The sequence below is a fragment of the Vigna unguiculata genome, chromosome 4 (assembly GCF_004118075.2).
Source record: "Vigna unguiculata cultivar IT97K-499-35 chromosome 4, ASM411807v1, whole genome shotgun sequence".
NCBI classification, from domain to species: domain Eukaryota; kingdom Viridiplantae; phylum Streptophyta; class Magnoliopsida; order Fabales; family Fabaceae; genus Vigna; species Vigna unguiculata.
In genome coordinates, this window is record NC_040282.1 from 10,238,264 (window position 1) to 10,310,352 (window position 72,089).

Genomic DNA, 72,089 nt, shown 5'->3' on the forward strand with positions numbered 1-72,089 from the left:
AAGTTATTCCCACGTATGGACTATCAGGTGGTGGCCTGTAGTCGGAGGGGCAAGTAGACACTCGTACAGCAAAGATCGATCATTGATCTCACCTAAAGGGTATAGAAATGATAGACGTCTAATGTAAGTTCTGGAAATGGAGAAGTAAGGAAAAAAGGGAGAAGAATGCTAACCCGGGTTTTAATGTTGAAATGTTATATTTAACATTATATTGGTTTGGTTTTATTGAAATGAGCTCACCCTATCTGTGTGTGCTTAGCGATGATCATGTAACTTGTTACATGGGAGCAGATGTTGATGCAGGTGAGCAGGCTAATACATAGAGACGGAGTGGGGACCTCTTGGGAATTTTCACTGGTTTACTTTGTTGGACTATGGTTTTATTGTAATAATTTTATGGATAATTATATTTGTAATACTGTTTTCCCGCGAAATACATTAATTGTTTTGGCGCGTTGAACTTATGGTTTTAAATATTTCCCGTGTTTTGGGAAATTGGTGAATAATAAATGTGGTTGTTTTATTAAAATTTATTTTGTTTGTAACACCCCATTTATTTAATAAAGCTAAATAAAGGATATGTCACACAGTATAATATAAGAAGCGAGGATAAAAAAGTATAACGTCACTCCTACAAACATCCCAATTGCTTAAAGGACAAATAAAAGAGGCACACCACGATGCCAGGTTATAAGTAAAGTAAGAGAGTGATAATGACTTAAACAAATTCCCGGAGAAAATAATACATGGGCCTTAGCCCTAAATGAAGAGCCCAAAGGCAGAAGTCAATCCAAAGGCTAAGCAACGGAACCATCACCTCCCTGTTGAACATGGGTGTTCCTCGCATCTGCTCACATCAATAAGTTGATGATCATCGCAAAAGAGAGTACCACACAGTAGAACACACAACAAAAACAGAAGGGTAAGCTAGAGCCAAAAGTGGTTTTATCATGCAATCATATATACTTTCACGGTCAATTATATATACATCACCCAAGCATGTTATGATCTTCCAAAATAATACACTAAGACTCAACTCGACTCATCCAGATACATATAACTTGGTCGGATTTAGCGGATGCTTGCACTTGTGGTGGATACCTTTGCTCACCCCCGAGCTATGTGTTACAAGTGTTACAATGAATCAAATTCCTCACACACAAGGTTAGCCCTTAATGAGTTTCAGGCCTCCTGCTACTCTCACCACACGAGTCAGTCCGCTCTAAGTGAGACTAACTGACTCCTTAGAGTGTTAGGATGCGATCCTTACCTTGAATCCTTACCAAGTTATATAGATGGGGCACCGCCATAGACACCCACTAATAGGGGCCATGGAATTACGTCCCGACCACTAAAGCACGACCCTAAAACCCCACCTAGAGATTTCAAGGAATTACGCACTGACCATGGACCAATCATAATCAAACAAATAATATTTAACATGCACATATAAATATCTCATGCCGAACTTTACCATCCATCCTCATTTGTATCCCATGTTGAATCCACACCATCTCATTCTTCCCAATCCATGAATATAGAATTTCACCTCATACCAATACCATGCCATTTTGATACCAACCATTTCATTGAAATCACATGCCAAGATCATACCCAAAATTCATCATTTGCTCACCCATGAACCATTCCATATCTCATATCAAATTCATACCCAACTCATCATATTCAATTCATGTTAAACTCATAAGCCACAAACCATAATTCATCATATTCACCCAAGGTCACTCAATTCATACTTTAAACGGCATAATCAGTCCAAACATATGATTAATATCCAAAAACAAAGAAAACAAGAAGCAAACCCACCCCGCACAGCCCCTCGCTCAAGCATAAGGGTCTCACTCAAGCGAGCTCCCTTCGCCTAGGCGAGAGCTCGACAATCTGGAACTGTGGCCATTCGCACTAACTCGCTTAGGCAAGATCTCCTCGCCTGAACGAGGCATTCTCTCACTCAAAACAAGGATGGCCTGCCTGAGCGACAACTCGCGCAGAAGGCTTGGGTGAGCCTCTACCAGTCTCGCTTAGGCGAGACCATCAGTTCTCGCCCCTGTTCTCACCTGCAGTAGTCACATTTTCACACCAAACAACAAACACAAGCACTTCACATGTTCATAGTAACATATAGCCCATACAACACCAAACAGAACCAAGAATAGGCCAAAAATCGTTTAAAACACAAAGCCCTAACTTCGCTTACCTGGAAAGAGCTATCCAAATGACTCGTATACATAAACAGTGAGCATCATAGCTCCAGGAACTACTTAGTGAGCTGGAAACATAGCATAATGGAACAGAACAAGGGCATTGAGATAAGCCTCAGAGTAAACACGAAAATAAGACTAGGAGAGATCTAGTATGAGCTAAGGAGCAACTTACGTGGAGTCGAAAGAGCTTGAGCAACGTTGACGAAGGCTAAGGATCAAACCCTAGCAGAGCTTCTGTTGAGAACGATGGGGTTTGAGGTCTGATGTTTTCTGAAAGTGAGATGAGAGTGAGAGTGTTAGGCTGGTTTAGGGTCTTTGGCTCCTCATAGGCCAGCCCTCAGGTCCAATTAGATCTGAGGCAGCTCTTAAACATAAGGGCAGAAAATATTGGGTCTTACATTGTTTATTTTAATAAGTAATTTCCAACTAGGACGTTACAGCTTGAGCAAAAAATGTGGAAGTTTCTATGTTATCTGATTTGTAGCGGTTTTTAATTGTAAAAAATGTGATATATATTTTGTGGCGGTTTTTAACCGTCAAAATCTGATATATTTTGTGGCAGTTTTTAACCGTCAAAATATGATAAAATATCAAAAAATAAAAGTAAATTTTGTAGTGGTTTTTGACCGCTACTAATTTCTTTTTCATTTTTGACAACAATACCAGCGATTAGATTTTGCTTGTCAAAATCTGTTTTTGACATGCGTAATTTTGATGGTTTTTTAAACCGGTAGAAATTTCATTTGTGACGGTTTTTAACCGCTAAAATTTGTAATTTTAACTGTCACAAATGTCCATTTTTTTGTAGTGAATAGTTAAAAAAAAATTCGTTACTCATATAATTTAAAAATAAGTGAAAATTTTAAAATCAAAATGTATAAATATTTTGTTTTAAGTTTATATTTTCTTATTTTTTTTAGATAATAGGCAAATTAATAATAACAACAAACCATGAATAATACAAATTTATATATTTATATATGTGATTTGTCTTTAAAGGAATGCAAAGGAAAGTTAATTGCAGTTACATTCAGTTATTATATTCTAGTTATTTTGGAGGTATTTGACGGATTGCATTTTATAACTTCTTTGATCGACTTTCTAATGTATTTTTTTTCTAAAGTATTATTTCTTCTTTTAAAGATTTTTTTTTCCACTATTGTTTGGTTTGTGTTGATTTTATTTACTTCTAAAGCAAATGTAATATTTCATTTATGGTTAGGCGAGTGGAAAAAATGTCAACTTCATTACCAAATTCTTCTAGTTCTAACTCGAAAATTTCAAGTATTTTATTTCAAAAGATGTTCAACAAGTTGATTATGCACCTTTATGGGCATATGTCACTTTATTGGACAAAGGAGCCTAGGCGGGAAAAAGAGATGGACTTGCAATTTTTGTCAAAAAACTTTTAAAAGTTCTTATTTTAGAGTAAAAGCTCATTTATTGAAAATTGATGGGTTTGGAATTACTGTGTGCTCAAAGGTTAATGAAGAATATTTGGTTGAATTGAAATCGGTTGTTGAATTGGCAGAAAATAGAGTAAAACCTAAGCATGTTCCCTTGCCCACTAAAGATAGACATGAAAATAGTTCATTAAAAAGAAGAAATAATGGTCCCTTAGAGAGGGCATTCAACATGGAGGATAGAGAAAATCTCAATGCTCGCATAGCTAGAATGTTTTATTCTTCTGAATTGCCTTTTAACCTTGCAAGAAACCCATATTATGTCAATTCATATTTATTTGTTGCAAATCATAATATTAGTGGTTTTGTTCCTCCTAGATACAATGCATTAGGGACAACCTTATTACAATAAAAGAGAGCACAGTTGAGAGGTTACTCAACCCAATTAAATCAGCTCGGAACAAAAAGGGGTTAGTATAGTCTCCGATGGATGGACTGATTCCCAAAGGAGACCTTTAATTAATTTTATGGTCACGAGTGAGGGGGCTCCTATTTTTTTTTTTAAAGTGATTGATGCTTCTGATGAAATAAAGAATAAGTAGTACATAGCTAACAAGATGGTTGATGTTATTAAAGAAGTATAGGAAGAAAATGTTGTGCAAATTATAAAAAATAATGCTTCTGTATGCAAAACTACTAGAATGATCATTGAAGGTTTCTTTCCTAATTTTTTTTGGACACCTTGTGTTGTGCATACATTAAATCTTGCCTTGAAGAACATATGTGCATTAAATAATGTTGAAGGGAATGATGTTGTTTATGGTGAGTGTAGTTGGATTATAAAACATATCGATGATGTTTCTTTTATTAAGAATTTGATCATGAATCACTTCATGAGATTGGCAATTTTCAATCCTTTCTCACATTTGCAGTTACTTTCTATTGTGGATACACGCTTTGCATATGCTATAGTGATGATGAAAAGGTTTAAATTTTTGAAACCTTTATTGCAATCAATGGTCATTAGCGAAGAATGGAGCTCTTATAAAGCGAATGATATGGGCAAAGCCCAAGCTGTGAAAAAATTTGTTTTGAATGATGTATAGTGGGACAAAATTACGTATATTTTGGCTTTCACTCAACCTATATATAACATGCTTAGAGCTTGTGATAAAGATAGTCCCACTCTTCATTTGGTTTATGAGAGGTGGGATACCATGATAGAAAAGGTGAAGACAGTTATATATAGGCAAGAAGAAAAAGAAGTAAATGATACATCAAGATTTTATGAAGTTGTTTACAATATACTAATAGCAAGGTGGACTAAAAGTTGCACTCCTCTCCATTGCATGGCTCATTCTCTGAATCTTAGGTAAATGTATCTTATCGATATATTTTTTAATAATTTATACATAAATAGTTGGAAAGTTACTAATTTTTATAATATATTTCTTTCTCAATTTGTATTTATAGGTATTATAGTGAAGAATGGCTTCAAGAAATTTCAAATAGGATCCTTCCACATGAGAATGAAGAGATTTCTATGGAGAGGAAAAAATGTCTAAAAATTTTTCACAACTAGTTGGATATACAAAAGGTTGCACTTGAATATGTTGATTTCTCATCAAAATCAAAAAGCTTTTCTTCTTTTGACACAATTGAAGATATGTGGATATTAGATCCTAAATCTTAGTGGGTGATGCATGGTTCTTTTGCCCGTCTCCTTCAAAAGTTAGCATTGAAACTTCTTGTGCAACCTTACTCATCATCTTTTGTGAAAGAAATTTGAGTACATATTCATTTATTCACTCATTAAAAAGAAATAAGTTGGATCCTAAAAGAGTAGAAGACTTGGTTTATGTGCATACTAATTTGCGACTTTTGACTAGGAAGAATGAAGAGTACAACCAAGGGAACAATAAGATGTGGGACATTAGTGGAGATACATAAGATGGCTTTGATGATGTTGAAAATCTTAGAGTGACAACATTATCTTTTGATGAACCAAATATAGAAGTTGCCTTATTTACACATGATACTCAAAGAGGAGATGAAATTGACACTATTTCTATTTCTAGACAATAAACAATAAATAATGATTTACAATTTTTATTTGTTAAATTATTTAAAACTATAGTTTGTCTTCTTAATTCATATATTGAATTTAATAAATTTAACATATTCAATTTAGATAATATTTATTAATAAATTTTTTATTTATGGTATGATTCAAAATAAATTATAATAATATAATATATATTTTTTAAATATAAAATACTTGCCGTATAAAAACATATGCTATATTTTTTAAAATAAGACGAATCGCGATGATATACTTGTCGTATTCATTCATCATAATAACTAATCTTTAAAAAAATAAACTTTTGAGACACCAATCAATATAATAACCATAAAATAAATTTCCTATATCTTTTCCTAATAATAAAAGTGGGTAACAATAAAATAAATTTTCTATATCTTCATCTCATAATATAGAGAAGTGGATAACAGTGTATGATTATTATATCAATATAATAATATAATAATAGTTTTAAGATTAAAAGTATAACAATTTAAAATATAATTACGAACTAACTAATAGCAGGAAAAATATTAGAGTTATTCTTTTATTCCTAAGTTTTATGTAACTTCTTAAATTAATTTGATTGTTTGAATGACCTAGCTGTTAATTAAACCTCAAAAAACAAATAAGGCAAAATTCTCCTCGATCCCCATCTAAATATTTCCAATTAGTCCTTGTATTCTCCAAAAAGCAAAATACCCGCTTCCTTCTTCTTCCCCTTTTCTACTCTTTTCAAACTGGGCAACATGAAAGCGTGACTGTCCCTGGCTTCTTTTCTTTCTAACCCCCGACATGGTACACCTTCATTCTTTCCTTCTACGTTGTTGATGAGCATAAAAATTTGACCTTTTTTTAATTTTATTTTTTTAGGATAAAAGCAGTGGCGGAGACAAGTACAACATTGAAACCGCGGAAATCTTGGCAAACGAGGCTCAGGTTCGGATCCAATTCCCGAGTTCATATTTTTCGCATACCCTTTAGCTAATTCATATTGTTTCTGTGCTGTTCAGCATTTGCCTGTTGCGGAGGCCACGCCCATATACGAGCAGCTTCTGCTATTGTTTCCAACTGCTGTAAGTGTTCTTGTTAATAGCTTCGGTGGTTATTATTGGAAGCAATTTATGGTTTTGGTTGTGTTTTGTGATTTAAATTATGTCGCTTCTTCTGCTATGGGCTGATTTTTGTTGATGGTTGTTTGTGCTCAGGCCAAGTTTTGGAGGCAATATGTGGAGGCATATATGGCTACAAATAATGATGATGCTACAAAACAGATTTTTAGTCGGTGTTTGTTGCATTGTCTTCAGATTCCTCTATGGTAGATTGTTTGCTTAATCTTGTTTATGGCATTGGGTGATGTACTTTTTTTTACTGTCTCTTTTGGATAATTTTCAGCTGCGGGTTGGGGATAGAGAGGTTTTGGGAAGAGTACAGGATACAAAATTACTGCATATGTATAGCTGCATTTCTGTTCGATCAACTAATATTTGTAAACTTATTTTCAGTTGGCTATCTTGTAAGGTTTATTGGTTTGCTTACTTGAGGGGACCTGTCTTGTTGTTATTCATAGATATTCTTGCAAGGGCATCCTCTTTAAAATATTGGACATTTTACATGTAACTGTTAGAAATTGTTCAAAGTAAGAGTGAGTTTTCAGGAAGAAAAGTAATCTGATTTTATTTCTTAAAGATCAGACGTTACACTGAAGTATTTATTGGATCAGTACATTGTCATAGTGACAGCAGTAGTTAGTTGAGTAACTGACTTAACAACATGTGTTACTGACTTAACCACTTTGCAAAAAACTAACTGCCTTAGAGACAGTGACTAGCTGCTCTTCTGAATGTGTCCCATCTTCTCTATCCTATATTATGTTTGGTGTTAAATTTGTATAAGATTGTTCTTTTTTTTTTTTTTTTTTTTTGTGAACATGGATGAAACAGCCTGCTTATTTTGCTGGTCTTGTGGTACATGCAAATGATGTTTTTGTTTCAATCTATCCTCTGGTATACAGGAGGTGCTACATTCGTTTCATTAGAAAGGTCAATGACAAGAAGGGCATGGAGGGTCAGGAAGAGACCAGAAAAGCTTTTGATTTTATGCTTAACTGTGTTGGTAAGTTGTTTTCCTTTGTCCTGTTCGAATTATCTTTGTTGTTTTGTTGGATTGAAACATCAGCTATTTAGGAGATGGGGAAACTCATGCATGATGATTTGGTCATGTGAGGAGCATCCAGTAGAGACTTTGGTGAAAATAACATTGATTAGAGGGCCCTAGTTGGTAGAGAAGTGGACATTAAAATTGGTCCATTGGATGGGTAGAGAAAAGACAAGATATTAGGAGACACAAATACAAAAATGTATCTCTTTTAGTTGTATTACTGGAAACATGCTTTTTGGTGGAACTTGTTTTATATAAAACCATTTTTCTGTCTTCGTCCAATATTTTAAGCTGTTAGGTAATTGGTTTCTAACTTGATATTAGAGTTTTATTACCAAATATCAAGAGTCAATCCTTGCTGCTCCTATTCTTCTAAATAAAACTTGGATATCGGCAAACAATAGGGTTAGTTCATGCAGTACCCATGCTTCAAGGTCAAAGAGTTGTTGTTTGAAATTGTATCAGGCTTCAATGGTCGTGTGGTCTAGAATTTGATACTTGTTACCTCCATTCATTTTGTATGTGGATTTCAACGTAGGGTTGGGCTGTTTATTGTCTGCAATTCAAGCCCTAGGGGCTTTGTGTGATGAGGAGTTTTACATATGAAGCCATTTATGTACCTTGGATCGATGACATATTCTTTTGTGATAACTGGAAACTATCAGTAGATTGCATACATATTTAATACAAGAAACTCTGGGAATATAAATTTTGAAAATATTTGGTGAAATTTTGTTTTACTGGGGAAATATTATTTTTTTCTTTTTTTTTGCAAATAATTCATTTTAATGTTGACTTAAAGAAGTTTGAGTATTAAGAAAACTACAAATCTTTCTTGATTGAATAGATAATTAAAGGGTAAAAAATATTGATTTGATATATTAACTCAAATGACATGTGCCATGAACTCTCAAAATGAAGACACATGACTACATGTGAAGAATAGTACATAAAAGGTTATCTTGTTTTTTAGAATGGGGACTTGAATATAGGAGTTGATTGGTTCAAGTCAGAGCCTATTGCAACGAGAAAACCAAGTTATATATTTCATCTTATTGGATAAGGCTTTGTTGCTGTTTTTGAATGTATAATTTATTGATAAATATGTTAGTGGTTTTTGTCTTTTTACTGATTGGGTGCATGTTTGAAATCCTATTTATTGCAGAGTTCAAAGTAAAAGAAAATAGGAATCTTAAGAGATTGATTGAAGTTGAACTGGTCTGATTTAGGCATGGGGCTATTGGGGAATTGCATAAATTTTGAATTTTAAAAATTATTGGTAATTGTATAATTTTTCTTAATAAGCATACTATAATTGCAAATTTCTTGTGTAATTAACCATTTAGTAGATCTATTCACTAGTAATTTTAAATTCTTTAGTCTAGTTGAAGCCATCAATTTTCTTTTATAAATAATTGCGTCCTAGTTAATGCTTTAGCTTCTGATTTATATTTCACTTATATTTTATGTTTGAAAGCCTTCTACCACTTTTTTTTTTTTTTTACTGAAACTCACTATTAATGCTGAAATTCATTATTTTCTTTTGATGTTATTTGGAAATTAGGAGGGAAAGGGAAGAATGTTTGTTATATTTATGTATAAATAAATGTATCTATACGTTATATACATACATATATATATATATATAATATATATACATACATATATATATATATATAATATATATATATATATATATATATATATATATATATATATATATATATATGTACCTTGACACTTAATGATGTGATAACAGGAGCAGACATAGCATCTGGTCCTGTGTGGATGGAGTACATAGCCTTTCTAAAATCATTGCCGGTTTGTTTTGTTAACCTTTCGTTTTCTGCAATTCTTGGAGTATAATTAGGTATTATGTTACATAATTTGGGGTCAAATTCCGTGATCTCTTTCAGGCTATAAATGGTCAAGAAGAGTCACACCGGATGACTACTGTGAGGAAAGTCTATCAGAAGGCTATTGTTACTCCAACTCATCACATTGAACAACTTTGGAAGGACTATGAAAACTTTGAAAATTCTGTTAGTCGTCAGTTGGTAAGATATTGATTATGGTAAAATGCTTACTCTATTAATTTGTATTCATTAGTTTGTAGCTTTTCTACATTGGTTGCATGCAATTTGATGATAAAGGTGTTCTGCAGGCTAAAGGACTAATATCTGAATATCAACCCAAATATAATAGTGCTAGGGCAGTTTATCGGGAGAGGAAGAAGTATGTTGATGAAATTGATTGGAATATGCTTGCTGTACCACCAAGTGGATCCTACAAGGTAACTTTTTTTTTTTTTTTTTCTTATCAGCTATAATTGTTACAGGATAATTTCTCCTATTTAAACATGCAACTATGGATCTCTAAAAATTGTAATTTGGGTTGTGAAAGGGTTGGAGATCACACGTTGACTAGGAATAAAGTTTGATAATAATATATAATGCAATCTTCACCTTAGTAGCCGGTTTGATGAGATTGAGATACTCATAAACCCATTTACTAAAATGGTATCAAAACCATTCAGAGCTTATCCTAGTCAAATGTTTTGGTACTATTATGCCACCATTATCGGCTCCTACTAGACGATCTACAAATATCTAGTTCCATGCTTGAGATATCCATTTCTTGGTGTGAGGGGTGTGATCGGGCTCCTGTTAAACCACCCACAAATATCTAAACTCACACTCGAGATGTTCATTCCTCGGTATGAGGGGGTGTGTTGGAGATCTTAGATCAACTAGGAATAAGGTCAAATTTTAATATGTAAGTGGGGTGCAATCACACTTTACAAGTCAGTTTGGTAAGGTTGCAACTTGATGTTTCTTTTATATTTTATTTATGCTGATGTTGGTTTCATGGTCCTCGTTTGCAGTAGTTGGTTGTGTGTGAAAGCACAACTTGATGTAAATTTTGATATTAATTTTTGTGGAAGCTGCTGGTTACACAGATTAAGCTCTATGCTTGGTGTTAATGAGATGAACACTCTTATCTTCTTCCACATCATCCATTTGTGATGACATTATATTTCTATATAGGGGTTTATACTAGGGATGTCAAAAATATCCGTACCCGTGGATATCCGCGGAAAAAACCCGCAATGGATAAGAAATGGATATTAAAAATGGATACCCGCTACCCGTGGGTACGGGTATTTTTGATACCTGCATGTTAACGGGACGGGTACGGGTATCATAGTATCTGTATCCGTGGATACCCGTACCCGCTAAACTTTAATTCACAAAAATACCCTTATATATATATATATATATATATTAGTAAAAAACATTTTGTCCTAATTTTTTATAAGTTGCACATCTTGTCTTCTGTCTTTATTCTTCCAACTTCAAGTATTGGTACGTTGTCTTCTTTCAAGTACATCCCTTAACATTTTTCTCTTCTCCTTCTTTGAAATTGGGCATATACATCAAACCATATATAGATAGTGACGTTTATGGTATGCTTGTTGTCAAATGATGGAATCAAAATAAGAATATTTGGCACGTGACAGTTGAGGTTTATTATTTGATTATTTTTCAGGAATCAATGACTTGTTGATCAAAACACTAATTAAAGAATTTTCATCATGTTGAACGTCATTTTATATTTATTTTTATAATTATTTGGACTTGAGTTAGTTTAAAATTTATTTAAAATTTATGACAGTGATGTATTTTATTTTATTTTATTTGAATTTATGATTAAATATTTATTTTTTAAATAATTTTGTAAATACCCGTGGGTACCCGTGGATATCCACGGGTATGAAAAAAATAGACGGGTACCCGCATAACGGATACCCGACGGATATGGGTACGGGTACGGGGCAAATATTTATCTAGCGGGTAGGGTACAGGTACCCGTACCCTACCTGCCCTGTTGACATCCCTAGTTTATACTTTAATTATATCTCATGTGACATTACCAAATGAATTTTGTAAATTTTTCTTTGTTTTGTTTTTTCATGTAGACATAGTTAATTTTGATAAACTTACCAATTAAAATAAACTTATAATTGAAGAAAGTAAATTGAGCAAAGGAGGTAGCTGCAAATTTATCTTGTGCACCTCAATTTTTTCATAGGTGTTGTCATCTAACATTGGTATACATTGAGGAGCATAAGTTGGTTTTAATTCTAGAGAAGTTGAATTCATTTTCTTTTTCTTCTCCTTCTATTATAAGGGTTGTTGTTATTGATAAGTTGATAAATTTTTTTCAAAATCTTTATGCTATATATAATAAAAACTTTTATCCAAAATGCAAACTATATTAACAGCTTTTTCTGTTATGCAGAGGTTCAGTGGTGGCTTTACATTTTTATATCTCTAACATGCACTCTCACATAAGTGAGCCCTTTGAGTTTCAATCATTGACAATGAATAGGCCTGTCTTGTGCTGAAATTCAATTTTATTTCAAAGAACAGGGTTTTTAAGAATTAGATCTAGACCCACTTGGTTAGAAAGTCTTATGATCTGCCATGAACTGGCTATCCTAAAACAAAGTGTTAAGTGAAGCTACATACATGATTTTGTGCTTGTTACGTGTTTAAAATCATGATTAGTTTTAATTCTTAGTTACTTCTGACAGGAAGAAATGCAGTGGATTGCATGGAAGAGGCTTTTATCTTTTGAAAAGTAAGTAGCATATGTTTTTCTTTTTTTCTTTTCCAGTAATTGGATAGTATTACATGAACATTTTCACTGATAAATTTTTATTAGACCTTTGCTACTTGATATTTGATCAAACTGATGAAGCAATTTAAGCAAAGTATTGGATTTATCTAGGGTTTAGGGTTTCTTTTGCAGCAATCTGCTTTTGTTAAAGAACAAGCAATGACAACTCTCTCCCTAATGATGTACAAAAGCATTTGCATTCAAGACTAGAGTGCGTACAATTTGCATAAGATGTCTATTCTTTCTCTTTGCAATGCCAATATATTGTGGTGGTTGAGGACAAGTGGATTGATGTAAAATACCCAATGTGGATAAGAAGAAAGAAAGCTCAACGGAAAAGAATATTTTTTAGCATTGTCACTTCAAAAGGCTTCAACTATATTGCCAAATATAGTAGTCCATGGGGTCACTTTTTCATCATAGTTAGTTGGTGCGAAACAGAGATGGCAGAAAAAGTAGAGGCACAACTCGCATCCGAAAAGGAAGGTGCGGTGTAGGAGAAGAAAACCCTAGTTTGCAGAGGCAGCAGTGCAGGAAAAGAAAACCTTGCTGTGCAAGGGCAATAGTGTAGGAAAAAGGTCCTAGTTGTAGGGCATGGGAGATTTGTTCTCTCTTTTCTGTCTTCTGTCTTCTGTTGGGTTAAAAGCCTAAATGATAACTTTGTTAAAAATTGGGCCATAACTAGCCCAATAAAAACATTATATTTTAAACTAATACCCTAATACCCTAATACCCACGAGTCTCTCCTTCTTCAGTCCCATTGTCGTTTGCATTGATGTTGCTGCTTGACGCTGCTCACTGTCGCTCGTGCTACTATATTGTTCTCTGTTTCCAATTGTCGCCATTGATGCTTTTCCTGGCACTACTGCTGCCGTTGCCTCATCTTGACATTGGCTCATCCTGCCAGTGCCGTTGCAACCAATTGCAAGTTTGTTTCTTTTTTCCAATTTTATTTGTTAAGCGCCAGTTTCTTCTTTTTTCCAATTATATTTTGAAAAATATACCTATTTTCCAACAACAATAATGACCAATAACCTGGACACTTCACTAACATCGCACATAAATAACCTAGATTGGAAACATTGTTACCTGGTGTTGTGGTTGGCAACACATAACAAGGCGAGTTTTTAATGGCATTAGCTTTTGATTAGGTTTAGGTGTTATTTAAATAGAGTTCATTCACCCAAGAAGGTGAACATGTAGTGCAATGAATAATTTAGAAAAGACATTGATTTCTCATGATTTTACGAATTTGTTTGACAATCCTGGTGATGTTAGTGTATAATATCATGGGATCTTACTATTTTACGAGTTAAATATCTATTTTAACTATAATGCTCATGATGTACTTGTGTTTAGACAAATATTATGCCAAAGACCAGGAAAGGCTCTGATGTCATGCCTAAGATGATAAAGCTTAGCTTGTTAAGTGGGGCTTGTAGCATGGTCTTGTATGTTAAGTGCATGTTTGTGTTCTATTGTCATGTTCAAAAGTTTTAAATGCACTTGTTATAAAATAAAAGATGTAAAACCATTCTCTAGACTCCATATAGGATTTAAATGTTATAAGCTTCTAGGTGGTTGTCATCTTTGGCCATACTCATCATTTTGAAATGATGGTAGCATGGATCTAGTGCTTTCGGTCATTATGTCTTCATATCCTTATCCTATTATATGTTATGATGTTTTGTTTGTATTTTGTATCTAACTTAATCATTATTTTATTTTAGAGGAAATCCACAGAGAATAGATACTGCCTCCTCCAACAAACGAATTATATTTACTTATGAGCAGGTATTAGGAAATATATTTATTGGTTTCTAATTCCTTATCCCTTTAATATTTATATTTTATCATTAATGTGGAGAAACACATAGTTTGTTTTACTTGATAAAAATAACAAGAGAAAATATATTTTAGAGAGCTTGTACAAAGTCTCTCTTATGTTCTTGTATTTATATTGAAATTGTTTATTACTCTGAGATACAATGAAAGTGAGAAAAGAGTAGTAAACAAGTAAAGACACCTCTAGGACCTTAGGTAGATATAAGTACAATTAAAAGCAACTTCTTAATAAGCCTATTTTGAACCTCTTTTAACAATCCCCCTTAATATGAACATAAAGATCGAAGGTGCCAAACCTCGAATGAATAAAATCAATCGAAGGTTGTCTCAAGATCTTGTTAACATCAACAAGTTGATCATTGGATCGGACAAACTTTGGACAAATTTGCTTGAGTCATAACTTTTGTTGAAAATGATGGTCAATTCTGTGTTTAGTCTTCTCATGCAATACATGATTGGAAGCAATGTGGTAAGTTGCTCGATTATCCCAATACATCATTTGTTGGATGTTACAAAATTTAAGTTCTTGGAGGAATTGTTTTACCTACACAAGTTCCTTTACACTAGTTCAGTTGTTCTCATACACCTCAGCAAAATGGTAAAGCAAATAGAAATAATAGATACTTAGTTGATGCCTTTCATTCTACTTGTACATCATGGGGTGATGCCTTTCGTACATGTTATCTTTTCATGTGGGCCTCAATTGGATTAGATGCATAACAACTAGCCAAGCTCACAACAAACCCAATGTTCAGCCTAGTGCGAGTTAGGTAGATTAACTTCCCAAATGGGCTTTAATGTCTATATTTATTAGTTGGTGGACTTTCTTTTCCCATCTAGGCTTTGATATGTATCTTTATTAATATAGTGAAATAGGTTTGAGATTAATCTCCCTCTTTTGTAAAAATACACATAGGGTAATAAAGGAGACATGGGCTAAGCCCAATACACAGAATAAAGAATAAAAACAAAGAAACTGAAGATACAAGATAAAGATGAGATATCTAAGATATCTAACAATATATCTAACAATATGTATCTTTATTAGTGTGAGCTAGGTAGATGTTTTAACTAAGTCTCTTTCTTCGACATGTTTTGTTCTTCTTTATGGAAAACTCAATGTGAAGAATTTTTCTTCTGAAAAATATTCCCATTGAGTTTCAAGGGGGTCTCTTAGTAAAATATAGTTGAATTGTATAAGGCCTATTTTAGTAAATTGATATGTAGTAAGTTCAACCAGGGCTATTTTACTAAACTTTTTCATAGAAAATGTTAAGGAAAAATGAAACTACTTTTTCCATGCTTAAAATTAAGATATGAATGAGTTAAATATAAGATTTTGGAGAAGCTAATGTGGAATATCTTGTTGCGTTTATTTGTTCCATTGTGTATGAAATATCTAACTAAATTGCTATTTTATTATCTAGTGTTTGATGTATATGTACCATTATCCTGACATATGGTATGACTATGCTACATGGCATGCAACAAGTGGTTCCATAGATGCTGCAATCAAAGTATTTCAAAGGGCTTTGAAGGCTCTCCCTGGTTTGTACTGTTTTCTTTCACTAGCTATGCTGAATTTTTTGATGTACATGAATGAATATTATATTTTGTGTTCACGACATTCTTGATTTTTCTTTCGTTGGAAAATAGTAATTGTAAGCCTTGATACAATTATGATAAAGAAATTTGTCATCTATAGTGTTAGATATTAGATATTGTTATATGTAATGCCATTTGGATTAATCATGAAATGGGTCTAGCCTTGCAAAGATTTAGTAGGTTGTCTAAATTATTAGGTTTTTCTTGTGAGTCGTGTCAATTAGAAAAACACAGTTGTAGTTCCTTCCCTGGAAGTGTCTCACAACGTACTTCGTCTCCTTTTGTATTAGTTTATTATGACATTTGGGGACCATGTTGTGTTATCTCAAATTTAGGCTTTCAATATTTTGTCACTTTTATTGATGATTATTTGAGATGTACTTGGTTGATTTTAATGTAAAATCGCGCTCACAGTGGTTGTTGCTAGCCGCCCTCATAGTCGTTGGCACTTGCAACACTTGCAGTCAATGGGTGTTGGTATTGTTTATCAATAATTTTACATTTATAATCCATTAATTTGATAGATGGGTGTTGGAGAAGTCATAAATTACTTAACTCAGTGGTTAGAGTATTGCTTTTATACGGCGGGAGTCATTGGTTGAAATCCAATAGTAGGTAAGGTATAGTTATAACTTATTAGATACAATTGATTGTGGTATCTAATAAGCTTTTCTACTTACTTTTTTCTTTATACTGTTTCTTTTTTCTTTTTATTGTTTTCGGATATTGGGACACATCAATTTCAACTTGTTATGAAATAACATTGATAGCCTCTTCTCGTCTTCTAGCTTGTCTCAGAGCTAGATTTGCCTCAATTGTTTGTCTCTTGCCTTCAGCCTTATCCAAATTAGTTTATGCTATTTCAAGGGTTTGTTGTGCTTGATACATAGCCTCTGTTTCTTTTTGCAATATCACCATGTAAAAATGCATTTTTAATATCTAGCTGTTGAAGCGGCCAATGATGAATAACAACCATAGCCAGAAAGAGACGAACAAAAGTTATTTTGGCCATAGGAGAAAAGGTGTCCCCATAATCTAGACAAAAAATCTGTGTATATCCTTTGGCGACCAAGCGAGCTTTTAGCCGATCAATATGACTATCAGGTCCAATTTTCACTGTATAAACCCAATGACAACCAACAATTTGTTTGTTAGGAGGTAAAGAAACAAGTTCCCAAGTGCCATTAGAATGTAAGGCTGCCATCTCCTCTACCATTGCCTGACGCCAGTCAGGGTCAGCCATGGCTTCACTTGTAGTCTTAGGAATAGGTAGTCTTAGGAATAGACACAAAATCCAAGAAGAAACAAAGGAGAAATAGGATGGAGACAAACTATCATAATTAATGGTAAAAGGATAGAGAGGGTTAGGATTACGATAGGAACGAATATCTTTTCGCATCGTAATAGGGAGTTCAAGTGCAAGAGGCATGGGCGGAGAGACATTTGGAGCAGGTGATGCTTGAGGATTAGTAAAGTGAGTCACAATTGGAGTTTGAACCTGTCTGTTGTATTGAAGCAAAGGACGTTGAGGAGAAGCAATTACCTGAGCCGAAACAAGCGAGACTTCTGAAGGTTCTACTATAAGATTGACATCCAACATAGTGGAAGTGTAGTTAGGGGTAGTCTAAAAAAACGTGACATCAGCAGAAACTATATATCATTGGAGTTCATGAGAAAAACAACGATATCCCTTTTGAAGGCGTGAGTAACCAAGGAAAATACATTTGAGAGATTTGACGGAAAGTTTATCTTTACCTGAAGTAAGGTCATGGACAAAGCATGTGCAACCAAAGACACTAAGAAGAATGAAGTAAAGATCTTGGGTTGGATATAAGAGAGTGTGAGGAACCTGATTATTAAGGATGGAGGAAGGCATGTGGTTGATCAAATAACATGCTGTTAGAATGGCATCTCCCCAGAATCGAAGAGGAATATGGTGGTGAAGGGTACCGAAAGTTTCAACCATGTGTCGATTCTTTCTTTCGGCGACGCCATTTTGTTGTGGTGTGTGAGAGCAAGATTTTTGATGGAGGATACCCTGTGTACTAAGGAAAGACTAAAATTGGGAAGACATATATTCATGAGCATTGTCAATGCGTAAAATTTTATTAGATATACCAAATTGATTTTGAATTTAAGTCCAGAAACCTTGGAATATAGAAAAAACATTAGAACAATTTTTCATCAAGAATAACCAAGTACATCGGGAGAAATCATCAATGAAAGTAACAAAGTAATAAAAACCCAATGTAGAACAGACACGACTAGGACCCCAAATATAGTGAACTAAGGCAAAAGGTGACAAAGCACTTTTATTAACTCGAGTACCATAGGTATGATGAGTGTGTTTTCCAAACTGACAAGACTCGCATTGAAAAGACGAACTGTGAGAAAGACTAGGAAGCGTGAGACACATTTTGGTAGGATTACGATGACCTAAGCATTGATGCTTAAGAGCTTGAAACGCAGTGGAGATACAAGCAACCGATTGTGATAGATAGTATAATCCTCGAGACTCATGTTCTGCTCCAATTGTCTGTCTGGTACGTCGATCTTGAACAAGAACAAAATTATTAGGAAAAAGAATAGAGTAGTTTTGGGTGCGAGTGAGCTTGCTTATGGAGATTAAATTAAAAGGACAACCGAGTATATAAAGCACATAATCTGGGGTAAGATTAGAAGAAGGGCATGTATGACCAATGCCATGAACTCTTATTTGTGAGCCATTTACCATGGTAACAGAGGCTAAAGAATCGAAATAAGTTAGTTGAGAGAAAAAGGACTTGTTACTAGACATATGATCAGAGGCACCTAAGTCAAGAATCCAAGGTCCAAAGGAGGACTTAGAAATACATGCTACAAGATTAGCAAATTGAGCAACAACGACGACATGCTGTATAGGCTGCGGGGGCTGCCTTGTATTGGAGAAACTCATTATCGGCATCAACTGAAATTGAAACTTCATTAGATGGTTTTGGAGAATTGCCTTTGGACGACATTCTGCCTCAGTATGGCCATACCGTTGATAAAAATTGCAACGAGGGCGTTTACCACGATATCCACCAAGAGTTAAGTGTGAGCTTTCGGAAGCCATAGGAAAAGAACCTGAAATTGGCTAAAAAGGGGGTGCCTGGGTGTGAGGAAGAAAACAGAGGGCGTGTCAGCAAGTGGGCCGTGCTGGAATAATGAGCTAAACGCAAGTGGAGATAGGTGCGTGAGACCAACGTGCCGGAAAGAGACCGTGCGTGTAGTGTCTGACGAAACGAATAACGAAGGGTGGTGGTTGCCAGAAGAAGACAGTTCTGATCGCAGTGGGCACCGAAGGAAAAAGATCGGTGAGAGAGCAAAGGGGCACACAATAGCTGTGGGTACTGTTGACCTGAAAAAAAAAATTAAAAAGAAATTCAAGATGGAAACCTTAAACTATTGATACCATATAGAATTGTATATATTATGAATTATGAATGTATTGTGTGTCTAATGCTATTTATACTATTGAATAGAATCAATTACAATAAAGACACCTAATAATTAGAAATCAATCATGCTAATTTATGAGATTATGTAACAGTTGATTTCTCATAAATCTATAACAATTGAGTATATTCTAACATAGTCATTTGTATATTGAAATACATTAACTGGTCTCTTGGAGAATGCTTGCTATCACAATAACAATACTAAAGTTGTCTGTTATTTAATGTTGATTGAGCAAGATTTCCTTTTGATAAAAGATTCTCTTCTTGATATTGTGTGTTCATTGGTGCTAACTTGATCTCTTGGAATAGTAAGAAACAAAATGTTGTTGCAATATCTAGTGCAGAAGAAGAATATAGAACTATGGCCTTACACAATTACTTGAGGAATTACAATTTTGGAGATGTCACTCAAATAAAACTTAAATGTGACAATCATATTGTTTTTTATATTAGGTCTAATCTTGTTTTTCAGGAAAGCATCAAACCCATTGAGATTGATTTCCATTAATTTGAGAAAAGATTATATCAAAGACAACAAGACTGAATTTGTTATTCAAATGATTAATTAGCAGATATTTTTACTTTGTACGAGGATCTAGAATTGATTATATTTGTAGCTAACTTTGTATATACAATATATATGCATTAGCTTGAGGGGAGTGTTAAATATTATTAGATGTTAGATTTAAGGCCATTTGTAATAATCATTAAATGGGCTTAGCCCATATTTTCTATATATTGTTTATTATAAATACATTACCCGTGTATTTAACACATGGGATTCAACCTGTGTCTCTCTTTCATTTCAACATACAGTATGGAATTCCATGATTACCAATGAGATTCGGATTTCTTTTTTCCAGATAGATATTCTTTGATTTTGAACACTTGTGTTAACTTATCTGATCTGTGGGAAAATTAAGGCTTATATGTTTCTTTTTGGTACTGTGACTCTTAATTATGCATGAAAATGCCTTGTCATTTCATTTTTTAACAGATTCAGAAATGCTGCGATATGCTTGTGCAGAGCTTGAGGAGTCTCGTGGAGCAATTCAGGTATTGTAAATGTGTTGCAAAACGTACAGTGATTAATGTCATTGTGTATTACTGGAGGTTAGGTTATGCATTATTGAAAAGATTGAGTCATTGTACATAGTTTATTTTTTTTGTATCATTCTTGTAAATGTAAAATTTATTTTATTATTATTTTTCTTGGTTTTTAATCATTTAACAAAATTAATTTCCTTGTTTTTTTTTTGTCTTATGTCAGGCTGCAAAGAAAATATATGAAAGCCTTTTGGGAGATGGTGTCAATGCAACCTCACTTTCTCATATTCAGGTACGTGAAATAGTTTGCTAATGCTTTTAGGGCTCAATGGTAGTGTTGGATGCTTCGTACATGGATATATATGTTAATATATTTGTCATATGATATTAAGTTTTGAAAATCATTGAACAAGTCGTAAAGTAGGTCTGCTTGAGATTGTCAGGAATTTACACTTGTCTATACAATTTTTTTTCTGTTGCATTTTATGGTGGTGGATTCTACTTCTACACACATTCTGCCTTAGTATGGCCATAACGTAGAAAAAAATTGCAATGGGGTCGTTTATCACGATATACACAACCACTTGAGAGTGAGCTTTTGGAAGCGATGGGACAAGTACTTGAAATGGGCTAAAACGAGGGGCCTAGGTGTGAGGAAGGAGATAGAGGGTGAGCCGGCAAGTGGGTTGTGCCGGAATAGTGAGCAAGATGCAAACGGAGACAGGTGCGTGAGACAGACACATCGGGAAGAAACCATGTGGGAGGGCGTGGCGGATCAAAACGATGAACGAAGTGTGGCTGTGGTCATCGGAGGGAGACAGTTCAGATTGTAGTGGGCACCGGAGGAAAAAAGAAGCTTGATGACAGAGCAAAGGGACGTACAATGGCCGCGGGTACTGTTCACCCGAAAAAAAAAAAGGAAAAAAAAGAAATTTAATATCGAAACCTTAAACTACTAATATTATATAGGATTGTATATGTTCTGAATGTATTGTGTGTATAATGCAGAGCACACAATATGTATTTATACTATTAAATAGAATCAATTACAATAAAGGTACATAATAATATGGAATCAATCACACTAATTTACGAGATTATGTAATGGTTGATTTCCTAGAAATCTGTAACCGTTAATTATATTCTAACATCTTGCAACAAATGTGACCTCTTTTTCATGCTACAGTTCATGCGTTTTCTTAGAAGGACTGAAGGTGTTGAAGCTGCTAGGAAGTACTTTCTAGATGCACGAAAATCCCCAACCTGTACTTATCATGTTTATGTTGCTTATGCTACAATGGCATTTTGTCTTGACAAAGATCCAAAGGTTCGTACTGTTCCCTTTTAACCTGTACTTATCATGTTTATGTTCGACCAATGTATTTTAGACATTTGTTACAATTATTTATTCACCTACAAACTTTTTTGATACTAATGATTCTGCTGCATGTGTGCTTGGAAATGTTCTTGGTGTTTGGAATGGTTGAATATGTTGATATACATAAATGGATGTGCAAGCGGTTGTAAGTATACTTAATTTTAGTTAACAAAATGCCTTTTGTTGTTAGTGTGATTGGTTCTCAAAATGAAGTAGTTATCTTACAATAAGGAAAATGGCCAAGGATTCCCTTTCTTGCCCATTCTTTCCATTGAGATTTAACACAATAACAGAGGTATATTTTAAGTTTTTACTTCTATCTAGCGAATAAATTGGCTCAATACTTTATGGATACGCTCAAGTTTGTCATTAATTTTATATCAATTGTTTCCTAATTATGTCTTGAATTGATTTTGCAATACATCAGTCGAGGATGAGACAATGAAATTTGAATTATGATAAAAGATCATTGGTGATAGGCTATTTGTTGCTTCCTGATTTTTCTCCCTGATTGTGGCAGATTTGGTTTCTTCTTTGATACTAATTTTGTTCATAAATAAGGAACTGTATCATGAAAATAGAATTGGAGAAATTCAATATTTCTTGTTTGTTCTGATAAGTAACAATAAATATTATTGCTTTATCCGTTTATCCACGCAGATGGCTCATAATGTTTTTGAAGCTGGACTAAAGCGCTTTATGCATGAACCTTTTTATATTCTCGAGTGAGTTCTACCTCATAACTCTTATATCTCTAATGCTTCCTTGCTATGTGGTTGCACACCTATATTTGCTTGATTCTTTTTCTCAATTTTTCAGTCTTTAAGTTGGAATAATAGCGAGTCAATCCCACTCTACTAGTTTTGATGTTGTTCTCGCGGTTGTTTTGGAAATTGTACCTATGAGCTGTTTACTTATTAACATTAATTACCTAGTTATTCCTAATTTAATTTTCTTGTATAAATGACAAGAATCAGTTGAGAGATAATCAATCTCTTAAGTTCTTTTTTCTCAAATTTTCATCCTTAAGTTAGAATTAGAGCGAGTCAATCCCACTGTTCTAGTTTTGATGTTGTTCATCGCCGTCCACCGTTATCCTTGGCTGCCTCTGTCGTTCGCTGCTGTCCATCACTGGCCACCCTTTTTGTCATTGGAACAACTGCACGTCTTCTCTGCAACGCTCGCTAGATCTCCTCGTTCTTGTTTTGACCCTTGTTTCTCTAGTTTCAACTTTGGTTGAAAGGCTCCTCTCTCCATTTCTCTTTGTCATACTCTTCCTCCATCATTATTTGTTGTCTCTTATAGTTGGCATTGATTGTGGAGTGTAGAGTGTTGTAATTCTTATTGTTGGTGAAGCAATATATTTAAGAAGTTTTAAATTTTATTCCTATTAGTTTTCACTTTGTATATTGGTTGTATCTTAGTTTTATTACTAGCATATCAATTCCCCAATGTTAGGGATTTGTTTCCTAGACTAGACTTTGCTTGTTTCCGAAAATGTCCAATCACTGTGTATGTGTGTCTATATATATATAAAATAAGGTTGAGCCACGTTTTTCTAATGAAGATTATCAATAATATCTCATATTAAACTCTGACAGCCAAGCATAGCCTTTCACTAGTTTGTCAAAAGCTTGCATATCTCAATTTTTGGAATGTCGAAGTCCATGGATAATAGAGTTAGGTGCTTCGGATCGGTCTCTTCTTTTTTTTTTTTTTTTGTTCAAAAGGATCTGAATCAAGATGCTACTTAGTCTTAAGGAGTGATAATGCCAAATAATATTTTTCTTCGGCTTTTCGCACTCTTTTAAACTCACTTGGCATTTTACCACAGTCCATCTATCCTCATACACCTCAGAAAAATGGTATATCAGAGAGTAAGAATAGACACTTAGTTGAAATCATAAATGAGTTTACGTTCCTTATCAGTCAAACGTTTATGCTCTGATAATGGGAGGTAATATGTCAATCATGACATGTCTAAATTCCTTTCCGAAAATGTTATTGTTCATGAGTTTACTTGTGTGCATACACCCCAACAAAGTGACATTGCTGAAAGAAAAAATAGGCATCTTCTTGAGGTGACACGAACACTTCTTTTCCAAATGAATGTACCTAAATCTTATTGGGGAGAGGCTGTGTTCACTGCGGCCTATCTTATTAATAGACTATCCTCTCGAGTCCTAGATGGTAAGAGTTCTATTGAGTTCATATCTTCCTTCTTTCCATCTGTTTCTTTTCTCTCTAATTTTCATTGTCGAGTGTTTGTCGATATTCATAGTCAATTCCGTGGAAAGTTCGATCATAAAGGTGTTAAATGTACATTCATTGGCTATGGATCTAATAAAAAGGGATATTGTTGGTATCATCCTCCGAGTAAAAAGTTTTTTACCTCCAAGGATGTCACTTTTGATGAAAATAAATCTTTTTATGAACGTCCTCAGCTTTAGAGGGAGAGTTCTTTTGAAGTCGAGTCTTCTGAATCTTTTAAGTCATATTTAAACCCTTTCATAGAAGAACCATCTCATACTATGCTTGGTACTCCTGACACATCTGGTATGGATGTCTCTGAAGTAGCTCCTAACAAGGGCATCTTTTTTCCCGAATTGGGGTCAGCTCTAGAAATTAGCTATGATTCTAAAGCTCTGCTTCTAACAAGGGCAACTTTGTTCCTGAGTCAGAGTCAACTCCTCAAATTAGTCGTCTAGAGAATTTCTTCCATATGAAATACCATATTCGATAAAAGCAACCTAGTGAAATTCCTTGAATATTAATTGTGAATCTGACCTTGATGACTTGCCCATTGCCTTGAGAAAAGGAACTCGGTCTTGTACCAAGTATCCTATTTCTCATTTTGTGACTACTAAAAGCCTATCTGTGCAACACCAAAGTTTCCTCTCTGCCATTGATGCGATTAGAGTCCTTACTTCAGTTGAAGAAGCATTGAAGGATGAGAATTGGGTTCAAAAGTCATGAATGAAGAGATGAGTTCCTTAGAAAAGAACTAAACATGGGAAATTGTTAATAGGCCATGGGATAAAAAGGCAGTAGGATGCAAATGGGTGTATAATGTAAAGTATAAATCCGATGGCACATTAGAATGCTACAAAGCAAGGTTAGTTGCCAAAGGATTTACTCAAATTTATGGTGTTGATTATGAGCATAAATGGAAGTGTATGCTGATGTAGATTAAGCAGGGTTTGTCACAGATAGGAAATCTACCATAGGATATTGCATTTTCTTGGGTTGAAATTTTGTGACTTGGAGAAGTAAGAAACAAAATGTTGTTGCAAGTTCTAGTGCATAGGCTGAGTTCCAAGCTATAACACAAGGGGTGTGTGAATTGTTATGGCCAAGAATTATTCTAAATGATCTTAAAGTAGCATGTGAAGAACCTATGATTCTTTATTGTGATAATAAGTCAACTATTACCATTGCTCACAATCCAGTTCAGCATGAAAGGACCAAACACATAGAGATAGACCGACACTTTATTAAAGAGAAACTGGATAGTGGCCTTATCACTACTTCTTACGTCTCGTCTGGGCTTCAGATAGCATATGTGTTTACAAAAGGTCTTCCCACTGAGCAGTTTCATGATCTCACATCCAAGTTGGGAATGATAGATATCCATTCCCTAGCTTGAGGGGGAGTGTTGTAACTAGGATATTAAATGCATTACTAGAAGTTGGTAGAATATTAAATGTATTATTAGAAGTTAATAGAACTTGTAAGTAGATTCTAGAGATCTCTTGATTTTAGTGTTAGAGTTCTCTATATATAGGGACTAATGTATTGTTTCAAATGAATTAATTTAATAACAATCTTCTTTCTTTTATATTAATTCTTTCTAGTAATCCAAATAAACGATTAATGGAAAATCAAGGTGAACCTATCTCTGTGATGCTGAGTAGGCAAGATCTCATTGATAGAAGTTCCATTACAAGTTACCTCTTGTTAGAGGTTGCTTTGGGTTTTCTTGACCAATGTTTGACTTGTGTTAGTTAGGTTTTTTAATTGATGTCAGTGGTACTTTTTCTCAACCAATGTAAGTCAAGCAAGGTTTTTCATTCTTGGTTGTTAAGGTTTACTTTTTAGTTGACGGATTAATTTTTGTTGATGTAGGCCAGTGCTAATTCTTGATTATTGTTAGTCAGAATCTTCTTGGCTAATGTCTAGTGTTTTATTTGATGGATTTCATTCATGCTTTTGTTTATTTGTTGATATCTATCATCACTATTCTTGTTGTCAATGTTTGTAGGCATTTTCTCAATCAAGGTCATTAGTGTTATTATTTCTCCGAAGTCGCCTAGGATTTTAGTTTTGTATTGGATGGAGAAATTTCCATGTTTGAATAGAATTGTTGGTGACCAATGTAGGAGAACTTTTCAGCTGATATGGGTCAAAAAGGTTGGCCAAAAATGTAATCTTGACCAATGATGTTGGATAAATAACCTGACGAGTTCAGCAAAATATTTCCACACATTCACACCAATAAAAACTCTTCCTACATTCCGTTCTGCTTATCCTCGTGACTAGTTGTTATGGATTCTTTGCTATGTGTCCCGTGCCTCTAACCAATGTTTTGACCTTAATTCCATTCGTGCGTGACAAAATTGCAAAGTTCAAGCACAATACTTATGTAAATGAATGTTTGGGTATTAGATAGTTTGTGACACAGATAACTCCAATGCCTTCCTCCATGTTATCCATCTAAATTGTATATGGGTGTGACATCCTCATTTTTTATTAATGATAATTCCATTCTTACCCAAAATAATATTTTCTATTTTCACTATATATCAGATATGCTGATTTCTTGATACGAATGAATGATGACCAAAATATACGAGCTTTATTTGAGAGGGCGTTAAGTTCACTTCCACCAGAAGAGTCAGTTGAGGTACGCCTTGCTTCCTATTCTCTAGTTCTTTGAAAAAAAGATTTGTTGGAACCTCACTAGAAGTTTAGTTAATAACATGTAGGTTTTATTTCTGCTTAAATCAGGTACATGATACTAGATTTTAGTTCATTAGGGAATAATATATTAAAATAGATATGTATGTGATACCAATATATTCTTCACTTTTGTTTCTCTTAGCAGGTTTCCTTTGGCTTCCCACACTTTTGTATTTCTTTTCCCTTTAATAATATTTCTAAGAATGCAGCGTATGATGGATACAAGTTGTTGAATCACCAAGAAAGACGCATCTAACGGTCCACAGATCAAGTTTGGTTATGGATATATACAAAAGATGAGCACGCAAATATTTTAGGAATGAGGCCATTTGAGATCTTAAATGAGGGAAATAAATTTTACTGTTTCAAGGGAACTTGTGTTCTCTAGTATATGTGTGGGAAGTCTATTTATCAAATATGCAGCAGTGAGGACAGATTCTCCCCAATAACTTTTTGGAACTTTTCCTTGAAAGAGAAGTGCTCGGGTAGTGTTAAACAGGTGCCTATTTTTCCTATCTACCACTCTGTTCTGTTGGGGAGTATGGACACATGCAGTGGCAGGAATTAATCCCTTTGGACTGAATAAGCAAACATAGTTTGGTTGAAATAATCCCTAGTGAGGACAAATGAGTCTATGAATAAGACCATGTTCAGTTAGAAAGGAAGTAAAGGAGCGGTATTCACCACCCCTATCAGACTGAATGCTTTTAATTTTGGCATTTAACTGCAACTCAATCATTTTCTTAAAAGTTTGAAAAACAGACAAAGTCTCAAACTTAGTTTTAAGTGCAAATATCTAAGTGTATCTAGAAAACGCAACAACAAAAGAAACATAGTATTTATGGCCTGCATGAGAAGAAACATGTGCAGGTCCCCACAAATCTGTGAGGATAAATTCTAAAGGAGAGTACACAAAATTAGAATAATAAGCAACTAGTCTGAGACTTTCCAACACAACATGAATGTACACAAACCAGATTTATTTTTTGGACTAGACATGGAAATATGGCACTGTTTGAAAACTATTTGCATTACATGATGACTAGGATGTCCTAATCTGTTATGCCACAACTGGGCATTATTATTTACAAGGCTATACTTATTTAAATTGCTAGACACAATATGAAGTCCAAAAGAAGAAGTAGAATTGTCAGGAGGAGACAACAACTGAACATGTTGGAAATCATACAAACCATCAGCACCAACCACACCATGAAGGAGAACTTTATTTGTCCCCCAAAGTTTGATGTCATTTGTTAGAATGAAACTCGAAAAACATAGAATTATCCTTTGCAAACTGACTTACCCTCAATACATTTTTTGTAATAGATGGAACATACAACGAACGATTTAACCATAATAAAACATGAGAGTTAGAAGGACAAACAAAAGAAGATGAACCAACACTAGTAATGCTTAGACATGCACCATTCCCAATGAAAATTTGATCTGGTCCATCAAATTGTTGATGTTATTTAATATTGAGCGAGTTTCACTAGTTATATGAAAACTAGCAACAGAATCAAGTATCCAGGAGGATTTGCCATTACCTTGAGTAACGGACTACACCATCATAGGACTAGGTTGAGTAGGTGGAGTACTGGTAGTAGAATGAAGATTGGGATTCACCCAAGTGTTGGAAGGCTTAGAAGTACCAGCTGAATAAGGAATTGATTTTTGTGTAGAAGGATCAAGAAAGTACAATGACTCATGAGGTTGATAGGACATATCTGCTCGAAAGTGATAATCATTTGATGTATGACTAAATTTTAGACAAATTTGGCACTGGAAGTTGGCAAACTTGCCAGGTCCTTTGGCAGGACCATTGCCATTTTGAGCAGAACCGCGAGAGCTTCCATTTTGAGCACCTCAAGCATAGGATCCTTGAGTAAAATTTAGTGAGGGTGTAACTAAAGCCTAGTTCTCTTGTTCACATCGATGAAGCCTGAGTGCATGCCCGTACAAAAGTGCTTCAATCGCAACGATAGAAGGTCGTTTCTTACTCTCAATCACAGATACCACAGAGGCATAATCAGATGGAAGACCTTCCAAAATAGAATCCACATGGTCTTCATGTCTGACTGGAACACCAACATCGACCAGTTCATCAACATAATTTTTTATTTTTAGTAAGTACACTTCCATAGATTTAGATTGATGTTTGACAACTCTCATCACAGTACGAAGCTAACGAGAACAAGACTTGGTGTGAAGACTTATATATTCATGGATCCTTTCCCAAACTTCATATGAATGAGAACATCCAAGAACACGAGACGGAATTGACTTGGAGAGAGTAGACTGAACCCACACAAGCAGAGTATGATCATGAACCTCCCAGGCCTCGTAGTCTGAATTGACAATATCACTTGCACGATCAAGTTCAGTGAGATAGCGAGGTCGAGCAATTGGACTAACGACAAACCGTTGCAACTTATATGATTTAATCACTGGTTCAACATACTAGCGCCAATGTTAATAGTTAGAGTCATCTAATTTCTCAGCAATAGACGTAAGAAAATAATTAATGTCCATAGAACAAGTTGAACAACAAGATTCACAAAATAACACCGAACAAACTTCGAAAACAGAACTGGACTTTGATGCAATCACAAATGACGAGCCGAAAACAGAGATGCCTACCGTAGACGGAGTTGCACAACGAGAAACACGAAAGACTACTAAAAACCACTGTGCGAGCGTCGAAACCAAAGGCGTGCACTGAATCGCAAGAGCAAGCACAATCGCTTACCGAGAACGATGGAAAACTACGGATAAAACGTCTGAAATAGAGGCGTGCACCAAGTCGCGAGAGCGAGGACGAGTGTGCAAGGAGAACGAGAAAGCAACAACATATCGACGAAATAGCCGAGAGATGAGAGTGAATAGAATCAAACTTCGACTTCGAGAATAAAGGAAAACACCGATTAAACTCCAAATCAATAAGATCGGAGTTCAATCAGACGAGCAAGACAGTCAATCGCACAAGGCAATGCGGACAAAGAGGAAAGACGAAAGCGGAAGCACAAGAAGGAGTGGATCAGATCTGTGAAAAAAAGCTCATGATACCATCTTAGATTTATGAAAGAGAGAGAAAAGAGAGAATAAAGTGAACAAATGGAACAAATTTTATTAACGTGTCAACACTTTAAGTGTGTGATACAATATTGTATTTATAGAGAACTACACATGTGGACAGCTGTATACAGAAATTGACAGTTGTACACTAACACCATCAACATGGCTAAACTTTCCAAACCAGGTCCTAGGAGATTGTTTTAGGCCATATAGGGATTTGTGAAGACGACATACCATCCCAGAAGACTCCCCCTGAGCAACAAACCCAGGAGGTTGCTCCATATAGATTTCTTCTTGCAAATCACCATTGAGGAAAGCATTTTTAACATCTAGTTGATAAAGAGGCCATTGTTGAAGAGCAACCATGGCGATAAATAAACGAACAGAAGCCATATTTGCCACGAGGGAAAAGGTATCTCCATAATCCAACTCAAAAATTTGAGTATAGCCTTTGGTCACAAGACGAGCATTGAGGCGATCAATAGTACCATGAGGTCCAACTTTGATAGTAATCACCCACCTGTAACCAACAATAGATTTTCCAGACGGTAGCGGGACCAGTTCCCAAGTTTCACTGTTATGAAGGGCACTTAGTTCATCTGTTATGGCTTGACGCCAACCAGGATAGGCTAAAGCTTCCCGAATAGTTTTTGGAATGGTCATAGAAGAAAGAGAGGAAAGACATGTATAAAAAAGGTAATGACAATCGATGATAACTCAAAGCAATATAATGGGGAGAGGGATTATGGGTAGAACGCATACTTTTTCGCAGGGCAATGGGAAGGTCAGACTCAGGTGTCAAAGCCGGAGGAGACAGAGTAGTTGGCACTTGATTGGAGTCACATGGTGGTGGTTGTGATTGGTTTCGGCGACTATAAAGCTGAAGAGGTGGTGGAGGAGAAGCTAACTGTGGAGCAAGAACCGATGGTGAAGAAGACACAGTAAGAGGGTCACAAATAATAGGAACATGAAAGGTACTAGGAGAGGTTTCAGGATTGGATGAAGTTAGAGGTGAAGATTGACTCTTAAAATAAAGGGAGAACTCATCAAAGGTGACATCTGCAGACACAAAATAATGGTTAAGAAAAGGAGAAAAACATTTGTATCCTTTTTGTGATCTTGTAAACCCTAAGAAAACACAGTTATGTGATCTAGGAGAAAGCTTGTCAAGACCAGGACTGAAATTACGAACAAAACATGTAGACCCGAAAATTCTTAGAGGTAAGGGATGAAAAAGTTCATGAGGGAATAAAATGGAATGAGGTATGTTATTCTTTAGAACCGAAGAAGGCATACGATTAATGAGATAACAAGAAGTAAGAATAACATCAACCCAAAAATGTTCAGGAACCTCTCCATGAATTAAAAGAGTGAGTTGTTTCAATAAGATGTCTATTTTTACGTTTAGCTACACCATTTTTTTGAGGGGTATAAGCACAAGAAATTTTATGCAGAATACCGTGAGAACCCATAAATTGTTTAAAAGAATGAGAAAGATATTCAAAGGCCATTATCACTGCGCAAAACTCTAATAGAAACACCGAACTGAGTTTTAATTTTGTTGAGAATAAAGAAGATAGGGATTGAGATTAATCTCCCTTGTGTATAAACCACACATAGGGTAATCTATTTATAATAGAGAGGTACAAGTAAAAAGAGTAACTGAAAATAAAAAGATTAAATAGAAGATATTGTTTGATATTGTGGTTATCAATATCTAACAATATCTTAATAATATCAAACTATATCTAACAAATTTCATTAGAAAAAGATTGAAAGATATGGAATAATTTCGAACTATGTTTCATCAAAAATAACCAAGTACATCTGGAATAATCATTAATGAAAGTAACAAAGTATTGAAAACCTAAAGTAGACTTAACGCGGCTAGGACTCCAAATGTCACAGTGAACCAAGGCAAAAGGGGATAGGATACATGTTAAAGAAGAGAGAAAGAAGAGAGAGATACATATTTTTAAGATTCAAACGAAATCTATGAGCTAAAACCCAAAGGTAGGCTTACTAGAAAACCAATGAATAGTGTAGTACATTTTTAAATTGAAATGCATAATTTTTTTCCGATATTATTCCACATGTTTGATTCTATGTTAATTTTTGCTTATAGTTTCTGAACTCATTTAATAGGAGAATTCAAGAGATTGTTGTTTACTGGTTTTTAATTTATATTTAATTATTCTTATTGTAGGTCTGGAAAAAGTTCACCCAGTTTGAGCAAACCTATGGGGATCTTGCGAGCATGCTGAAGGTTTCTTCAAATATATCATTATATAGTATTCTCCTTGCCATCACAAATTTTTTCTTCAATGTCTGTCTCATGTGCATGATTAGTGTTGAAATAAAAGAAAGAAAAACATAACATAAATCCTTAATATGTATTGAGCACGTACGGTTATGCATTTATAAATAGATGGGAATAAGCATTTTACATGTAATAATTAGTGTTGAATATAATGAAAATAGGATTTGAAATTAATCTCCTATGTGTATAAACCACAAATAGGGTAATCTATTTATAATAGAGAGATGTACAATTAAAAAAAGTAACTAAAAATAAATAGAGTAAATAGAAGATATTGTTTGATGTTGTGATCAACAATATCTAACAATATCTTAACAATATCAAACAATATCTAACAATTAGGATTTTCCAATTGTTGCACTTGAGACTGAGACTTTAAAATATGAGTAGTGGACCACAGTACCACTCTCTTCCTCTTGTATTTATAGTGAAGCAAGCACGTACATATGAAAAGATATGAAAAGACTACTCTAAGATACTAGGCATGATTACATGCAATAGTAGATATGGCAGTAGGTAGTTTCCCACACTCAACACCCTACACATAGGGTTAATGATACAATAGGTATAGGTAATAATTCTAACACTCCCCCTCAAGCTGGAGCATACAAATTGTATGAACCAAGCTTGGAACAAATGAACTCAATCCGAGGTCCCCTTAATGACTTGGTCAACACATCTGCAAGTTGGTCATTTGACCCAACGAACTCAGTACAAATTTCCTTGGTCATCAATTTTTCTCGGACAAAGTGGCAGTCAATTTCTATGTGTTTAGTTCTCTCATGAAACACTGGATTTGATGCAATGTGGAGAGCAGCCTGGTTGTCACAATACATCTTCATGGTCTGAATTTCACAGAAGTTAAGCTCTCGAAGAAATTGCTTTACCCATATGAGTTCACACGTGAGAGACGCCATTGCCCGATATTCAGCTTCAGCGGTGGATCGAGCCACTACATTTTGCTTCTTACTTTTCCAAGAGATAACATTTCCTCCAAGGAGGACACAATATCCCGTAGTAGAGCGTCTGTCAATAGGAGAGCCTGCCCAATCAGCATCACAGTACCCAGAGATTTGAACATTGCCTTTATCTTCATATAGCAAACCTTGTCCTGGAGCCTTCTTGAGGTACCTTAAAATACGGATGATGGCATTCCAATGTCCAAGACATGGAGTCTGCATAAGCTGGCTAACAATTCCAACTGCGAAAGATAGATCAGGCCTCATAATAGTGAGATAAATTAACTTTCCAACGAGCCTCCTATATCTCTCTGGATCGGAGAATAATTCGCCTTCTACTGTTGTTAACTTCTGATTCGGGTCCATAGGACTCTCTACTGGTCTGCAGTCAATCATACCTGTTTCTTGTAATATATCAAGAGCATATTTCCTTTGAGAGATTACAACTCCATCTTTTGACTGAGCTACTTCAATGCCCAAGAAGTATTTGAGGCTTCCGAGATCCTTGGTTTGAAAATGTTTACACAGGTGCTCCTTCAGTTGAGATATTCCAGTAGTATCATTTCCTGTAATAACAATATCATCAACATATACTATTAGGTAGACACATTTCCCAGGAGAGGTATGTTTGTAAAAGACTGAGTGATCTGCCTCACTGCGTCTTAACCCAAATTTCTGAACAATGGAGCTGAATTTTCCAAACCAAGCTCGTGGTGATTGTTTGAGGCCATATAAAGATCGATGCAATTTGCATACCATACCAGACTCCCCCTGAGCAACAAATCCAGGAGGTTGCTCCATGTAAACTTCCTCCTCAAGATCACCATGAAGGAAGGCATTTTTGATATCCAATTGATGAAGAGGCCAGTGACGAATTGCTGCCATTGCAAAGAAGAGGCGAATAGTAGTCATCTTGGCCACGGGAGAGAAGGTGTCACAATAGTCAAGGCCATAAACCTGAGTGTACCCTTTTGCAACCAATCGGGCTTTGAGTCGATCAACCTGACCATCAGGGCCAACTTTAATTGCATACACCCATCGACAACCAACAGCCTTCTTACCCAAAGGGAGGGGCACGAGCTCCCAAGTATGATTGCTTTCAAGAGCCTGCATCTCTGCAATCATGGCTTGTCGCCATCCAGGATGATCAAGTGCTTCATTCACATTTTTGGGAATAACAACAGAAGACACTGAGGATAAAAGTGAACAATAGGAAGGCGATAATCGGTGATAGCTAAGAAAATTATAAATGGGATGTGGATTTCGAGAGGAACGAGTACCTTTTCTGAGAGCAATGGGCCAACCTGAATCACCTTCATCAGGAGTCGTGGGATCAAGAGACGAGGGAGAAGAATCTGAAGTAGGGGATTCACCATGTTCTTGAACAACTGGACTATTCGTCGGCGTCCTGTGTTGGAGAGAGTCAATAGGTGGAGATGATGGCTCAGGAGGACTTTGGTCGAGACTTGGAGGGACAGGGACATTGGAAATATTGTACTCAACCACGGGAATAGGAAGGACCTGCTGGATGACATGGACATCTTGAACAGATGGAGAGAAGTAAGGGGTCTGTTCAAAAAATGTAACATTGGCAGACATGTAATATTTCTTGGTTTCAGGAGAGTAACATCGATACCCTTTTTGAAGTCGTGAATAGCCCAAGAAAACACATTTGAGAGAGCGAGCAGAAAGCTTGTCTAACCCGGGAGACATGTCATGAACAAAACATACACAACCAAAAACTCTAGGAGAAGTGTGAAAGAGAGGATTGTCTGGAAACAGAATGGAGAAAGGGACCTTATGATTGAGAGAGGAAGATGGCATCCGATTAATAAGAAAACCTGCAGTTAAGATGGCATCTCCCCAGTGATGGACAGGAACGTTGGCACTAAGCAAAAGGGTACGAGCAGTTTCAACTAAGTGTCGATTTTTTCTTTCTGCTATACCATTTTGTTGTGGCGTATGAGGACAAGTAGACTGGTGCAGGATACCATGGGAACTCAAAACATTAGAAAGAGCAGACGAAAAATACTCTTTGGCATTGTCACTTCTTAAGATTTTAATTACTTGACCAAATTGATTCTTGATTTCATTCAAAAAGGATGTGAAGAGGGATAATAATTCAGAACGATCTTTCATAAGATAAACCCAAGTACATCTCGAATATTCATCAATGAAAGTAACAAAATACCTAAAGCCAAAAGATGAGACACGACTAGGTCCCCAGATATCGGAATGGATGACAGAAAAACTAGAAGTACACTTTGATTGAGATCTTTTAGGAAAGGTAGATCTAACATGTTTTCCTAGTTGACATGACTCACATTCTAAAGTCTGGAGACGACTAAGTTCAGGAAACATTTTCTTTAACTTGGACAGGTGAGGGTGACCAAGCCGATCATGTAACATTTTAGGATTGGGGGCTGCAACACAGGACACACGTGGACGAGATCCAAAATGGTATAATCCGCCCGCTTCATATCCTTCTCCAATCGGTCTCCCCGAGCCACGCTCCTGTATAACAAAAGATTTGTCATCGAAGGTTACAGAGCAATTCAATGTTTTGGTTAACTGACTTAAGGAAATTAAATTGAAAGGACAATTAGGGACAAAAAGGACAGATTTTAGATTTAAGGACGGAGATAAGATGGCTTGACCGACTCCCTTTGAGGATGTTTTAGAACCATTTGCGAGGGTTATAAAATGAGATTTTTCTTGGAATGAAATGGTTGAGAACAAGGAGGTATTACCAGAAATGTGATCAGAAGCACCAGAGTCAATTACCCATGAATTGTGACCTTCCATGGATTGAGAGATGCAAACAGTTGATGTACTTGGAGCTTGAGATGACTGTGCCAAGCTGTTGGATTTGAGGCGTAGGTACTCTTGATACTCGTCCTCAGTGAACTTGGAGTCAGTAGTCTCTGCCTGGGAGACATTGGCTGTTTTGGCAGGAAATCCATATAAAGTGTAGCAGTTTTCTTGGGTATGACCCATCCTTTTACAATATGTACACTGAGGACGCCCACGACCTCCACGTCCACCCCCTCTAGTTCCACGACCTCCTCTTCCTCGGGTGGCAACCATGACAGATGGTTCCATTACAGCAAGAGTTTCTGGAGTTTGAAGAGTTGGAACACGTATCATGCGGGAGATCAAAGTTTCCATGGAAGGAACCTCATGAGAGGTCAAAAGCTGATCTCGGATATGATTAAAGTCTGGGTGTATAGCGCGGAGGATCATTACCATATAGTACTTGTCAAGCTTTTTCTTCATTTCATCTAGAGAGTCGACTTCCAAGAACATTCGAAGTTCTTCCACAGCAGCTTGAGCGTCATTCATGAATGACATCATATCATGGTTAGTCATTTTCATAGATGCCAACTTGTTCGCCGAATCATAGAGGCGTTGAATATCATTTGCATAGATATTCTGAGTTCGCTTCCAAAACGAGTGGCAAGTTTTGAAGGCCCGTAGGGACATCAAAAGTCGTGGTTCCACCGATTGCCACAATAGAGCACATAGTTGGAAATCCGCTTGTTTCCACTGTTCAGCTTTTTCAGACGGTACGTGGCTGCCATCTTTCTCAAGGTGTTCGTGGTGTCCTTGACCGAGAAACCACATCTCGACGGCAGCGGACCAAGATAAGTAATTTTGGCCATTTAGTTTCTCGGACGTAATGCAGGGGCTTCCAGAGAATGAAATAGCACTCCCAGTTCCTCCAGTGGCCATGATAAAGAGAAAGGATCTCGAAAACAGTAAAACAGTGACGAAAACAGTGAAACAGTGACAATTTTCGACTTCGAAAGGGACGATTTCCACAAGAGGTGCTACTGAACTTCACCGGAACAGAGATTTGATGGTCAAAACGGATAGAGGAGGCTCCGGCGACGGCGACGGAGGTGGCGCGACGACGAACTGGCGACGGGAAGGCGGCGCGTGAGCGGCACGCGCCTGCCTGTAGCGAACAGAGAAGACGCGCGTGGAGGCGCGTGGCGACGGCGCTGCCTGCGACACCGGCGGGGTTGGCTGTCGCGCGGAGAGGCGGTTCAGATCCGGTGGTTTCCGGACGGAACTGCGTCGGTGGACGGCGGCGGACGGCGGCGGACGGTGGCGGACAGCGGCGGAGGACGCAGACAGTGGCGAGAAGTTGTTTGACAGTGTTGGGTAGTTCAGAAACGAGGTTAACCGAACTTAGACAGCCGCGGACAGCGGCGGTGACTAACGGCGATCAACCGCGGACAGCGGTGACGGACCAGCTGAGACAGAAACCAGAGCGGGATCGACCCGCTCTGATACCAACTTGAGACTGAGACTTTAAAATATGAGTAGTGGACCACAGTACCACTCTCTTCCTCTTGTATTTATAGTGAAGCAAGCACGTACATATGAAAAGATATGAAAAGACTACTCTAAGATACTAGGGATGATTACATGCAATAGTAGATATGGCAGTAGGTAGTTTCCCACACTCAACACCCTACACATAGGGTTAATGATACAATAGGTATAGGTAATAATTCTAACAGTTGCTACCTAGTAACCCCTAATCATTTAAAAGTGTTGAGAAGAAAGAAAATAGGGTTTGATATTTATCTCCCTTGTGTATAAACCATACATAGGGTAATCTATTTATAATAGAGAGAACTACAATTAAAAAGAGTAACTAAAAATAAATAGAGTAAATATATTGTTTGATATTGTGATTAACAATATCTTAATAATATCAAATAATATCTAAACAATATCTTACAAAAAGAATAACCTTGAACGAAATGCATACTTTGTTACCTTTGTTAATGGATTGACAATTAGCAGACATTAACCCATCAGGCTTTAGAAAAGGGCTAGAGACCATTTGAAAGAATGAAAGTAGCTGTTTTTTTCTTTTCTATCTTTTCCAAATCAATGCTATGACTGGGACTAACAAAACTTTTTTGCCAATGTGTAACAATGTAGACTTTGGTTCTGATATTTCTAGAAATAAGTTCTTGAGGGTGGGAAGAAAATGCTTTTAAAATCATGTCCATGATATGTACCTTTTCTAAAAAATTCTGATGAGTGTACTTTTGTATTTGTTTATGACTGTAGAATGGACTAAACATGGTAGGGCAGTAATCAGCCTGTAATTTATGATTTATCCTTGTCAAATTATATAGGTTGAGCAAAGAAGGAAAGAAGCACTTTCTGGAGCTGAAGATGGAACAACATTAGAGAGTTCCCTGCAAGACATTGTATCACGGTACAGTTTCATGGATTTGTGGCCGTGCTCTTCTAATGATCTTGATCATTTAACTCGGCAAGAGGTACAATTCACTTATATATTTTTTGGGATAAATAATGTCCTTGCGGTCAGGAACTTACTCTCCAATAAGCTTAAGACGTTTGATGAAGACTCACAAATGGTTTTTATATCTAATATGGCTCATCACTCAAACACCTTTTAAGCTTTAAGGTAGACAATACCTAGGCCCACCATATACTGTGTGGAAATTCAACCTTTACTAATAATGCATCAAGAATCAAGCTCTTGATCTCTGTCTTAGAGGCTTTGATACCATACCTGGAACAAATTATCCCACAAGACTTAAGTTGTTATGTGAAGGCTGACTGATAAATTTTTATTTAGAACTTGTCATTGGCTGTGCCTTTTTACCTTTGGTTGTGCCTATTTAGTAAATGGTCTGGAGGAATTATTAAGTATCTAGATACAAATGCGAATTTTGGACTAAAGCATTTGAATAAGGGATGTTTGTGTTCAAATGCCTAATGAGTTTAATAAAATTAAAGAGAATATTCTCTATAACATACTAGTTTTTAATGTGTTCTGATCTTAGGCTTCTCTCGCCATATTGGAAAATCCTGAAAGCTAGCTCATGAGATGAGGGTTTTTCCCTATCCACATTCTTTTGGTCATATTGGTAGTCAATGTTAGATATACCAATATTATGAAACCAGGACTAGTCTATGATTGTACTCGCATGTTGCACATTGTTAACAAGGGAAATTGATCGACCTTCGCATTTTAATGACAGTGCTTTGATCCTTTCAAATTGAACCAACCTGTTGAACTCTATCCCTATATTAATATTGTGCATATCATCAAAGACGTCAAATCATGAATCACTGAGTCATTTAATAAAAGTGCTTTGATCCCTTCATATTGAACCAACCTGTTGGACTCTATGATCATCTAGGACACAAATCATGAATCACTATGTCAAAATATTAAATCTTGAATTGTTAATTGTAGGGTTAAAATATTGAAAAGTAACTCAGTCATCACATAAATGATGTTGAGTAACAATGTTAAATTAGGTATTTACAAAAGAACTTATTATATGTCTTTCAAAACAAAATCATGCATGAATGACTGTGTGAAGCTTCTATATCAGAGAACTGAAAACAGAGTGAAATTCTGTGGTGTAGTGAACAGAATTAGTGATGAAACTGTGAACCCCTTACTTTAGAGGAATGAATAAAAGTAGAACATCGGGATATTAAGTATTTAATTATACTCCTTCAATTTCTTTTTTGTATTTTAAGCGTCTATAACTTTTCAATTTCTTTTACTGAAATGGTTAATAAAAATTAATGAAAAGCTAAATTTTGTAATTTGTATTGTGATGTGAAATCACAATTGACTTACAATTCATCCCAGGATACAACTTCATTGGCTTGCCCAGTCGTTGCAATTTGTGTAATATGGAGATTGCAAATGATTAAATTTTATTATGATGATTGTATTAGTCGTCATCAAACCTACTTGTTTTCCAAAATTAGCCTGCCTCTCTTGAAATTGTTCTGTGTTAGTGTTCTATACAGTAATTCATTTTCATTTCTATCTCTTCAGTGGCTTACCAAAAATATCAATAAGAAAGTGGAGAAGTATATTTTGGCTAATGGGACGATTGTTACAGGTACTGATTATATTCATTCAAACATTTGGTTTTTACATATATATGGTGAATACTATATGATAGTGCAGATAAAACATCTATGGCAAACATTTCAACTACATCCCCAAAGATCGTTTATCCCGATACTTCAAAGATGGTGATCTATGATCCAAAGCATACACTTGGTACATCCTCCTATTCAAATTTTGATTACTTTTTCGTAATAAACCTTTTATAAAGTTACAGGAATGATGTGGGTTTAATCCCACCCACACATACTCACATATATATATATATATATATATATATATATGTGTGTGTGTGTGTGTGTGTGTGTGTGTGTATGTATGTATGCAAGGTTGTCAAATTCAAGAGTTTACGTAAACTTGTGAGAGTCCGGTGAACTCGGATCGTAAACTCGAATTGTAAAATCGTAAGAGTTTACTTTAAAAAAAAAATATTAAAATATTTATAAATAATATAATAAAATATTCTTATATGATATTATAAATAAACTTTTATATTGAAATATTATTAATATTATTAATTGTTAGTCATATTGTATTTTTAAATAATTTTTATATTATTTTAACTATTTTTTACAATAAATTTAATTAATTATTCATATCATATTCAATATTTAATATAATACAAAAATGTCTCTTAACTTTTTGTATGCAAATGTTTGAGCCCAATGATTTTGAGACCTAAAACCCAGCAGAAACCCTACAAAATTTATCTTCCATGATGACTCCTTACTAACGCAGCCAAGTTATGAGCAAGTGCAGCAGGAAGGTCGCAGACATGATTAACCATGATCGTGAGTACCCACAAAGGCGAGCTCCCACAAGAAAGAGTCCAACATGTACATAATGGAGAGTGCTTTAGAAGAAGGAATGAAGAAGGGGCTGAATCAGAAAACACTCATACCCTAATACCAAAGAGTTTTTTCCACATATGCGTTCCAAAAGACCGTTTTTGTTTGAATGTTTTTTCTTATTGAACTCGCTAAATCGTTCCAAACTCGCAAGTTTGACCGAGTGAACCAAATCTACATTCAATTTTACTGAGTTCACTCGAAAGCAAACTCATTCACTCGAGTGAGAAACGAGTTTGCTTTCGAGTTAACTCGGAAGCCATGAGTAGGAACATAAACTTGTCCGAGTTAATGAGTTAACTCACAAGTTTGATAACCGTGTATGTATAAACGAGTTTGATAACCGTATATGTTAGTATGGTGAATGTATAAGATAATTTCTATTATTTTGTTCAGTTGCCATACTGTTGCTATATTGTTTCGTACAATTGTTAGTTAATGGTATTATAAACAAAAACGTGACTCCTATAAATACTCAGCTTGTACACCTTCACCATTAAGTCAATGGTAAGAAATCCAGTCTCTTGTTTGACGCTTCTACACGTCGCGCTCTTCTTTGTTTGAAGAGCGTTGGTTCTATTTATTCCTTGTTGTTCGACACTTCCACTAGTTCTGATATGTTGATTGTGTCTTGTCTACATCCGATTGTCGCTTTTTCGTGGTCAACCGTTGTGATCTGTTTCAATCGCAGGCGTTCTCTTTTCTCCAGCTCATCTTCTCTTCTCGAGCAGTTCAATCGGTGGTTTTGATCTTCGTTGTTTCATTGGCAACTTCGTCTTCTCTCTTTTGACGGTTCTTCGACTCTTTGTTCTGCATCAGCGCTGCTCTTTGATTGGTGACTGTGTTCTTCCCTCGCACTCCTCTGCTAAGTAGGTTTCATTGGAGACTTTCTTTGTCGCTATGTCATCAGCAAGGCGACTTTGTCTTCTCCTTTCTGATAGTGGTTCGCCTCTTTGTTGTGCTTTGATTTGTCTTGATTCACGTGCTTTGTTCGTTTACGTGCTTTTTTTATTCGTCATGGCTTCCCTGCCGTTTCCTAATTCGATTGCTGGGAAATTAGATGATTCAAATTATTTACAATGGAGACAATATGTTGAACCTATTATTAAGTCACACAAGTTACAGAGGCTTGTTAATCATTTTGTTCCTTCTTGTTTTCTCATTGAAAGTGAACACATCACTTTCGCATATTCAATTAAATAGGTCTGACTATTTCATATCCCTAGTGGAGTCACCATCTATCGCAACCTAAATTGCGACGGGACAACGAACTTAAAAATAAATTAATTTGAAAAAAAAGATTTGAAGTCGCCACCATAGTTTATTCTGGAAAACTATGGAAAACCATAAAAATACTATAAATTATGCGAAAACCAAATTTAGGGTTCGAGAGTCGGTTACGCATAAGGAAGGTATTAGCACCCTACAACGACCACCCAAAGGCGGTACTTTTAATTAAATTTGCAAAAGAGATGTGTTTATTTCATAATATTTATTTTTCCCAAAAATAAGGAAATAAATTGAACAAATATATATTTTTAGTGAAAGGGACCCGACAAGGGTTAAAACCTTGGTCCTACGTAGTTCTTTATAAAACTATTTGAAAATGATTTGGAAAACCTTTTGATTTTTGGGAAGTGCACCTGACAAGGACTTGTTCTGCTCCTACGTATCTCTATTCACAATGGAGAATCAAGGATCACCCTTCCCTACAGTTGTCTCATTCTAAGCCTGCCTTTGTCAAACAAGCCTACACTGACCTAATTTGGAAGGCTGCTATGTAGTAGGAGTATGATGCTTTGTTAAGTCAGAAAACATGGAATCTAGTTTCTCTGCCACATGGGTGACAAGTTGTTGGTTGTAAATGGGTGTTTAGAGTCAAGTAAAATGCAGATGGCTTTATAAACAAGTACAAGGCCTGTTTAGTTGCTAAAGGATTTCATCAAGTTCATGGTTTTTATTTTCATGAAACATTTTAACCCGTAGTTACGCCGGTCACTATTCACATTATTCTTACTATTGCTATTTCTAGTGGGTGGAAATTGTTTCAGCTTGATGTTAATAATGGTTTCCTCAATGGACTTTTGGATGAAACTGTGTACATGCAGCAAACCCTAGGATTTTTTGTTCCTAACAAGTCCTTGGTTTATAAGCTAAATAAAGCTGTTTATGGGCTTAAACAAGCTCCAAGACAGCTACAAACAACTCTACATCATCTTGGGTTTTTTACCAGCACTTGTGACACATCTTTGTTCATTTTTCAGTGTGGGTAGGACATCATTTATCTTCTTGTTTATGTTGACGACATTATTATTTTTCGCAGCACCTTAAATCTAATTTAGATAGTTACTACTCAGCTTCATGCCACCTTTTCTCTTAAACAGCTTGGTCAGTTAGACTATTTTCTTGGTCTTGAGGTCAAACATTTAGTTGATGACTCTCTTCTTATGACTCAAACGGAGTATATTCATGACTTATTCATGACTTATTCATAAAACTCACGTGGCAGAAGCTCATGCCATCTCTTCTCCAATGCTCTCCACCTATAAACTATCCAAACAAGGCGCTGATCTCTTCTCAGATCCTACTGTAAGGCCCACTTATATTCTAACCCTTTATTTTAAGGACTGCCCCCAAAGTCTAATGGGCCTAAGGGCTGACCCATAGGGTGTTCAAGACTCCTAAGGCAGCCAAACCCCTCTCACTTTTGCCTTTTTTGCAAAAACAGTGTCTCACTTCTCTCTTTTGTTCCCTCACAGAACCTCTGCTAGGGTTTAGCCCTTAGCCCTCTTCAAGCTAGCTCAAACCAGATTTTCTACTCCACGTAAGTCGATTCCAACTCATGCTCTTTCTCCATTCAGTTCAATCTTCGTAGTTCCAACTAGGGTTTGTCGTAGTGAACTCGCTTTAAACTAGTTCCACTGTTTTTCAGCTCTCAAAGCTACTCCTTGAGCCTAAGCGAAAGGAGCTCGCCTGAGCGAGAGTCCCTCTCGCCTAAGGGAAACTTTTTTGCCTGAGCAAGAAGCTGGGCGAGAATGTGGCTTGCTCTGTTGTTTCTCTGTTCTCAAATGTTGACCCTATGTTTGTATTGATCTTGCTTTTAAAGTATTAATTGGGTGATTATGTATGAATGAGATAATCTATAGTCTGCGATGGATGAGTTTAACATGATTTAGGCATGCTACATGTATGGTTGGCTTCATGGATTGAGAATAATGAGTTGGTATGGATTTGATATGGAATATGAATGAGAATTGGTAATAAAGGTTGGCATAAGACTTATATGCGTGATAAGTATTACTTGGTTGGTGGAATATGATTCGTATGTGGTTAGGACGTAATTCCATGAGCCTCTAGGTGAGACTTTATGATGGTGCCTTAGTTGGTCGGGACGTAATTCCATGACCCCTGTTAGTAGGAGTTCATGGTGGTGTCCCATCTATATAATTTAGTAAGGATTCAAGGTAAAATTGCATCCTGACACTCTAAGGAGTCAGTTAGTCTCACATAGAGCGGACTGACTCTTGTGGTGAGAATAGCAGGAGGCCTAAAACTTATTAAGGGCTAACCTTGTGTGTGGGGTTGAGACATTGTAAGACTTGGCTCGGGGGTGAGCAGCTCGATAGAGTAGGGAATACCACCACAAGTGCAAGCATCTGCTGAATCCGACTAAATTATATGTATCCGGATGAGTCGTGTTTGAGTCCTAGTGTATTGTGTGCAAGTCATAACATGATTGGCTGATATATATACCTATTGAAATATGAAAGTTGTGTGTGACAGTATGATGAACTATTTTCTACTCTAGCTTACCCTTTTGCTCGTTTGTTGTACGTTCTGTTTGTGTGGTTTTCTCTTTTTGCGATGATCATCAATTTATGTGAGTAGATGCGAGAACTCCCCGTGGTCAATAGGGAAACGGTGACTCCGCTGCTTAGCATCTCTAGGATGGACTCTAGTTTTCTTTTAGGGGTAAGGCCCATGTATTGGCTTACCTTGGGATTTATTTGATTTACTGTCACCCTCTTATTTCACTTTGTATTTGGCATCGTGGTGTGCCTAGTTTTTCTTTTGTCTTCTTTTGAACAACTGTATGGAGTGAGGTTTATAGTCCAAGACCGTGCTATTATATTATTCTGTGTGACGCCTCTTTAATTAGGGTCATTAATTAAATGGGTTGTTACACCTACACTCTATAGATCCATAGTTGGAGCTCTCCAGTATGCTACTTTTACTAGACTAGAAATTAGCTTTGTTGTCAACAAAGTATGTCAATTCATGGCTAATCCTCTAGACTCTCATTGGGTTGTGGCTAATCCTCTAGACTTTGTTCCATGGGCTTCATTTTCAGCCTACTCTATTGTCTTAGCCGGTCTCCCTAACAACATTTTGTGATGCTAACTGGGCCTCTGATGTGGATGATCGTCTCTCTATTTCAAGCGCTACTATATTTCTTGGCCCAAATTTAATTTCTTGGTGATCTCGTAAACAAAAGGTTATAGCTTGTTCCAGCACCGAGGCTGAGTATCGCAGCTTAGTTCAATCTTCTACTGAGCTTACGTGGATTTCTAAACTTCTCATAGAGTTGTGTGTCTCCTTTACCACACCCACTCTATTTTTGTGATAATCAAAGTGTTGTCTCCATTGCCCATAATCCTATTTTTCATCATCGCACTAAGCACATGGTGATAGATGTGTTCTTTGTGCGTGAGAAGATTTTGGCTCAACTGCTCTTCATTCTACATATTCCAGCTCTTGATCAACATGCAAACATTCTCACTAAGTCCCTCTCTTCAAATCGTTTGGTTGTTCTTCATGACAAACTCGTGAAGAATTTTTGTGATGATTCTTCCCATGGAGTTTGAGGGGGGCTGTTAGTATAGTGAATGTATAAGATAGTTTCTATTCTTTTATACAACTGTCATACTCATGATGTATTATTTTGTACAACTATCAGTTTCTGGTATTATAAACAGAAACGTGACTCCTATAAATACTCAGCTTGTACACCTTTACCATTAAGTCAATAATAAGAAATTCTCTCTCTCTCTCTCCCTCCCTCTATATATATATATATATATATATATATATCATAATTTAGGGTAGAATTGTTCAATTTATTATTCTGAGAATACAATTCCTATATACAAGGATAAAAACCTATTTTAGGAAGTATAATAATAGCACGTATACAATCAAATCCCTATGATTCAGGGATACTATCTTACACTGTAATTATCACATGCTAAATAAGGAAATAATAAAACACAAATCCTGACAGAATTAATACAAATAATAAAACATTCTAACACTCCCTCTCAAGCTGGTGAATAAGTATTTTCCATTCCTAGCTTGGAATCAATACTCTCAAAATTGTTGTTGTTAAGCCCCTTCGTTAGAATATCTGCAAAGTTTTCTTGTGAGGAGACATATGGAGTGCAGTTCAGACCACTGTCTAACTTTTCTTTGATAAAATGACTGTCAACCTCAATCTGTTTGGTTCTATCATGTTGCCCTTGGTTCATCCAATTTTATCCTTAAGTCTTCCAAGATGATCTCTAGCAAGAGTAGTTCACATATCCCTTGTGCCATTGCCCTAAACTCTGCTTCAGCACTGATTTGGCTACCTTGTTCTGTTTTTTACTCTTCCAAGTCACAAGATTCCCTCCAAGGAAAGTGAAATATCCCATAGTTGACCTCGTATCCACAATTGACCCTACATAGTCTGCATCTGTATATGCTTCCAGACTCACATTCCCATTTCGTTTAAACAAAATTCCTCTGCCTGGAGTTCCCTTCAAATATTGCACAATTCTTAGTGCAGCTTGTAAGTGAACCTCTTCGGTTGATGCATGAACTGGCTAACTAGACTCACAACGAATGCAACATCAGGTCTTGTGGGAGATAAATATATCAGTCTACCAACTAGCCTTTGATACATTTCCTTGTCCACTACAGTATCTTCTTGGTGCTTCCCAATTTCATGTTTGGGTCAATTGGTGTACTTGCAGGCTTGCATGCTGTCTTACAAATTTCTTTTAACAAATTAGTGATGTATTTTTGTTGAGATATGAATATTCCCTTTTTAAAATGGGTCACTTCAATTCCCAAAAAATACTTCAATTTTCCCAAGGTCTTAATTTCAAAGTTCTTGGCCAGATGTTGGCCTAACCGTTGTTGCTCATCCTCATCATCACCTGTCACTATAATATCATCCACATAAAACCACTACCATTGTTACTCCCCTTGACTTTGAGTGTTTATTGAACAGAGTGTGGTCTCCTTGACTTTGTTTAAAGCCCAGACCTATCATAACTTTAGAAAACCTTCCAAACCACACTCGTGGTGATTGTTTTAGCCCATACAATATCTTTTTTAGCTTGCAAACAGTGCTGGCAGTTGTTTTTCCACCATATCCAGGGGGCAATTCCATGTAAATCTCTTCTTCAATTACTCCATGAAGGAAGGCATTTTTAACATCAAATTGTTGCAAGTTCCAATCATAATTAGCTGCTAGGGATAATATCATCCTAGCAGTATTTATTTTTGCAACTGGAGCAAATGTTTCCATGTAATCCACTCCATATGTTTGAGTGAATCCTTCAACTACTAACCTTACTTTGTACTTCTCAATGGATCCATCAGTCTTGTATTTTATAGTATATACCCACTTGCACCCTACTGGCTTTTTCCCATTTGGGAGAGCAACCAAATCCCAGCTACTATTATTCTCTAATGCTTCCGTTTTGGCCTTTTAGGCCTCCAATCTTTGGATCTCAAAGTTTAGTCACTTTTGTGTTATATTAAATAAATTCACTCACTTTTGTCTTATATTAAATGTGATATGTATAACTAATTAAATTTATTTTAAAAAACTAGTTAGAAAAGTATAAAAAATATTTAAAAATATATAATATTATCAACTAATAATAATAAATAATAATAGTTCAGTAAAAAAATATAAAACTTTATTTATAATATCATATGATAGTAAATTATTATATTATTTATAAATATTTTCTTATCTAAAGTAAACTAGTTTATGATCTGTGTTTACATAAACTCTCGAGTTTAAAAACCTTGGTGTGTATTTCTGATGTTAGAACATTAACATTGCTTGGTGGAGTTGTCATGCTTATATCAATCATAGGGATTCCTATAAATAAGACAACAAGCTTTGGTGGTGGTCGTGGCAACAGTAGAGACCGTTCCGATGACGAGAATGGTGGAAGCTCCGACAACGGCTTCGTGAAAAGTCCAGCAATTGCTTGAGCAAAGGATTGGTAGTGGCTCTACCATGCGGCAGATGGGGCACGACAACGAAGCCCAGCAATTGCTTGAGCAAAGGTTTGGTAGTGGCTCTACCATGCGGCAGATGGGGCACGACAACAGTTAAAGGAAATGGGTGCACTTCAGGCAACCCTAAAAAGAACTATATCTAAGACGACAAAGAAAAAAATGCACTAACTTGAGAGGATTTTATTCAAAATCGATTCATTTGAAATACTACATTAACCTCAATATATAGAGATCTTTGACCTTAAAGTAATAATTACAAAGAGATCTCTAGAACCTTCTAATAGCTTCTAGCAATTTCTAACAACTTCTAGTAGAACACTTTGTTAGATATTGTTTTATATTGTTAAAATATTGTTAGATATTGTTACTCTTTTTAGTTGTATCTCTCTCTATTATAAATAGATTACCCTATTTGTGATTTATACACAAGGGAGATTAATCTCAATCCCTATTTTCTCTATATTCAACACACTTAATATCCTACTAACATCACTTTAGATTTCTCTTTCATCAGGAAAATCCTTGTCACATGAGTGCAATCATGAATAAAGTGACAGACCATTTAGTGCTAGATGTACTAGAATTTGATGGACATCCTCGTACATCAGAATGAAGCAATTAAAGAGAACATTACAAGGAGAATATGTGGCACGATGAAACTAACATACATCACACTTGAATAACTCAACAATCTCTTTCGAAAATAAAGGAAACACAGACTTAAGAATGTAAAATGACATATGTCCTATATGACAATGGAGAAATGAAATGACAAATCCTCAAAGTATTGTTTCATTTTTCTTTTAATTCAATATTATTTCATTTTCCTCACTGAACAATATGGAAAAAGGTAGCTAGTTAATTTTCCTATATGCTACTACACCTGAACTCATGACTTTGTCTTTATCCAATATCCAGGTGCAGGTGCTGGAACTAATGCATTTGATGAAATTCTGAAAGCTACACCACCTGCCTTGGTAGCATTTTTGGCAAATCTACCAGCCGTTGAAGGTACTTTACAAATTTCTTTTAAATGATTTCTTATCCATTTTACTGTACGTATTTTCTGGAATTTTATGTGATCTGTCATCATTTGTTGAAAAGCCAACTAGGATGAGTTTTACTTCACCAGCCAATATGACGAGGTAGTTTATGTTAATGCTCCTTTTTTTTCTTTGGTTCTTTAATTTATTTCTTCTTTCATCCATATTGTCTATTTCCCTAAGAATATTATTATTACAGAGTTTAAGCAATGCATTTCTGGAGTTTCTGTAACCATGGACCATTTCGTTCTTAGATTGTCAATACATTGTGCTATCTACTGAAACTGCCACTGAAGTTTTTCCTGCAGGATATTATTTGATAAGCTTTGATGAATGTTCCATGAATTCTCTTGGTTTGTGGTTCATAAAATATATAGTTTTGATGGATTATAGAATGTGGAAGCTAAGTGCTTGGTTAAGGAAAAAAATTATATACGAACCTATTTTTCTGGGCTTACCACCACAACTACCTTTGTTTCTTGATTATTTGTATCTGAATGCAGTTGAAAAATATGGTTTGAATTTTCCAGGCCCAACACCAAATGTGGATATTGTGCTATCAATTTGCTTGCAGAGTGATCTACCAACAGGACAAAGTGCAAAAACAGGAATTTCAACACAAGTGCAAACTGGGAAAGCGGGGATTCCATCACAGTTGTCAGCAGGTTATGCTCCTGCTACTAGTGAACTTTCTGGTTCAACCAAGTCTCACCCTGTTCCAAGTGGTGTGTCTTTGAAACCAGGAAGTAATAGACAATATGGGAAAAGGAAGGAATCAGACAGTATGTGCATCATCTATCTAGGATCTTATACTTATAAATACATTATTGTTTGTTCATTTTAATTTATATGTGTGCAATTTACTTATGTAGAGTTGTGTGTATTTGACCCATGCGGTGTGACTATTGGAACATCTCTGCAATATGGAATAACCTTACTCTCAATTTTACTCTCAATTCCAATAATTGAAAATGAAGTTATCTCTAGAAAGTGGGAGGTTTGAATAGAGCTATACAACTGTCATTGCAGACTTTTGCAACCAGGTCTATCAAACACTCATAGGTGGTAGTCCAATAATTTTTCAAATAAGTTCATACAACCTCTCTAAATTCTTTTTCTAACGGGTAAGTGTTAGTGTACTGTTATTACTTGTTAATGTACATCTAATAATTAGTGGTCAACTATGCTGTGGTTGACCATATAGTACAGCTGTACTCTGCGTTTATGTTTTGTAATATAAATATATACATGTACAGTTTCAGCATAAAATTTTTATGATGAACAATCAAAATGTCAAGCCTTCCTAAATATATGTATATGTTCATATTGTAAAAGCGGTTGACTTAGTTGGGGTAGACCTTCTTGCCTTTATTCAATATCCCATAGCATGTTGACATAGTTGGGGTAGACCTTCTTGCCTTTATTCAATATCCCATAGCATGTTGGAAAAACTTGATGTTGAGTTGCTGGTTGACAGTACATGTAAACTCTAAACCACCAATAATACCTAAATTGCATTGTCCTAGTTTTCTAATGTGTGTGTGCTTGTACTCTTAAAGCTTTCTTTATGTTTTTAGTCCAAAGTTAAGTTTCCCTCATCCTGACATTTGTGATTGTAAAAATGTTTAGGGCAAGAGGATGATGATAGTACTACTGTTCAAAGTCAACCACTTCCTCGTGATGCTTTCCGGATACGACAGTATCAGAAAGCTCGAGCCAGCAGTGCTTCTCAAACGGGATCAGTTTCATATGGAAGTGCATTTTCTGGCGATTTATCTGGCAGCACTGGTTGATAAAATATTTTTAAGCATTTATTGGAGGCTTTTTATAAATTTTAAAATACCTTCCATCAGCTCATATATCACTATCTTTTTGCTTATAGCGTTATGCTTAAGTTATGAACATTGTCATGTTTACTAAAGTTATCTGACAATGCAAAAGGACTACAATTTTTGCATGAGTATATCCGCTGCTTTTGGGAGGTTTAATACTTCGAAAAAACATGAACTTGCATGGAAGAATGATTACTTGTCTCTAATTGCTAGAGCAGAGATTGGTCTTCTGAAACTATTTTTCCCGTGTAGGAATGATTTTCCAATATGTCGATATTAGAATTTGTGCCAATTATATATTAATGACAATTTATCTATATTTATTTTATGATCATGATTTGCACCATACTGTAATCTTGTGCGTTACTTTTGACGACGTAGTGTTGGTGTTGATGATATTTTAGCTTTTCTTAATATGATGTTTAAGTGAAGAAAATTTTAAAAAAATTCTCATTAGATATTAAGATAACTAAATGATTGTGTAGATATGAAGGTGCATTTCCAAGAATTTAAAAGACAAAATAGAGTGCAATTAAGCAACATGAAATTGTAAATGGATGAGTAGAGGGCAGGGGTGTGAAACACAAAGCATAAAATAAGCAAAAACGTGAAATGAGTAAAAGATGGAAGAAAAGATAGGGGAAGGGAAGAAGACGTGATCACACACCACTTGGAATACCGAGTCACCCAAGATAGGTAATGTCACCACTTGAGTCTAGAAACTCAAGATAAGACTAGAGAAGAAGACGGTCAAAGAAGAGAGTTATGCTCACAACGTAGTCAAATATATGTATATAAACACTCATTCAACCATCTTACAAGAGGTAGAGGTTTCTTTATATAAGTAATGGGAGGGGTATTTTAGCAAATACACAAAGAAGGACTTCTAGAAGGTATGTGGCCCTAAAAGTGAAAGCCCAAAGGTCACCTAGGAGGCACACTCCTTGTTTTCCAAGTTATTCATGCGAAATTGACCTTCTATATGGTCAACCACGCCTCCTCTTAGGTCTTTTGGTCGCTCCATTCTTCTTGGGCCAAACCCACTCCTCTTCTCCTCTCCAAAGGAGCGTACATCCTAACAAGTGTGTAGTAATATATACTTTTTATCATGAAGTTCATTCACATATTATATATATTTTTCATTTTATCATAACTTTTATACAATTATGTTCAAATAATGCAATTAAATATTTTTTATGTCTCACATTTAAATATTTTTATTCTTTTTTAGTATTTTTATTTATTGTATATTTTTGTTTCACATAAAAATGTTTAACGCTATCCATTTAAGTGTTTAATGACATAAACATTTCATTTACCAACTAATCTAAAAAAAATCTTTTTTACTATATTACTATTAATTTTTTATTCCTTTGAAGAATTCTTTTATTTCGTTAAAACAATTTTCGTATTTATCAACCATTGACTATGTTGATATTTGAAACTTTACTTAGATTTCTAAGGTATTTTTTATTTTATCCTACCCTTAATTATACAATTGTTTTCTTTTGTGCAAATTCATTCAATAGTTTCTCAAATTATTTCAAAGATACACATTTGATAATTTTGTACTATTTTTATTTGTTGCTTATTTTTATCTTGAGAAATACTATTTTGATATATTTTATATAATTATTTTTTATTTTTTAACTCATTATTAATCATACTGTTATTTTATCACTATAATTGTATAAATAAATTTTATTTACTATAACACAAAAATTTAATGTAATTACCATGAATTGTTTTTATCATCATCCAATATATATTGAAGTTCAAAAGATATAGTATCTATGTTAAAATTTTATTATTATTAATTTAATACTTGTTCTTTTTGTGATTTTGATATAGTGATGTATTATAACTTTTATTAGTGAATAAAAAAAGATATTGATTAAAATTTAAAAATTGAAGTAAACAGATATTTAAAATATATTTTAATATTTTAATTTGAATATTTGTTTTTCTTTTATATCTTTTAAAAGTATTTTTCAATTTTATCAATTAGGTTCCATTAATGTTTGCAAATTTAATAAATGTTTTGGTTGTGATGCAATTTTATTTGGTATTCTAATTTGAAATGTAAACCATTATAATTTCTTTCTAAATGTTTGATATAGAATAAAAGAACTATTCTCCTAATATTGAATATTTGATAACATTATGTTTCCTTTACGTAATTTTTTATTATTCTATAAAAATTAATTAATTAATATTGAAACAGTGAGAAAATGGGTACGGGTATGAATACGAGAATATACCCATTTACCTTGTGTGGGTGGGAATGGGAGAAAATTTTGATATCCGTTGGATTTAGGTATGGGGATGAGCTAAAATATAAAAAGGTTAAAAGAAACAATAATGTGTGATATCAAATCTATGAGAAAAAATCTCTTTATGCCTTAAAGCTTTGTAAAGAACATTGCTTTGTTCATGGACAACCCAAAATAGTGAAGCTTAGCTTGTATTTTAGTTAGCAAGCTAGTATTTTTTTTTTTACATACTACTTGAGTTTCGACTAGGAGTAATTGTGTTTCAAACAATATTTGACTTTTTAGCTAGGAGTGATTATGTGTTCAAATAATACTTGTTGTTTTAGCCAAGAATGGTGGAGTTCCTAACAATACTCATTTGTACCTAGAGATGGAAACAAAGCAGGGTGGGGATGGGTTCATCTCTAAAGTAAAAATTCATACTCATCTCTATTCCCATTGAGTAACATGTATACATCTGTGCCTATGCCCTACCTCTCCAGGTATCATGTCTCAATCTACCTAGAGATAAGACTCACAATTACAACAATGATAATTTTCTCACGTAATAGAGTCACATTAAAGTTCATAGGGTTCACTTCACACATTACAATGGTTACACTTAACCAAAAATCACTCTCTAAAGATGGATATGACAATATCATCTCTCAGAGTGTTTTTATATTTTTTCTTTTCTCTTTTCTCTTCAAGAATGAAATTGATAATATTTAACAACTTATTCATTTTCTCTTGTCTCTTACTTCCTCTTCATCTAGGTCTTGATATATATATAGTTGTGCTTGTATCACTTGATCATTGATGTAGAGTTAAATCTATATATCTTCTTATCTTCAAATATTCTCATCATTATTCACTTTCGAAGATCATGATATTGCTTTCTGCATGTATTGCTTCCTATGAATTATCTCTTCTTTCCTTTTTAGCCATTTAACAATTTAAATTTCAAATATTATAAACATTGCAACAGTATGTTTTTTAAAAGCAATGAGCTTAACTTTTACTTTTATTTTTTTCCCTTTTTTTAAATAGTTAAATAATAATATAACAAAACCTATTTGCAGTTTTTATAAATAAACTAAGAAAACAGTTGTTGGATATTTATATTGTTGTTGTAAATCTCTTTTATCTTTGAAAATTGCAACTAATTAGATTTTTATTTTGTGAGAACTTCATATTGATTCTTGAAGATTAAAAATATATTTTAGATTAGGCTTTATATTATATACTTAAATTCATTCACGAAATTGTGTTTTGCGCTCTTTCATCTTCACAAAAGGAAGAGTATCCAACGTGTTGTGTTTACAAATCAAAAGAAGTGAAGTGAATCAGATGATCTTCTTTTGTTCCATAAGGTAATGCAGATTTTCTTTCTCCTCTTTTTCTTTGGCTTTATCCTTTTTCAAATATTACAAGAAAATTATGTATTATCGATAACATGATTCGTCTGAAATAGATCATATCTGTCTATAATTTCTAATTTCCAACGGATTTTTTACTACAGTACATTTGTTGGTAAACAACACATTTTTTGTAGTGAAATTTTGATGTTGCTAATTTTGGCCGATTCATATCATATAATTGAAACTTAATTGAAATTGAAAGATTCTCTTCAATTGAAGGAAGTATGAGTACTGCCCACCTCTCAATGCATATGGCTTTATTAATCTTTCAATAGTTTTAGGACTACCCTCATTCTGTTTGTGGAAATGTTTGCCTTTTTATTTCGTCGGGTTCCCCTCATCGTCACAATTTAGAATTTTGTTTATTTGTTATGCAATTGAATCAACAAAGGGTGGAATCATGCTAACCCTTTCCCCTTTGACCTAATTGGCTGGACTTTTAGGATATAGGAACCTTTTAATTTGGATTTCACGTTGAACACCAAAGTCCATTCTTCATGTGTGATATGATATGTTTTGTTAATATCCTTTTCTGTTGAGAACATTTATTATGCCCTACCATGTGAAAACAAATATAAATCTATAATAGGTATATGGAGATTTAGGCTTTAGAGAATTATTTAAAATGGTACAATTTTGTCTCCTAAATTATCAAAATAGTGTAATTTTGAAGTCATGCCAAATTAGTATGATTTTATTATACTAAATTCGTATCAAGCTAACATGACATCAATCAAATTTAACAAAAAAAATTACAAAACAAACTAAAGTTGTATCAAGCTAACACAACTTCACTTTGTATCACAGTACACAAAAGTTGTACAAAATTAACATGACTTCACTTAAAATTTAAAAAAAAGTATAACGAATCGAAGTCATATTAAATAGGCACAACTTCTTCAAAATGAAGTTGGAGTAATCTCACATGACTTCAAAATTACACTTTTTTTTGGTAATTTTAAAGTCAAAATTGCCTTATTTTGATACTTTCTTATTGTACTTGAGGTGGAATTTAGTGATTAAGCTTCATATAACTTTAACGAAACAATAGTTTTTCAACGTTATTCATAGGATAAAGCATATTGTTTGAGTGAGTTTGGTGTTTTTCGTGTTTCTGTATAATTTCCTAGAATATCAGGTGATTGATTTTATATTTCAATCTGTTGAATAATATTGCAAGAATACATTAATTTGTCGTTCCTATTTTTAATCGACTGAAATGTTTAGTTCTGTAGCTATACAACTCTGATTTATTGGTCAATTGAATTTATTTTAAAAGGATTTTTATAAGTTTTAATTGTACCTAATTTTGAACAAATAACCAATTCAACCCCTCTTCTTGGCATAGAAAGATATTTTAAACCTTCTTGGCATAGAAAGATATTTTAAACCTATAACATCAGGGCCAAGAAAAGTTAGTCAATCGTTTTCACGACATAATAAAAAGTATTGATAATAAGTTTTGTTTGTATTATAAAAACTATTTATCTAATGAAAGATCAATTATTATGCATCTAAAATTAATATATAATACCCAGAGGCTTATAAGTCTTAGGGAAAAGCAAGGGAAAGGCCCTTTCCAAGAGTCGTTGTTGAGTAGGAAAGGTAGAGTGGTTGGTTATGAGAGAATGACATACCATTGGATATTACTTGGTGGTAATATATGTTGATGATTGCATGTTTTGGTTTTGGGAACATGTTTGAAGTTGTGATCTTTGTGGAAAATTTTTGAGGTTGGTAAGACCCAAAAAAAAAATTAGAATAAAGACAAATCCATGGGAAAAATTGATAGTTTGATTAAGATTATTGATTTATTTAAATTAATTATTTTATTTAATTATGACATATGGGATAATTATTTTAAAGATTTAAGTTATTGTTTTATTTATTTTATGTAGTTATATTATGTGGAAGATATGTATTTTTAAATATGTGGTGTGTAACATGAAAAAATGTGTAGTTTAATGGCTAGTGGTATGCGTTAGTGTGTAAATGTGCATGGATTCGAACCAGGCTCTGATACCTAAATTTAACACCCCTATTTGTTTGTTTGTGTATTTATTGTGTATGCGATGATCGTAGGACTCACCATTACATGTATGTCAACACATGAACATTATAACCTTATTTTCATACATCCTGGAGAATCACAATAAAAACTCAGAACAATTTGAATTCACATTCTCAATGTATAAGTTTTGACAGATTATTGAGATCAAACCCTAGAATTAAACTAGGCCACATATACAGGGATCCATCAACATGCATCATTCAGGCAATAATTCCAAAATCACCCATCATGGAAACCTTAAACAAAAACCATACATACCATACATTCAACAAAATAATAGTGAATTCGTATCTCCAATTCATACATTAACCATCATTCATCAAGTTACAAGATTATAACACATGACAATCTCAATTGGTTCATACCCAATATTCATAACCAATTCCGTGGGATTACACATTCCATGTTCATATCTCAACTTGCACCAATTCAGAAAAAGAGAATAGGTGGCCATTCCAACCACAATTTTTTCCAAAACCCTCAGGAACACCCTAACCATGGAAGTATCATCATGCACATAAACAACTACACATAAATTTTAGAGACAAACAAGTTAGCTCCCCTTACCCAAAATTCCAAGCTATGAATCTTGACGGCTCTTTTTGGCCCTACACTCCTCTTACGAAGCTTTCCCATGCTCAAAAAATTTTCACAACCTATAGTCTCCTTCTCCCAAGTTATCCTTGTCGTCCGAAGCCATAATTCTCTCCCTAATCACCTATTAGAAATTGGCTAATTAAGGGTGATGAAAATAAAATAAAAATAATTACCTAAAACTAAAATTACTTAAGTTTCTGACTATTTTATTTTATCCTAATAATAAAAATGAAAATGAAAATAAATTAATTAAATAATTAGTTCTGCACCATTAAACCTATTAGACACACTTAATAGGCAACTTTTGTCCATGTGTCTAGGTTCTCCAAAACTAAAAAAAAAATTGCCAAAACAAAAACAAAACAAATTCTCCTTACCAAACAACGTATTACAATTATCTTGTACCAAATACACACCACAAATAACATAAATATATACATCACGCACACACATAAAATTAATTAAAATAAATAGAATAATGGCACATTACAAGAATTGAACACATAACCTCCCAAACTCAACAAAGAGCTCTTAGCCAAGAGAGTTACACGTTGCTCTTTTTCAAGAAACCCAGTCAAATTATTTTTTATAATTAACTTTATGCTCCAATTTCCATTCTTTAATTTGATTAAATAATTAAATAATTTTTATGGGTCTTACATAGAGTACCCTCACGATTTTATCCTTAAAAGGCACCTTAGAGGGTGGAATTAGGGAGGGGTATTTAAATTGTCTTAGGCATCGACTCCTAAGCTATTTGGGACTATTGGGCATATACAAACATAAGCCCTTCAGTCGAAGTCCTAGGGGAATGATTATCCATCCTAATGAACAAAGCAATAAAGCTTTTGATGAAAAATCATGAGACCCGCCCTAGTTCTGCTTCATTCCCTAAAGTGAATGCAACAATAAATAATATGAATTTATTTCATGCCCTTTTATGGCTGAACAAAGCAATGAACTTTTAATGGCAAATAAGATGAAAATATATGTTAACATTACGGTGGTAAAGGTCATTTGAGTTGTACTTGTCGTACACCAAAGCATCTTAAAACTAATGAGAAGAACATAGAAATACATTTTGTTTATGAAGATGGTGATTCTGATTATGGCCATATGGATGCTACTCATCTTGATATTGTTATTTTTCTTTGCTAAACCAAATGGAAGCATTCATCACCTCGTTGGTGATGAGAGTGCTAAAAAAAGATTTCTCATATTATGTTTTATGTTTATATTAAGAGTGATTGTTGACACTAGCATTAATGATGAGGATATGTGTCTTATTGATAGTGCAACAACTCATACAATTCTCAAAAGTAATAATTTTTTTTCTTTTTTTGTAATACGAGAAGTCAATGTTAGTACTGTTTTTGGTACTATAAATATAATTAAAGGCTACAGAAGAGCTATTATGCTTCTACCAAGAGGAACAAGGTTGCATATTAAAAATGCATTTTATTCTCCTAAGTCTTATAGAAACTTATCAAGTTTCAAGGATATTCTTCTAAATGGATATCATAGTAAGACAAACAATGAAGGAGATATTAAATACCTTTATATCACTCGAATTGAGTCGAATAAAAAATATGTATTGGAGAAATTAGTAGTCTTCCCTTATGGCTTGTACTACACATATATTAATGCAATTGAGACGCATGTCATTGTAAGCCATAAGCTTACAAATATAAATGAATTTCTTGTTTGGCATTATTGGTTGGGTCATCCTGGATATATCATGATGCGAAAAATATTCGAAAACTCATGTGGACATCCACTTAAGAGTCAAAAAAGAAAAAAAAACTTCTTCAGACCAATGAGCTCTCATGTACTATACGTTCACAAAGGAAAGTTAATATTAAGACCATTACCAGAAAAATTAGAAATGAGTCAATCTCATTTTCAGAACAAATACAAGGTGATATTTGTGGTCCAATATACCCACCATGTTGATCATTTAGATATTTCATGGTTTTAATTGATGCATGAACTAGATGGTCACATATTTGTTTATTATCAACTCGTAATCAAGTATTTGCAAAGTTATTAATACATTTAATAGCTCACTTCCCAGATTATCTGATTAAGAAAATATTTTTTGATAATATTGATGAAATTACATTTCATGCTTTTTTTGAGTATTGTATATCAATTGGAATTGAAGTTGAGCCTCTAGTAGCACATGTTCATACTCAAAATAGACTCGCAGAATCATTACTAAAACGTGTAAAATTAGTTGCAAGACCATAATTTATGAGAGTTAATCTTCCAATGGCTACTTGGGGATATGCAATTTTGCATGTTGCATTATTGATTCGCATCAAGCTAACAAGTTGTCTCAAATACTCTATTATGCAATTGGTTTTTGGTCAGTGACCTAATATTCTTATGTAAGAATGTTTGTGTGTTGTGTATATGTTCCAATTTCCCCACCAAAAGGGACTGTGATAGGTCATCAAGAACGATTGAGAGTATATGTTGGATATGATTTTCCATCAATTATAAAATATCTTGAACTACCAATAGGAGACTTATTTATAGTTCGACTTTTCGATTGTCACTTTGATGAATAAGTTTTTCCAACATTAGGGGGAGAAAGAAAATAATTGGAAAAAGATATTGGTTGGAATAAATTATCATTATCTCATCTTGATCCTCATACAAAAGAATGTGAATTAGAAGTTTAAAGGATAATTCATTTACAAAATTAGTCAATCAATTACCTTATGTTTTTTGGGTAATTAATATCAATTGCTAATGCTCCAAAGATAATTGATATTAATTCATAACAAGTCTGAAGCGTGGTAGGCCTATTGGTTTCGAAGATAAAACTCTTGAATGAGAAAGAGCACTAAAATGCAAGATGACCTAATTGAAAAGGTAGAAATCCCAAAATATTTATTTGACATAATTAATGATTTGGTTTCAAAAGAACCTCAGGTACCTGAAATTGTTGAAAATGATGAGATCTCAATAAATTATGTCATGAATCATATAATATGGAACCAAAATGAAGTCAACATTGATGAAACTTTTACATATAATATAGTGATGAATGTTATGAATGATAATGAGGATCAATAACCAATGATCATTGAAGATTGTCGACAAAAAAGTTATTGGCCAAAATTAAAATATGCAAAGAAGCATAATTAGATTTGCTTGCTAAATGAAAGGTTTTTGGACCTATAATTTGCACACTTGAAGATGTGAAACCTATTGGGTACATATGGATTTTTGCGCAAAAACAAAACAAGAATGATGAAATTGTTAGATACAAAGCATGATTGGTTGCTCAAGGTTTTCACAAAACCTAATATTTATTTGTGAAAGGACATATTCACTAGTATTGGATGCAACAACATTGTAATATTTGATTATCCTAGTTGCATAACAAGGTTTGCATTTACATCTAATGGATGATGTTAAAACCTATATGAAAATTCTTGAAGGATTTAATTTGTCTAACAAGGCAAATTCTAAATAGGGTTATTCAATAAAATTGAACAAGCCTTTTTATTAATTAAAGCAATCAGGACGTGTGTGGTATAATTGTCTTATTGAGTACTTGTTAAAGGAAGGGTATAAAAATGACCTTACTTGTCCTTGTATTTATATGAAAAGATCCAAAAATGAATTTTCCAAAATTGTTGTTTATGTAGATGGCATAAACATTGTTGGAACTCCTAATGAGCTCACAAATGCAATTGATTATTTAAGGAAAGAATTTGAAATGAAGGATCTTGGAAGGACAAAGTTTTGTTTGAGATTACAAATTGAGTATTTAAACAAATGTGTTTTTGTACATCAAGAAGCTTATATAATCAAAGTGTTTAAAATGTTTTATATGGACAAATCATATTCATTATGCACTTTAATGGTGTTAGATCATTAAATGTTGATAAAACCCCTTTTTAGACCTCAAGAAAAATATGAAGAACTTCTTAGTCCTGAAGTACCATATCTTAAAGCTATAAGAGCAATAATGTATCTTGCTAGTTATACTCGACCTGATACAACATTTGTTGTAAATTTGTGAGCAAAATATAGTTCTTCACCAATAAGAAGACATTGGATTGGAGTAAAACATATACTTTTTTACCTTAAGGGTACTATGAATATGAGCTTATTTTATCCAAATGATTCAAAATAAGATGTAATGGGTTATGCAAATGCATGTTATTTATCATATCCTCATAATGCCATAATTGTTGATAGCAAACAGGACATTTGTTCACATGTGGTAGCACAATGATTTCGTGACGGTCTATGAAACAAACCATAGCAGCAATATCGTCTAATCATACAAAAGTTTTATTATTACATGAGGTAAATTGTGAATGTGCTTGGTTAAGGTGTATAATTCAACATGTTCAAGAAACTTGTGGCTATCCTAACAAAGATGGAATCAACAACCATATATGAAGAAAATAGTGTATTGTTCAATTGAAAGGATGATATAGATATCCAAAAGATTCATTCATGTGAAAATCTGACAGGTCTATTTATAAATTCTTTGCTAGGAAGAACTTTTGAGCAAAAAATTCACAACTTTGGACTTCGTCATCTTAATGATGTAAGTTTACATGAGGGGGAGAAATAAAATATGTGTTGAACAATATTGTATAAAGAAGACATGAGGTTGTACTATCTTTCCTTCACTAGGTTTTATCCCAAAGGATTTTTTCTTAGTAAGGTTTTAACGAGACATATTCTCTCATCAATGGACACCCAACGGAGGTGTTATGAATTAATAGTTATCCATTGATTTGATACAATTTTATGTAAATATTTGTATCAACTAGTTGATTTCTTTCTTTTATGGGACACATGTTTTATCTATAAATAAGATTTTTTCCTATCAGTAAGTAGCGAACACACAGACGTTGTCGCGCTTATGTATTCGCATTTTTTAATAGAAATTTAAGATCAATAACAAATATATAATTTTTAAAATAGTTGTTAAATATAAAATTAAAGAAAAATAAGATATGTAAAAAGAAAATTTAAATAATGATTTAAGACAAAAGATATTTGTAGAAAAATGATTAAAAATAAATGATTTATAAAATAATTAATTTTTAAAATAACTAAGGGTAAAACAGGTTTTATGAAATGTGGACACAAAAAGAGGAATCCCCTTTATTGTTATAGAAGATATAGATACATAGATAATACACAGAGAAGTTGCTCCCAACCTATTCTCTCATTCTTTGTTCTTCCTCCTATTATTCTCTCAAATATTAGCTTTATTTTATAATAATAATCTGTTTATAAATTTTAATAATTATTTATGTTTATATATTTTAATAACTTATTATTTTACAATAAAAATTAAATACTTTAAAGTTAATGAATTAAATTTTATGTTTAATAGATTATATATTCTCATTGTGTAATTCTTTTAGTAGTTTATTGTGGAAAGTTATTTACTATTCCGTTTTTTCTTGATTTATTAACTATTCTGGATAATGATATTTTAACAAAAGTTTTTGACAAGTATTTGACAAAGGTGACGTGGCAGCGGTTTTTTTTAAATTTTAATTACGAAATGGTTAGTTCACACGTGCAGCGGAAAGAGAAACCAAAATGAAATTAAATATCAGTTACAAAGAGAAAGTGAAGAGAGAAAAGGGGGAAAGTGAGGCCGGGGGGGTGCGAAGTGAGAAAGTGAAGAGTAGAAAAGGGAGAAAGTGAGCCTGCCGGAGTTTATGGTTCAGTGAAAGTGAGATTCCGGCAACCATTTCGCCGGGGGTGGATGATAGTTATCAGTGAAAGCGAGAAAGATAGAGAGCAAGAGGGATAAAGCGAGAAGGAGAATGAGAGAGTGATCAAAGTTAAGCATTGCAGATTAGTGGTGGATAATTGTAGTCATTGACGCCGTTTGGGTGGGTTACCGGAGGCAGGTCGTAGAAGAAGTCGTCGACGACAAGGAATTCGTCATCCCGAGCGTACACAACTGTATAAACAGCTGACGCCGATGTGGGTAGTAAGGACGCTCTATGTGAGGAGTTGAAGCAAAGTTTTTTGAACAAAACTGTAGGACAAACCAATAAACCTAATTAAAATGTGGTAAATACGTTATTCTTATTTCATTACTTAAGAAAAATATTCGTATGCATAACCCAATTCCAATTCAAATAATTAAGTGGGAGTAGTAGCCTCACAGGACCCCAAGTATAAACCTGATAGAAAAGTGGGGAGTAACTCGCAACTATGTAGGGAGTACACATGAACTTTTGCAATACTGCTTCAACATTGAATAAACACTATTCTTAAGTCGTCTTTTTCGACCATTGACCATCAAGTAACTCAATCACGAGGTCTAATGGACCAATTAAAATTGAATTAACGGAAGTATGTGGATTTAATATGTGCACACAACTGTATAAACAGCTGACGCCGATGTGGGGAGTAAGGACGCTGTATGTGGGGAGTTGAAGCAAAGTTTTTTGAACAAAACTGCAGGACAAACCAATAAACCTAATTAAAATGTGGTAAATACGTTATTCTTATTTCATGACTTAAGAAAAATATTCGTATGCATAACCCAATTCTAATTCAATTAATTTAGTGGGAGTGTACCTTCACAGAACCCCAACTATAAACGTGATAGAAAAGTGGGGAGTAACTCGCAACTATGTGGGGAGCACACATGAACTTTTGCAATTTGCTTCAACATTGAACTAACACTATTCTTAAGTCGTCTTTTTCGAGCATTGACCATCAAGTAACTCAATCACGAAGTCTAATGGACCAATTAAATTTGAATTAAGTGAAGTATGTGGATTTAATATGTGCACACAATTTTATAAACAGCTCACGCAGATGTGGGTAGTAAGGACGCTGTTTGTGGGGAGTTGCACCGAAGTTTTTTGAACAAAGCTACAAGACAAACCAATAAACTTATTTAAAATTTGGTAAATACGTTATTCGTATTTCATTCGTTAAGAAACATATTCGTTTGCGTAACCCAATTCCAATTCAATTAATTTAGTGGGAGTGTAGCCTGAGAGGACCCCAAGTAAAAACCTGTTACAAAAAAGGGGAGTTACTCGCCCCTATGTGGGGAGTACAATCGGACTTTTTCAATATTGCTTCCACGTTGAATAAAAACTCTTCTTAAATCGCCTTATTCGAGTAATGGCCATGATGTAACTCAATGACGAAGTCAATCACGAAGTCCAGTACACCAATTAACATTGCATTCGCTAAATTTTGTGCTTTTTCAACTACACAAACCGGTAAAAAATATTTGACGCAGATATGGGGACTTATGCATACATATGTGGGGAGTAAAGGCAAACTTTTTTAACAAAACTGCAGAAAAAGCGAACACAATTAATATAATGTGTAAACACATCATTTGTGTTTGATTTAGCCCAACAAATATTCCTTTTCATTATCCAATCCCAATTCAAGTAATTTGGTGGGAGTGTAGACTTACTAGAGGCCAAATTCAAACCTGTAATGGTAAGTGGGAGTTAAGTGCAACTACTTGGGGAGTGGAGTTCAACTTAATCAGTACTGCTTGCATATTGTACACAACTTTATTTAAATCTCCTTATTGGAGCATAAATAATTATGCAAATTATTGACGAAGTCCGGACCTCCAATTAACACTGCTTTCACTGAATTTTGTGCTTTTTAAACTCCACAATCATGTGTAAAACATGTCACGCAAATGTGGGGAGTTATGCATATATGTTTGGGGAGTTTGGGCAAACTTTACTAAGAAAGCTGCAAAAAAAACCCAATACAATAATTTTAAATTTAGTAAATACATCAATAATATTCGATTCAGTCAGGCATATATTGCTTACAATTACCACATTTTAATTAGGTTTATTGGTTTGTCCTGCAGTTTTGTTCAAAAAACTTTGCTTCAACTCCCCACATACAGCGTCCTTACTACCCACATAGGCGTCAGCTGTTTATACAGTTGTGTACGCTCGGGATGACGAATTCCTTGTCGTCGACGACTTCTTCTACGACCTGCCTCCGGTAACCCACCCAAACGGCGTCAATGACTGCAATTATCCACCACTAATCTGCAATGCTTAACTCCGATCATTCTCTCATTCTCGTTCTCGCTTTATCCCTCTTGCTCTCTATCTTTCTCGCTTTCACTAATAACTATCCTCCACCCCCCGGCGAAATAGTTGTCGGAATCTTACTTTCACTGAACCACAAACTCCGACGGACTCACTTTTCCCCTTTTCTCTTCTTCACTTTCTCACTTCGCAACCCCCGACCTCACTTTCCCCCTTTTCTCTCTTCACTTTCTCTCTCTAACTAACATTTAATTTCATTTTGTTTTCTCTTTCTGCTGCACGTGTGAACTAACCATTTCGTAATTAAAATTTAAAAAAAAATCGCTGCTACGTCACCTTTATCAAATACTTGTCAAAAACTTTTGTTGAAATATCATTATCCATCATAAAAGTGTCTTCTTTCTTGTTCACACAATACGGCAAGAGGGACCCCTTTCCATCACACGTCCTCTACTCTTCCACCTCCGCTTCCAATATTTCAATAATACAGATTAATCAATCGAAAAAAATTAAAATAAAAAACGGGAAAGGAGAGAAGATGAAGTCGCACACTGGTGCCTCGCCGGAGGAAGGAAATGGACATTGACTCCATTTTCAACGTGCGAGAACGGTAGGCTTTCTCTGCATCAACTGTGGTAATAGTATCTCAGTATCTGTAACGAGGATAACTGGTGGTGACGTCGGGAACTATGGTGAAAGGAAGAAAGAGTTTTAGGGTTTGTGAGAAGAATAGTGAAGGAAGAGGTGAAGGGATGCGAAACGGAAACGATGGTGGAGTTTTAACAAAAATTAATTTTAATTAAAAAAATAATGGTGAAAGGAAGAAAGAGGTATAGGGTTTGTGAGTGAGAAGAATAATGAAGAAAGAGGACAAGGATGTGAAACGGAAAAAATGGTGGAGTTTTAAGAAAAAAAAAATTTATTAATTAAAAAATTAAATATTTGATTATTTTCGATTATTTACTATTAATTTAAATATTTACCGTAGGTTATAAGCAAAAGACATAATAATTTAAATCCGTTATATATTAAAATAAGAAAATACTATCATAATTATTATATTATCTATTTTTTTTATCGACAAGTGTTACAAAAATTAGGTTTTTCATCATTTTAAAATTCGGTACAAAAGGACTCGAGTTCAAATCCTACAAAAGCCAATTTAATTTAATTTTTTCATTTATTTATGATTTCAACTATAATATTAATTATAAGTAATATTAATATTTGTAATATTTTTATAAGTATTATTATTTGTAATTATTAATAATATTATTAGTAGTAATAGTAGTAAAATTATAGCAACATTAATATTATTAAAATATTAATAAGTAATATTATTATTTCAAATATTTTTATAATTATAAATTGTACCGCACCTATGCGACCTAACATGACTATAACAACAAAATCCGCCTACATAACTTCCAAGGATACGAATAGTTACCAGATAAATCAAGTGGACAAGAGTAGACGGCCTTAGCTGACTACTATAGGAATGAGAATCGATGACCCTCACGGACTTAAACACTACTAGCAAAACCTCTAAGGCCTATGATGATCGAGCTAAGGGGCCTAGGTCTAGCCGAGACCCACTTGCAACCCAAACAAGGACCCAGTCCATGACGTGGCCAGACATAATTAATAAACTATAAATACGCATAGACCCCAGTAATTAAAAGTACACATTCATTAATCATTTAATCACGAGATTTGACTTTTCTGAGAATTCTTTGCTGACTTGAGCGTCGAAGTCTTCTCCGCAGGTAACCCCTCTTGGGTTCAAACCAGTCCAGGCCAAGATACCAGCAAATAGCATATGCCAGCCGGAAGGAAGCCTACTGAGTAGATTGCAGATTGAGGTAAGGTGACATTTGTGTCTGACATCTCTTATTTGTTCTCCGCAAGAACATAAATATTATTTGTAGTAATAGTGGTAAAATTATAAGCAATATTAGTATCATTACAATAATAATAAGTAATATTATTATTTGTAATATTTTTATAAGTATTATTATTTGTAATTATTATAAATATTATTAGTAGTAATAAAATTATAAGTAATACTAGTATTATTATAAATACTATTAGTAGTGATAGTAGTAAAATTATAAGTAATACTAGTATTATTACAATAATAATAAGTAATATTATTATTTATAATATTTTTTCTAAATATTATTATTTAAAATTATTAATATTATTGTTATTATAAATATTACTAGTAGTAACAGTAGTAAAATTAAGCATTATTATTATAACAATAATAATAAGTAATATTATTATTTGTAATCAGTAATAATATTATTGTTATAAATGTTATTTGTTGTGATAATAGTAAAATTATTAATAAGTATTATATTATTATTTTTATAATAATAATAAGTAATATTATTATTTGTAATATTTTTTAAAATATTATTATTTGTAATTATTAATAATATTATTATTGTAAATATTAATTGTAGTGATAGTAATAAAATTATAAACAATATTAATATTATTACAATAATAATAAGTAATATTATTATTTGTAATATTTTTATAAGTATTATTATTTATTATTATTAGTAATATTATTATTATAAATATTATCTGTAATGATAATAGTAAATATAATAGCAATTATATTATATTCTAAAAAGAAGGCATGTGTATCACCTATGAAGAAAATATAACCACAAATAAATTGTCCTGGAGAACGTTTTAAACCAATGTAAAATTATTTCAACCATTTAGTAATTTACCTCATAATTTATCTTTTCATGAAAAAAAAAAGTAATATATGTAAGGCCCCTTTTTTATTTATGCTTCCTTTTAAGGGCTGCCCTACAGTAATGGGCCTCAAGGTCAACCCATAAGATAAAAGCCTTCATGTTGCCCTAATTCCACACTCACTCTCACTCTTGCAGAAACTCAGCAGCCGTCACCTTCCCCTTCCGCACTAGAGCTCTGCTTGGGTTAGCCTTGTCGTCTCGATCTGGTCCGCTCAAAGCTCACGTTCCACTTTCTGCACAATGTAAGTGACCCTAAAACCTACTGTCCTTACTTCCCTTTTTGTATTCCACCGTTTAATGTTAGTTGATGACCCTGTTCTTCCTACTGTTCCACTGTTCCGCTAGTTCCTTGTCCGTCTCTCGAACTGCTGTGCTCCGGGGTCCAGTGTCGAGACCTGTACGAACCCATTTCCAGGTACGGGAAGTTAGGGTTTCGAGTTTGAGTCGTCTTTGATCTATTTTTGAGCTTGTTAAATATTTGTATGGATAAAATTGTTGTCTGTGGGGTGTGGGATATCTTGTATGATCGGTGGGTTCAGAACTATAGCTACTGTAGGTGAAACAGTGGCGATACCTGTTAATCTCGCCCAAGCGAGCCAGTCTCGCCTAGGCGAGACAAACAGGGATTCGCCCAAACCAGTTTGCGCGAAGGGTCATAACACTTGTAACACATAGCTCAGGATCGAGCAGCTCGGGGGTGAGCAGAGGTATCCACCACAAGTGCAAGCATCCGCTGAATCCGACTAAGTTATACGTATCCGGATGAGTCGAGTGGAGTCGTAGTGTATTGAATGAAGAATCATAACATGCTTGGCTGTTATATGGATATGGGATGATGAAAATATATTTGAATGTATGATGAATATGTTGTTGGCTCTAGCTTACCCGTTTTGTTGCATGGTTGTATTGTATGTGACTGTTCTTTCTTGCGATGGGCGAGGTTCTCGTGGTCAACAAGGGAATGGCGATTCCGCTGCTTAGCCATCTGGGCTGGAGCCATTTTATTCATAATTTCTTTAGGGCTACGGCCCTTGTATCGTTTAATGCTTTCCTACTCTACACTCTTTGTTAGAATTGTATCTGGTTTATGTTAGCATCGTGGTGTGCCAGGTTGTAGGGGTTGTGTTAAGGACCCCAAGACTACGCTACTATACTTTTATTGCGTGACGTTTCCTTTAATTTCTTTTAATAATTAAATGGGACGTTACATTTATGGTATTAGAGCGGTCATTCCTTAGGTCTGTGGACTTGGATGTCCGCTTAGCTTTCTCTGCGTCTTTTGAGTGTTCTTAGTTAAATTCTTGTCTTTATCGAGCCTAACCAAGTGATTTTCTGTGTGCCAGTGGACTATGGCACCTCCTCGTAGGACTTCACAATCATCCCAGGGACATGTACCTGATATCGCGAGAGCCATAAAGGCGATGGTAGCGGCGATGGCGCAGCAGAGTGCTGCGATGATGCAGCAGTATGAGGCATCCATGCAGCGACAGGCGGCGTCACTTGAGCAGCAGCAGATAGTGACACAGTAGATAGAGGCTGCGAGGGTAGCTGCTGAGGATGCTCATCGGCAGCACATGGAGGCCCTCCGCCAGCTGGAGGAGAACAGGGCGGCTGCCCCTGTGTTTGGTCCAGAACCACGACTTGCAGTCAGGGAGTGGAGCCTGGAGGACTTTCTGAAGCACCACCCGGTGAAGTTTGACGGGAAGACTAGTCCTGACGCCGTAGACAATGGCTGAAGGACTTAGAACGCATCTATGACGCCAAGATGTGCCCTACGGAGAACAGGTTGGCGTTCTCGGTTTATATGCTCACGGAAGAGGCGGAGCATTGGTGGAGCAGCTCCAGATCCATCATTGAGGAGAGGGATGAGCCAGTGACGTGGGAGACATTCAGGGAGAGATTCGTCTCTGAGTATTTTCCAAACAACATCCGGTACGCCAAGGAAGTGGAGTTCCTCTAGTTGACCAAGGGAGGGAAGACCGTGACGGAGTACGCTGAGAGGTTCAAACACCTCAGCCGCTTTTATACACTGCCACTTGATGAGGAGTGGAGATGCCGTAAGTTTGAGAACGGCCTTCGCGGTGATATTCGCTTGATGGTAGCTCCCTTGTCCATCAAGGATTTTGCCGCTTTGGTGGAGAAGGCCAGGGTGATGGAGAAGATGAAGCGTAAGGTGGAAGGTCAGCGCCCACAACAGCCACAGCCGCCTCAGAGGATCGGTGGACCGTCTGGGTCCAAGCCCAGACATGAGGAGCGGAGGAGACCGTATGATAGACCCCACCATCAGCCTCAGGGGTCTAGGAGCTTTTCTCCTCAGTAGGGCCGAGTTCGGTGTTACACATGTGGAGGACCCCACCTGAGGCACGCTTGTCCACATATGGAGGGTTACCGTAGGTGCAACAACTGTGGCAAGGAAGGCCACTTTGGGAAGGATTGTCCCAACCTTGCCAGGGCAGCGGCACGCCCTCCTGTTCAGACTCCCCATCAGCATTAGTGGAGGGACAAAGGCAACAGGCCTCAGGCGACGGGCAGGGTCTATGCCATGACCGGGGCAGAGGCTGCAGGTTCAGGTAACCTTGTTATGGGTTATTGTGTGATTTCTGGGATGAGGTGTTGTGTGTTGTATGATTCTGGAACGACACATTCTTTTGTGTCAAATGCATGTGTGGAACGGTTGGGTCTGCCGGTGCGCGAACTGCAGTGTGAGCTTGCGGTGTCTACTCCGGCATCGGGTTTGGTCAGGACATCGTCCTTATGTGCTAGGTGCCCAGTGGAGGTAGAGGGACGCAGGTACAGGGTGAATTTAATCTGCCTGCCTCTACAAGAGTTGAAGGTGATCTTAGGGATGGATTGGCTCTCTGCCAATCGCATCCTGATAGATTGTCGGGAGATGAAGTTGTTGTTTCCCGACTCAGAGGAGCTTGAGTTGGTGTCCCCTCAGGGAGTGGTGAGGGAGATTCAGAGTGGCGCGCAGTGCTTCATAATCTTCGCCCGTATGGAGCTAGGAGAGGGAGAGAGGACATCAGTTATACCGGTAGTGCACGAGTTTGAAGACGTCTTTCCGGATGAGGTACCTAGGTTGCCTCCCAGTAGAGAGGTGGAATTCTCTATAGATCTAGTACCAGGGACAGGCCCGATGTCGATGGCCCCGTATCGCATGGCTCCGGCAGAGTTGGTAGAGCTCAAGAAACAGATAGAAGATCTGATGGAGAAACAGTTCATCCGACCCAGCACTTCACCTTGGGGAGCACCAGTATTGTTGGTGAAGAAGAAATATGGGAGTTCATGTCTGTGTGTGGACTACAGGCAACTGAACAAGATGACGATCAAGAATAAGTATCCGCTCCTGAGAATCGACGACTTGATGGATCAGTTGCACGGGTCATCGGTATTCTCGAAGATAGATCTGAGATGGGGCTACCACCAGATTTTAGTGAAGGCTGATGATGTGCAGAAGATGGCCTTCAGATCCAGATATGGCCACTATGAGTATGTGGTTATGTCGTTCGGTGTGACCAACGCCCCGACAGTGTTCATGGACTACATGAACAGGATCTTCCGACCTTTCCTAGATAACTTTGTCGTGGTCTTCATAGACGACATCCTTATCTACTCCAGGACTCAGGAGGAACATGCAGAACACCTGAGGTTGGTGCTTGGTGTTTTGAGAGAGAAGCAGCTATATGCCAAATTGTCGAAGTGTGAGTTCTGGATGGATGAGGTTCTATTTTTGGGGCATGTGATAT

The 72,089-nt window shown here is 35.1% G+C and overlaps 1 protein-coding gene across 7 annotated transcripts; it reads left to right on the forward strand.

Annotated features, from left to right (window-relative positions):
• The first annotated feature begins 6,336 nt into the window (after positions 1 to 6,336).
• LOC114181952 (cleavage stimulation factor subunit 77) lies at positions 6,337 to 51,505 on the forward strand. Of its 7 annotated transcripts, none has more exons than XM_028068642.1 (24): positions 6,337 to 6,506; positions 6,582 to 6,647; positions 6,722 to 6,784; positions 6,917 to 7,026; positions 7,723 to 7,823; positions 9,628 to 9,689; positions 9,785 to 9,925; positions 10,033 to 10,161; positions 12,466 to 12,512; positions 14,282 to 14,345; positions 15,824 to 15,944; positions 20,478 to 20,536; positions 20,751 to 20,819; positions 21,714 to 21,854; positions 22,566 to 22,630; positions 26,712 to 26,808; positions 32,149 to 32,208; positions 38,381 to 38,527; positions 40,075 to 40,141; positions 40,210 to 40,305; positions 49,215 to 49,307; positions 49,870 to 50,121; positions 50,369 to 50,463; positions 50,969 to 51,160. In XM_028068642.1, exons 1-23 carry the CDS (start codon positions 6,504 to 6,506, stop codon positions 50,458 to 50,460), a joined length of 2,145 nt encoding a protein of 714 aa, XP_027924443.1. In that variant the 5' UTR covers positions 6,337 to 6,503; the 3' UTR covers positions 50,461 to 50,463; positions 50,969 to 51,160. The 7 variants fall into 7 exon arrangements, with proteins under 7 accessions (XP_027924443.1, XP_027924446.1, XP_027924441.1 ...); XM_028068645.1 differs by having other exon boundaries at positions 49,870 to 50,004; XM_028068640.1 differs by lacking the exon at positions 50,369 to 50,463 and having other exon boundaries at positions 50,969 to 51,505.
• The last annotated feature ends 20,584 nt before the right edge of the window (positions 51,506 to 72,089 follow it).

Coding starts and splice junctions, on each gene's coding strand:
- LOC114181952 (XM_028068640.1), top strand. Junction 7,027..7,722: donor TGTCTTCAGATTCCTCTATG/GTAGATTGTTTG, acceptor TCTGGTATACAG/GAGGTGCTACATTCGTTTCA. Junction 21,855..22,565: donor GTCTTGACAAAGATCCAAAG/GTTCGTACTGTT, acceptor TTATCCACGCAG/ATGGCTCATAATGTTTTTGA.